The sequence below is a fragment of the Artemia franciscana genome, chromosome 7 (genome assembly GCF_032884065.1).
Source record: "Artemia franciscana chromosome 7, ASM3288406v1, whole genome shotgun sequence".
NCBI lineage: Eukaryota > Metazoa > Arthropoda > Branchiopoda > Anostraca > Artemiidae > Artemia > Artemia franciscana.
The window spans coordinates 2431847-2503935 of NC_088869.1; the positions used below are offsets into that span (position 1 = coordinate 2431847).

General features: G+C 34.7%; 1 protein-coding gene and 1 long non-coding RNA gene across 5 annotated transcripts; one reads left to right on the forward strand and one right to left on the reverse strand.

Moving 5' to 3' along the window:
* Window positions 1–1372: 1372 nt before the first annotated feature.
* LOC136028728 (F-box/WD repeat-containing protein 7-like) lies at window positions 1373–33582 on the forward strand. Of its 3 annotated transcripts, XM_065706601.1 has the most exons (7): window positions 1373–1607; window positions 3937–4081; window positions 5350–5496; window positions 13082–13297; window positions 23033–23198; window positions 26382–26570; window positions 30850–33582. In XM_065706601.1, the coding sequence occupies exons 2-7, from the start codon at window positions 3950–3952 to the stop codon at window positions 31059–31061; spliced, it is 1062 nt and encodes a 353-aa protein (XP_065562673.1). In that variant the 5' UTR covers window positions 1373–1607; window positions 3937–3949; the 3' UTR covers window positions 31062–33582. The 3 variants fall into 3 exon arrangements, with proteins under 3 accessions (XP_065562673.1, XP_065562671.1, XP_065562672.1); XM_065706599.1 differs by lacking the exon at window positions 23033–23198 and having other exon boundaries at window positions 26384–26570; XM_065706600.1 differs by lacking the exon at window positions 23033–23198 and having other exon boundaries at window positions 3937–4075; window positions 26384–26570.
* Window positions 33583–52787: 19205 nt separating this feature from the next.
* On the reverse strand, window positions 52788–70054 carry LOC136028729 (uncharacterized). Of its 2 annotated transcripts, XR_010617863.1 has the most exons (4): window positions 69594–70039; window positions 67503–67650; window positions 54576–54686; window positions 52788–53013 (listed from the first exon to the last, which is right to left on the reverse strand). It is a non-coding gene; the product is annotated as an uncharacterized LOC136028729 (long non-coding RNA). The 2 variants fall into 2 exon arrangements; XR_010617862.1 differs by lacking the exons at window positions 52788–53013; window positions 54576–54686 and having other exon boundaries at window positions 67391–67650; window positions 69594–70054.
* Window positions 70055–72089: the final 2035 nt, after the last annotated feature.

Consider the following 72089-nt stretch of genomic DNA (forward strand, 5'->3'; position numbering starts at 1 on the left):
TACCAGTCTGAATCCCCCCCCTGCCCCTTACCCATGTGCATACTTCTATTTTAATTTTTTATTATTTTGACTCTCAGAAGCTTCCTGTGTAACTCAACCCATTTTTTAGCCCTCGTCTAACTCTACCCCGTTCAACTTAACAGATGTTTAACTTAATCCTCTTACAGCTCAACTCTCAGTCAACTCAACCCCTGGTTAACTCAACACTTTAAACTTCATTTAACATGACCTCATTTATCTCAACCCTCATGCAACCCTAATGCAATTCAATCCTAATTCACTTAGCTGGTTGCATGTGGGGGTAAATTTGCTGTGGTTGATTAGATCTAAAGAAAAAATGGCAATAAAATAAAGCAGTACCTTAGATTCTTTATTTTAAATTTCCCCAGATATCATGGGGGTTTTCTGACAATGCACCCATCCCCATCTCCCTCTGATGGTTCCATGGTCCTTGGATACATAAAAAAACTAAAAGTAAATGCTAAAGCATTTTAATAAAAGTAATGGAATTGTTACTCTGTAATCGCGGCTTGTTTCTATTAATCACGTCGCTATGTTTCCATCTATTGGCACCACATTTTTAAATCTTTTCAAGCAACATTTTTATCCAACAATTATATTAAAATCTCTTGGTGAAATGCTTTTCAATGGGTCAAAAATTCGAGAAACGTTGCTAACAAAGAATATATGACGCATCGCGGATTGCAAAACAATGGAGAAATAGACTATACAGGGTGGAGGGGTGCATTTTCAGAAAAAATGTTGTGGTATTTGTATAGATTATAAAATAATGAATCTAATGGTACTACCAGGGCCGTATTAAAAGCTTTGACACCTGTAGGCTCAAGTGTTTTGGTGAGAATTTTAGGCTTATTCCCAAAAATTCAGGGATAGTGGAATTACTAAACACAACGTAACTGATGAGCTAAAAATAATTAAAGAGAGGGGTGATACCGAACTCTGAGCCGCCATTCTTGTGAGACACCTGACAGTTCATAAGTGGCCACGGTATTCCTGTGTTGTTTTAAAATCCCTTTTTTGTGAATAGGCTGCGTGGCAGCGGAGTGCCCCTGGCACTTGGACGATAAATCATAGCAGTCCAGTTGGTCAAGAAAAAAATCATTCAGTGATAATTTATTGCAACCTTGGTGTCGTGTGCCCCTAGGCCGGGCCTAGTGGGCCCATTGGTAAACCCAGGCCTGGGTACTACTTTTGTTTATTTAGGTTCTTCCATTTAAATGTGGTCAGCCAAAGTAAATTTACTGAAAGGTGTCTAGTGGAATGTAGGTTTGGTTGAACGGGAGTTGAATTGAAAGAGGGCTGGCTTAAATGAGTTGAATTGAACGGGGCTGGGTTCTACGCGTACCTTCCCAAATATGTGTTTTGAAGATGTATTGTTTATGTCATACTGACTTGTCAAACATATTTTAGCCTCTGTGTGGTCCAGGACAGAATCATACAATATCATCTGTTGTCCAAGACAGACTACATTGTTATTGCATTCCTAATTGCCAGGATCCTTTTGCCTTCCTGCCTGCAAATGTTGTGGAAAAAATATTGTCTTTCCTTGACTACAAGTCTCTTGCAAGATCTCAGGGAGTTTGCAGGTAAGAAATAGATAATCAGGGTTGCCAGCCGTTAAGAAAAAAATTACTAGATTTTAGTGATGTTTTGGTTGATTATTTCCTTCAATAATCTAGTGATTTTTTAGCTAATTTGGTGAGTTTTTTGTTTAGAAAATAATAAAAAAATGACTAGAAATAGTTTTAAATCACTAGGGATGGTAACCCTGATCCTACCTGTTAATACTAATTTAGCTAGCAGAAAAATAATTATTAATTAGCAGTAATTTGTTGATAAAAATTCCTATTAAATGGGCACGAAGTTTGAAAAGCGGACCTTCAAATATAAACAAAGGTGTTAAGGAATATTTCAAACTTCAAGACTAGCTTAAGAAAATAACAATATAAAATGTGAAAAATTAAAGTCCTCCACAGATATTTAAGGTAGGTAGTCGGATCATCTAAGTTTCTTGACTACTAAGGTCTCTCTGGCGGCCCTGAGGTGTATTACTACAGCATGATTTGATCTATGGATTCTGTATTACTCAACATATATTTATTGCTTTTTTTTAATTTTTTAATTTTGTGCTCATAATCTATCAATAATTTTCACTAAATATTGACTCAAAATGTTGGAGAGCATTACTTACAATTCTTAATAACCTTTTAATGTAAGCTTTCAGCAACAAAATTAGTAGTAAAATGGCATAAATGAATTTATTTCATGATAGTATCTGCCTAATATATTTTTATCTACTGGTACACGTACTGCTTGCCAGGGTTGTCAAATCTTTTATGCAGAATAAATATTTAACATTGATCCAGAAAATACTATTGAAATTACGGGCATCTCCCAGGCATCAATACCTGATTTTCACTTTAGCGAAAGTTTAAAATCAAATTGTCCAAAACACAAATTGGATTCTCCGCAAAAACTATTTTAAAATAGAAAAATTCCAGAAGGTAGATATGATCTATTTATCTCTAGATGTTAACACTAGCCATGCTGTGGGCAAAAAAAAATCCAATTGAAGAACGTATTTTTAAAGGTTAATAGATGCATATTAAACAATGCTGCAATGTAAACCACCAGATATTTTTTGCCATTTTTATTACTGCTGTCCATTATTGCAGCTTATTGTTTGTTAAAAAAAAATTCAATTTTTTCAGTTAAAAAAAAATCTTCCTCTTTTACCTATTTTAGGTCGTGGTGTGTATCATGCCTTTTGTAACATATTCTATGTCATGTTTAAGTCTCAAACGTTAGAAAGTGCTGAGTGTTAGGAAAAGAATACCTTGAATTTCAAACCCAAATTTTTGCTAATTTTAAGAAAAGTTGTTGGTTGTAACCACAAATAAACGATAGAAATGCAATTGAGCAGCATTCACAAGTATGTAAAATTCGATCTTAAGGTTGGGTTAAAAAGGGACTTATTGCAGTTTATTATTTTTTGCCATTTTTATTACTGCTGTCCATTATTGCAGTTTACTATTTTTTGCCATTTTTATTACTGCTGTCCATTATTGTAGTTTATTATTTTATGCCTTGGGAGGGGACCTAGCTCCCAACCAATCCTTCTGGTCATTTAAAAAGGGCACTAGAACTTTTAATTTTCTCTCGAATAAGCCATTTCCTGATGTTCTGGCACCGTTGGTTCAATAGAATAACCGCTAGAAAAAAAAAACACATAAACAGGCATCCGTGACTTTCTTCTGGCAAAAAAAAAAAAAAAAAAAAAAAAAAAAAAAAAAAAAAAAAAACTCCGCATGCAGAAGTATGTAAAATTTAATTTAAAGTAAAGAACAAGACATTGAGTAATTTGTCCTACATGATAAGTGTAAGTAATTATCAGATTTTTAAAGACCCAGTACACTTCTTTGGATGATAGCTTCTGAATCTGAGATTGTTCAGAGTTGTACGATTTGAACACGAAAAAATTTCAAAAAAATATTAAAAAAACTGAATAAAATGTTTAAAAAAAATTAAGATAAGATTTGTTATGAAAATATTGAAACAATTTTAACTTTTGTCTGGCTTAGGAAAAGAACTCGAAGTTTATAACTTCCTTGAAGTCTCTTCAAAAACACCTCTGATATGCTTATGGATTTTATGGCTCAATGTGGCTTAAAATAGCTGAGTCTGAAGCAGCTATTTACCAATGATTCGATAAAATAGTTTCTTCTAGACAAGTATAGGATGCATATTGTCCACTGGTTATAACTTTTCAATCTGTTAAAAAATTCAGTTTTTTGTTATGATTATAAGTTGTTAATTTAAATTATATGCTAAATTTGTAATTAAATTGGAACTACTATATTAATATTACGAAGTTTCTAATTACAGTCATATACAATCAGCGGAATATTTTTACAGGTTATGGCGAAGTATGGCATCTAACGACAAGATCTGGCAGCGTTTAGCTTTAAGCAGTACTTGGCCTTTCTCGAAAACAGGTCATGAACGCCAAATGCGTTCTCATCGAAAGGAAGATGGGTCTGTCGACTGGAAGAGAGTAAATGTATTTCGCCTTGCTTTTTTTATATTTATTTCATAAGGCAATTAAAAAATTAGTTCGTAGAGCCGAGCCTTTTTTATTTTATTTTTTTTATAAGAGAAAATACAAGGATTAAATACAGTGCCATCTATTTCCAAGTGCGTAAATAATTAGCACTGTTTCTGTTTTTCAGGAAATTAAATTAAAAAAAAAATTATTTACTGCCTGTAACGAGCAACATTAAAACATAATACGAACAGAAATATACCCGTATATGAAAGGGGCTGCTACTTCTTCAACGCCTCGCTCTTTACGCTAAGGGTCGACTCTTTCTCACAACTCTATTTTTTAAAACAATAAAACTTACAGGCTCGTAAATTTGATGGGTACGGCTAAACCTGATGAAACTTATATATTTAAAATCAGCATAAAAATGCAATTCTTTTGATGTTACTATTGGTATCAAAATTCCGTTTTTTAGGGTTTCGGTTACTATTGAGCCGGGTTGCTCCTGGATGAAGAAAGAAAAGAAAAAAAAAAACGGGTCAGAAACAGAACTGTCAAAAACAGGTGACCTGTTTCTCCTTTCTGATCGGTTTTTTGGAAAAACAGAAATAGGTTAGACAAAAAGAGAAACAGACGTAAAAGCAGAAACAGTGCTGATGCTTAGTCATGAATTATAGTTTTTTGATTTCAAAGCCCTGGTTTATGATCGCCTTTGAATTTATCTAGCTTGAGGGAAAAGTTTGGGCATTATTTCTTGTTTTAGACACATCCTTTTAGGGTATTTTCTTAAAATTAAATTAAGTTAAACAAGCAATTACGTAACTAAATTAAATGAAGTTTTTGGTAAAAGTTTTCATTCATTATTAAGCAGAATCAGTTCTAGGAATTTAAAACAGATAACAAATTGCTAGGTGCAAGCCGAAACCTATAGTAAAATATGAATATGAATATGAAAATTTTATATAAAAACATAAAATATGAAACCGATAAGTAAATTTATGCGCAGTAATTTAAAATGTCAAATGAAGTGGCGCTTATTAATCAGTTTCAAAATGAAACAAACGTACACAGACAATATTTCTTGGGAGAGGGGGGGGATCAAGGCTTCTAAAAGATAGGCCAGCTCTAAAAAAAAAGTGCATAAAACGTGGAAACAAATTGAAACAGACTGTGAAATTTTGGAGGAAGACGCTTGGCCGGAATATCTTTCTACGTACTTCCCTATCCAAGTTAGGATCGACTACAAGTTGTCAATACAAGCGTCATATAGAATTATTCCCTTATAGGTATTTGTTGAGAGGTATAAATTACAAAGAAATTGGAGGCGAGGATATTGTCACGTTCGTACTTTTGAAGGACACACTCAGGCCATTACATGCATTCAATTTGATGGATCTCGTATTGTTAGTGGATCTCATGACAAAACTATTCGGGTACGTCTTTTCTCCTTAACTGTCGTTCTTTTCCTTTTATATGTAAAGCCTTATTTGAAGTCATCTAGCTTATTAGATCATTTAGCCTGAGTCAACGAGACCAAAAATGTGTATATTAGTTCAATATCTTTAAGAATTACATTAACCTGGTATCCTAAATAAAGAAAAAAAATTAAGCAAAGAATTCGCCAAAAAAATTATTGGGGTGGATGAAGTTTCAGATTTTCTTTTCAGGGAAGTATTATATTTTTCCAAATATTAGAAAACTGTTGCACTTGTTGTGTTGAGGAGTGTTATTTTTTTTCAAAATATTAAATAAAAGTCAGTACTTATAGGTTGATGGAGGGGTATTCTTAGGAACATAACAATAATTTAGGGTGTACTCTGGGAGTAAGCAAAAAGATATATTTAAAATTCTACCAATTGGAATAGATTTGATGACAGACTGGCTCTTTGGTAGATTTTGGGTTGGTTTTGACTGATTTTCCTTAATGCCAGAGAGTCAAGTAAGGGTATGCAATCAATGGAGTGTATATTTGTAACAGTATCAACAAAAGAAGTTGTTCTTTCCTTTTTCAAAAAAAAGTTTTTGAAGGTTTTTCTTCAAAAAAAATTATTTTATTTATTGTATTACAATTTTTTTCTTCCCTCTTATCTTGATAAATGCTTTTCAGTACTTAAGCTCTTGATTTAATAAATATCAATATTTTGATGGCATGTATTTTGGGGGTGATACCTGACGCGGGGATGCCATGGATATTCTGTGGTAGCCACAACACTGTGCTGGGTAGAGAATTTAGAGTGGCGAAACCCTATATAGGCCAGTGTATTCTCCTGATGAGCCCTTATGTTGGGTGTTGCCTCTGAATTATTTGTCTATATTATTTTTTCTATTGTTCGGTAAATGACGACTTATACTTATTGACGACATGACTGCCTGTCCATGGATTATTCTTTATGGTTGATTGTGTGTGGCTATACTGTTTGACCTATGTGATTGTATGGATGAGTAGGGTTAAGGCCTCATTCAAGTGCTGGTCTATATTAATCACTAATTTAGGAAAACAGTCTTCCTTTTCTCCTTCTGTCTCTTTTTTTTTTTTTTTTTTTTTTTTTGTGTTTGTGCTGTAGCATTGGTGATTTCTCTTTTCATGATATAATTAAGAGAACTTTGTAAACCACATTGGCCTGCCACCACAAAAACAAAAGAGAAGCAGAGTCATTTGTCTTGATTCTAATTGAGAATATCGTTAGTTGTTTGATTTTGGAATGGCTGACCTTTTTTTATTTGGGTTTATTGTTTCATATTTTTTCTGTTATTTTATTCCGCGTTGATAGCTTTTTAATTCTTCCAATTTTGATTTTGATTCATTTTAACATCCACTATTTTATTCTCTTCTTTCTTGTTTAAATCGTTTCTATTGTGACTCAGAATATGTGAACAAGATTTTTTTTTTTGGGGGGGGGGACTTTTCATAATATTGCTGATGAAAAGAAGCACCTGTCTTCTTGAAATATTTGTTTTTGTTCCTTACAGTATTTTCCTTGACCTTATAAAACCTCATTTTCGCTTTTCTTCTGTCTTTTTTTATAATACATAATAATGTTATTATATGTTATAATATAATATAATTTACGTTTTGTAAAATTTATAATAAACTAATATTTGTAATGTTTTATATAATAATATAATTAATATGAGTAATTTAATATTAGCAATAACATTTATAGTATAATTTGTGGCTCTGACGCCCAAAGGTTGTATGACATTCTCATAATCCCGAAATAATTGTCAAAAACCGGGAGGTATACTTTTCATAAAGAGACGATGAGCAGGGTAGTTTCACTTACGAGGATTAAAATGGGATTGGACATAGTGTTAGTATTACGCCTAAAAGACGTATCTGACATTTTCAAACTCCTGAAATAATTGCCCAAAATTGTTTATTATGTTGTTCGAAAACGGAAGATGATTACATTTCAATCCTCTTCGTCTACATTGTACTGCCGATTTTTCTTTTGAGAACAGCTTATTAAATAGTTCTCGGCAATTAATTCAGACGTGGGAAAATATCAGGTACGACCTCTAGGCATAACATGGTCGATAGATAAATATTTACTACGGGAAAGCCACATAATATAAGATACTAATATTTTTTTTTCACATGAATGTACAATTTAAAACCTATTGCCCTGCTGATTGCCTTGTTGAGAACAACTTAGATAATAGTTTTTAACAGTTATTTGAGAAGTTTGGAAATGTCGCATGTGATTTTTGGACGTGACATAGACGAAATGATAATTCGATAAGGCTAATAAGATAAGCATAAAATGAGATAATGTACAATATTAATATGCAAAACTTCGTACAATAACAGTGTATATGCAACATTAAGCTATGTTTAAATTGCTCAATGTATACTAAATAATAACTGTGAGTTTACCATTTCGATGAAAAACAAAAGACCCTAGTTTTTATTGGTAATAATTAGTCATCAAAGGGCAAAGCATCTTAATTTGACGGAACAGATCAAAGTCGTGCCAGCTCTTGTATATCTTCACCTCAAGGGTTGCCTCTCCTCGAGGCCTTGTGACAGGCCGATTTGGCCACAGAAATCGTCAATTTATATGATTCTCTCCACGCGTTTCCTTTTCATATTCGTTCTTGTAGGTGGAAAACAACACCGTCTATAAATATTCAATCAATAAAGTAAACAATAAGTTGATGTAATTATGTATTTTCCCTAGTTTAGTATAAAAAGTAGGAAATCTTAATGGGAGAAGGTTCAATATATTTTTTCATAACCTTATTTAGCATATTGTTATAAAATACAAGTCAAAACTGATTAGCAGGGCGTTGATTGATGTTACTTTACTCTATACTTTTCGTACCATATCACTTGTTTGCTTGTGCTTCTGTGTATTAGGGGTCGGTACCGTTTCTGTTTCTGTTTTATTTTCCACCGTTTTCTGTTTTATATTTTTAGAAAATGGAAAAACAGGTAGCTGTTCTTTCTTTACCGTTTTTGTTTCTGTTCCTTTTTATTTCTTATCGTTTTTACCGTTTCTGTTTTTCTTAAACCCGTTTTCTTCATTTTCCGTGCTTTGATTATGAATAGAATCATATCATATTCTTGCGATTTTTATTGGATTTGGACTTTTCCCACGTATTGAGTCCAATCCAAGCTTCCAGGGTGAGTTTCGTTAGTTCAAAAAATGTCTGAATGAGAAGGAGCTTGTAATCAGAGAAATTTAACATAGTAGCAATTTAAGGTAGGCTAATGTAGCTATATAGATGTACTAAATTTTAAAAAAAAAACTTTTTTCAACTGAAAGTAAGGAGCAACACTAAAACTTAAAATGGACAGATATTATTACTTATATGAGGGGAATCGCCCCCTCGTCAATACATCGCTCTTCATGCTAAAGTTTTTTTTTAGTACTTTCAAATTTAGTCTAATTAAACAGCTTTTGTCATTCAGGGGTCATTCTTAAACAATTTACCTGGGAGTAAATCCCCTCATATACGTAATAATTTCTGTTCGTTTTAATGTTACTCCTTTCTTCTAGCTGAAAAAAAACTTTTTCTGATTTGTTTCTTTTTTTTTAATAATGCAGCGAAATCCACTCATTGGAAGTCCTTCATGGAATTTCTTCTATTCTCATGAAAAATTCCTCCATAGAAAGATCATCCTACAGTAACCCTCTCCCCCTGACACCCCCCCCCTCTCCACCAGAAAAAATCCCCTCTGAAAAGGTCTGTATGCTTCCCAATAGCCAATACTATGCGTAAACAATAGGCCAAGTTCATAACTTGCAGCCTTTCCCCGGGGAAAGTGGGAGATTAAGTCGTCCTCAAAGACACAGCTGTTAGATTTTTCCACTATGGTAAACAAAATAGCTATCTCAAAATTTTGATCTGATGACTTTGAGAAAAAACTAGCGTGGGAGGGGGCCAGTTTTTTCGGTCACTTAAAAAGAGCACTAGAAGTTTTAATTTCGTTTGAACGGGCCCTCTCGTAAAATTCTAGAACCAATGAGTCAATACAATCACCCCTGTGGAAAAAAAAACAAAAGAAATAAACACGCATCTGTGATTTTTTTTTCTGGCAAAAAACGCAAAATTCCACGTTTTTGCAGGTAGGAGCTTAAAATATCCACAATAGGTTTCTTTGATACGCAGAATCTGATGGTGCGATTTTCATTAAGATTCTGTGGCTTTTAGGCGGTGTTTTCCCCTTTTTAGTATATATATATATATATATATATATATATATATATATATATATATATATATATATATATATATATATATATATATATATATATATATATATATATATATATATATATATATATCTTTATGCTTTATATATGTATTATATACTTTACCCTATCCCCACCCTCTAATGTGCAAATATATAGCCCAAATTATGTGTTTTCAAAGCATTTTGTCATGTGTCTATTGTTTCACCTCGGTTTCCTGTAAAATTAAATTCATGCTAATAAAACACAGGGGATGTATACCATTTGTGCTGTATAGGCACTTATCTCTTTAACCCACCTCACTCAAGAAGTGAAATTAGGTTAATATTAATGAAATATGCCTAAGTATTATGAAAATATTATACTTTATAAGCAAATTTTAGCTATATATTGGTACGCTAGGGGGTGAGGCGGAGGGAGCTGATGATGATAATTTCATCAAAATCCTGGGGGGGGGGGGGGTGAAGTTACAGCCAATTTTACCAAATAAAATGAAAATAACAGTAAAAACTAAAAAAGAACTTAAAGTAACTATTTAGCATCATATATATATATATATATATATATATATATATATATATATATATATATATATATATATATATATATATATATATATATATCTATATATATATATATATATATATATATATATATATATATATATATATATATATACATATATATATATATATATATATATATATATATATATATATATATATATATATATATATATATATATATATACATATATATATATATATATATATATATTATATATATATATATATATATATATATATATATATATATATATATATATATATATATATATATATATATATATACTATAAAGATAAATATAAACTATAAAACTGATCTATTTCTTTTGATGCTTGAATTGTGCAGATTTTGACAAGATTTTGCAAGAAACTAAATTTCAGCAGGGGGGGGGGGGCAAACTGGCGTCTGTTTGATCTTTTTTGGGGAATGATTGGTCCGTTTTATATTTGTTTTTTTTTTTTTTTCTTATTAACCAATATTTGTTAATGTTCATTTTACTTTCATAAACCGAAAAAAACGGAAGTATCTGTTAAAACGACCATTAAAAAGAAAAAGACTGACTGTTTCTGTTTTTTGGGAAAAAAGAAACGGAATATCGTTTTTTTTCCGTTTCTGTTTGAATCTGTTTGTCGTCCGTTTTTAATTGCGGTTTTTTACCGTTTCTGTTTGAGCTAAAATCGGAAACGGTGCCGAGCCCTACTGTGTATCATTTTACAACCAAATACCACCACTTCCTGCACCAACAATCTCTCCCTCTTGGCCTCCCCTTACCACTTTCTTCCTTTTTGTCGCAAAAAAAGCGCAAAAAGACACAGCAAATAAACTGAAATAATATTTAGAAGACTGGATGCTTCTACACATTTCTAATAATCTCTAAAAGTGCAAAAAGTCACTATTAATAAACTGGAAAAATATGCAAAAAAGCTGTATGTTTATCCACATTTCTTTGTTATTAAAAATAGTGTGTGTTTCATACATTATCTCAGTTTGTTTATGTTTGTCATCCTTATTATATTTTGTTTAATTTTGATTAACAATAATTTATATGTTTTGCAAATAATAATTTGTGCTTGGTTTCCATAGGAAACAAATTAATTAGTATGATTATACTTAGTGACGTTATAGATAAAACTATAAGAGAAGAACAGTGTTGTTTTAGGGAGGGGAAAGGACGTGTCGACCAAATTTTTAATCCTAAATTAATAATTGAGAAGTGGCTGAGTCATCAGGCCTCTTCAGTCTTGAAGTTAATAGGTTGTCAACAAGTGCTTGATTTAGTTAGATTTAGGGAATGTCCTATCCTTGTATTGTATATCATATAAATACATTAAAGTGATGAGTTCAACATTGATGTGGTTAAGGTAGGAAATGAGGTTAGTAACTGGTTTTATAGTGAATAAGGAGTTAAGCAGGGTTTCATTCTATCCCCATTTACAAGGTATTTGTAGTAAGAAATATGGTGAAGGCTAAGGAAGATCATGGAAAGAAACTCATGTTAAACGAAACTCTCTTAAACTTTGATTATACTGATAATTTGAGCATCTCTGACGAAAATGTTAGTAAAATGTACCAGCAAAATATTGCTGAAGTTAAGATAGGAAATGGAGCTAGTAGCTTGTTTCGTATTGAATCAGGAGTTAAACAGGGTTGCGTTCCATCCCCATTTATATGGATTATTTTGATAGACTGTCCTGAGGAAGACAACAAAGGCTTTGAGAGAGCATGGAATGAAATGGGAGGCTAAGACTCTCATAGACTTAGACTATGCACATAATTTGAATCTCCTAGATGAAAAAGTTAGCAAATTAAATGATGTTTTGGAGGTTTGGAGAGTTCAAGGTACAATAATAGGTTTGAAGTTTAACGTTTAGAGGACAAAGTCGCTTAGACTTGGAACAAATGAAGGTGAAGGGGTGATGTTGGAAAACAAGGAGATTAATCAAGTAGATAGCTTCGTTTACCTGAGTAGTATTATTAGTAATAATGGGGAATGCATTGAAAATTAGAATAGTCAAGGCCCAGGAAGTTTTTTTGCAGTTGAAAACAGTTGGAAAGAATAGGCAGATAGTCTTCGAACAACGATTAGAATATGGGAAGCTACTGTAATGATAGTAGTCAGTATAGGTATGAAACGAAGGCGCGTCGGAAGATGGAAGAGGATTTGTTAGATATTTTCTAGAAAAATTTTCTACAAGTAGTTTTGGGTACCCCTTTTAATCACCGTATTTCACGTAATTCAAACAGCAAACTTTATGGAAAATGCGGTCGATCCCAGTTTCTAGCATTTTAACGAGAGAAAGGCTGGGATGACTAAAGCATGTTTTGCGTATGAAGGATGACAGATTGCCAAAGATTGTGTTTTTGACCTTCCATCCTGGCCCAAGCGATAAGGTTGTCTCCGAAAGGGGTAGGAAGAGATCATAAGATAGGGTCGGAAGGAAATTGAAACTTCTTGGGAGGGTGTTAAGAGGGAAAGTTTGAATAGATTGGGATGTAGGAGGAATGTCCCCAGCTGTTTAGGCCCTAGGTGGCTTCGTACAGTGGTGAGTTTTTAGTAACACTTGCGTTAGCTTATGATAGATGATATATGAATTTAAATATTATGATAATTTAAATATTATAATGTATGTCACATACAATATAGTAATTTAATTTATTATATTATATTTGCACACTTCTCTCTATTGTATTTTCATCAGAAATGAATATCTATTCCCTTTTGTGACATTTTCAAATTGATGATCCGTTACAGGTATGGGATATGCGTACGAATAGTCCCTGGTCGGTTATTACGCTTTGTGGTCATTCTGGTACAGTCAGGTGTCTTCACTTACTTGATAATAGACTGATTAGTGGATCAACTGACCGAACAATCAAGGTTTGGGATCTCTCAATTAATTTACAATGGTCTGGAATCGCTTGTAAGGTGACGATGGTCGGTCACGAAGATACTGTTCGCTGTGTTCAGGTGTGTCTCTCGTAAATTTGTCCAAACCTCTCTCTCTCTCTCTCTCTCTCTATCTCTCTCTCTCTCTCTCTCTCTCTCTCTCTCTCTCTCTCTCTCTCTCTCTCTCTCTCTCTCTCTCTCTCTCTCTCTTCCTCAAACGTTACGAATAACTTTTCCCGAAAGGAAAATTTTACTTTAACGGTTTAATGACAATAGCTTTTGAAATACTGTTCATGATCAATCGGGTCAACCCCGTTTTGTTAAAAGAAAATTACCAAGTTAACCAACCTGCTAATAACCCCCCAAAGAAAAATACAAAAATAAGTTATAGGGGTTAGTTAGATATTTTTAACGATTTTACAATTTAACTAATTACTAACCACTGACGAAACAATAAATCGAGTAAAACCTGAAAGGATATAACCAATCTAACAAAAAAAAAAAACTTAGCTGTTACCTAACTCAGCTACTCAGATAGCTACTCAGTGACTTCTAAAAGCTCGTAGGTACTAAGCTGACTCCACGAGTCGAACCCGTGAATAACCTGGAATCGGCCAGAAATCCTGTAGGAAAGCTGGCCCTGGTTCCACTTCTATGCTTATGATGTAATTACCGACACGACGAGATTCATAATTCGGGAGAAATCGATTAATAAATCTAGTTAATTAAAATAAAAATTAATAAGTTAATCACTAAGAACCTCAAGATTGAAAAAACTGCAACATTAGTGTACAAAATTTCCTGACTGGTAATTAGTCAGGAAAAAGGCAACGACAAGTTCTAATTATCTGTCTTACTTTCAGAACCTGTAACTTATTAAACCAAGCTGGAGTATCTTGAATTCCTTCAACATTTCTTCCTTTTAATTTTCTTCTTTTGATTTCCTCGGTTTGATGTCCTCGACATCGGTCTGATAAATTGTTACTCTCCTTGCATTCCCGGCCATAGAGTCTTGCGGCGGGTATTTTATATTTTATGTGCTTTTATTGTTATAAATTCATGATTGAGTCGTTGAATAAATCCATAGTTCTATCTATTAATTAAATATAAAAAACAAGTTTTTTTAAATGAAAGTAAGGAGCAACATTATAACTTAAAACGAACAGAAATTACTCCGTATATGAAAGGGGGTTTTACTCCTCAACGCCCTGCTCTTTACGCTAAAGTTTGACTCTTTCTCTTAACTCTAGTTTTAAAACAGTGAGAAACTTTAGCTTAAAGATTGGGGCGTTGAGGAGGAAAAGCCCCTTTCATATACGGAGTAATTTCTGTTCGTTTTAGGTTTTAATGTTGCTCCTTACTTTCATTTAAAAAAACTTGTTTTTTTACTTAATCTCTGGACGTTTTTGAATTAATGCATGTTTTGATCTTGGCTCTCCGCACATAAATAATTAAAATGAAATTTGTATATTAATTAATTGCAATTAATCGGAAGATTTTGAGAAAAAAGGAGTGAGGGAGGAGGCCTAGTTGCCCTCCAAGTTTTTGATTATTTAAAAAAGCAAATAGAACATTTAATTTTTTACTAACGTTTTCGTTGGTAAAAAATATACGTAACTTACGAATTAACTTACGTAACGAACTTCTATATTCGTATGTTTTTATTGCGTATATGAGGGGGTTCAACCCTCGTCGATACCTCGCTCTTTACACTAAAGCTTAGATTTTGTCCCAATTCCTTAAGAATGACCTCTGAATCACAAAGGCCGTAGAATAAATAGTTGAAATTACTAAAAATACTTTAGCGTAAAGATTGAGCTATAACGAGGAGGTAAACCCCTCATATGCGTAATAATATTTGTTCGTTTTAAGTTTTAATGCTGCTCCTTACTTTCAGTAGAAAAAATTTATTTTTTCATTGTATTTTGAAATAATGCTAGAAAATCCTGCGCTCCCTTCATTGAAATTCTTTTCCCCCATGAGAAGTTTCTTCATGGAAATATCCTCCCACTTAACCCCCCCCAACTCTCCCCCCTAAACCAAAAAAATCCCCCTGAAAACGTCTGTACACTTCCTAGTAACCATTACTATATGTAAACACAGGTCAAAGTTTGTAACTTGCAGCCTCTCCCACGGGGACTGTGGGGGATTAAGTCGTCCCTAAAGACATAGTTATTAGGTTTTTTCGCCTATGGTGAATAAAATGGCTTTCTCAGAATTTTGATCCGCTGACTTTTGGGAAAAACGTGGGAGGGGGCCTAGGTGCCCTCCAATTTTTTTGTCACTTAAAAAGGGCACTAGAACTTTTAATTTCCGTTAGAATGAGCCCTCTCGCGACATTCTAGGACTAATCACTCGATACGATCACCTTTGGGAAAAAAAAACAAATAAACACGCATCCGTGATTTGCCTTCTGGCAAAAAATGCGAAATTCCACATTTTTGTAGATAATAGCTTGAAACTTCTACAATTAGGTTCTCTGAAACGCTGAATCTGATGGTGTGGTTTTCGTTAAGTTGAATGACTTTTAGGGGGTGTTTCCCCCTATTTTCTAAAATGATGCAAATTTTCTCAGGCTCGTAACTTTTGATGAGTATAACTGATCTTGATGAAACTTGTATATTTAAAATCAGCATTAAAATGTGATTCTTTTGATGTAATTATTGGTATCAAAATTCCATTTTTTAGAGTTTCGGTTACCATTGAGCGGGGTTGCTCCTTACTACAGTTCGTTACCACGAACTGTTTGATAAGAATGGCTGAAAGTCCTTCTTCACATCCTCCTGACGTGTTACTTTGTTCTGTGGAATTATTACACAGATATTGTTACTATGATATTGAAAGAAGTATTGAAGAAAAAGTCTTAAAATTGTTATTTTATCTCGCCTTGGATTTTTGCACAAGCCCTGGTTAAGTTCATACACAAAAGGAGAAAAAATGTGTATCCCTACTACAAAAGATGGGTACTTACTTCATAGGGGGTGTTTAATGGGTTAGCAGATCGCACAATTAAGTCTGGGATTCCTTAATTAATTTACAACGGTCTGGAATCGCTTGTAAGGTGACGATAATCGGTCACAAAGATACTGGCCGTCTTTTTCAGTTTTGTCCCTCTTATTTCAGCCCAGAACATCTCGTCTGTCTTCCTCAAAAATGAAAGTTTCGTGGAGGTACTTGATCAGAAACTGTTTTTGAATATTGTTCAAGGAATGTTGTTAAATGTATTGAATAGATACCGTTATTATTTTTTTTAACTTTTAATTAGCTGAGGAATTTTTAGTTATAATTACAGCTTCTAAAATAAGCAGAAAGAAGCAAAAACAAAACAAGTGTCTTTACCTGCTTAATAATTGGCTGGTTAGTGAATCAACTGACAAAATGATCAGAGATTTCATATAAGGTGACTGTGGTTGATCATGCAAGTATCATTGGTTTTTTTCAGGCTAATCTCTTTTACTTATACCCAAATTAACACATATATCTCCTAAAAATGCTATCAGTGTTTTTCCCAAAAGTGACGCAATCGTTTAAATAGTTAATCAGAAAAAGCTTTTCAGAAAAGGATTGTTTTTGTTTTTTCTTGAGCTAGAACTTGTAATGTGATATGTGAAGTGGAGTTTTTTAGACTACGCATGCCATAAAGGACTATCTGAAATTGTTCCACTAAGCTTTCGCTTCATCGAACCCTGTTTCTGCTTTCGAGTGGAAAGCTCCATTCTAGCAGACAATAAAGCAGTTTCAGTTTAAAGTTTCAGAATGTTTTTAAGATATGCAAGGGCTCGCTCGTTTCATTGCTTGTTTTTTTGAATAACATATAGAAAATTTTAGAGGTCCAGATAATGAGTATTTTTCCCACGGGTTCCAAACAGCTGCCTTTTATTTTTAAAAGCGTCTCCTCTTCGTGATTTGGTTGAGTTTTCTTTGCTTGGAACGGAGACTGATTAGTGCTACCATAGATACCTCCTAAACTTTAGTAATTCTTTCATTGCAAAAGAAATTGGAGTGATATTTTTAATATTTTACTATTTCTTAGTAGTGATATTAAGAAATGGGCCCACGGTAAGAAAATCGACTTTGGAACTTGGACAGCTGAGGATGGCATATTACATCAGTTTTTTGTACAAGAATTTGTTCATGAATTGGATTTGTGTAATTTCCTAGATGTAAAGTTGTCCCATATTTCCTCTAACATCCCCTTTCCCCTTAAATTGACAACTTCTCTGTAGAAAGGTGGTCACGTTGCACCTTCTTTGTACTGGAGTTACGTGATAATTTTGATTAGACTGAACAGAGGACTAAATAACCGCCGTGCCTCTCATACCACCAACTATTAGCATAAAGGTAGGTATTTACTCCCCTCCCCGAAAATACTTCTCCTACCCCCCCCCCGTCAACTTTGAGTAGAAAGGAATGCATCTGGCACCTTGAACCAGAATCATACAAAGATTTAAAAATCTTTACGTTTGGAGGCAACATCTGGGACAGTGGATTCTTCAAGATGGTGTCTCTTTATCCCTACCAACTTTTTGGTGCAATAATGCTAATCTATATTAGTGGAGATACAAAGTTGGCCATCACCCAATTGGCCCATCGCCAACTTCTCGAAAAAGAATAAGTGTTTTGCACCTTTTTGAATTGTAATAATACCAAGAATTTTCTACAAGTTTAGCTAAAGTATATAAGTATTTTTCTAATTTGTTCTGCATATCTTGTTATAAGACGTATTACTTTGTTCTGGACAATCGCAGTTCAAACTTGTTGCTAATACAACTACATTGAATAATTGGTATTTAACACAAACTGTCAAAATCATTAACAACTTGCCTTGGGAAACAAGTCTAAATTGTAGTTAAAAATTAGTAGTTCTTTCATTGCGAAAGAAATTGGAGTGATTGCGAAAGAATATTTTTTTGTATTTTAGTATTACACACAAACGAGAGAAAAGATAACGACCCTGGCATCCGTACCTACTTCATAGTAAAAAAAGAAAAAAAAAAGAAAAGATTTTTACGACTGAAACCAAGGACCCGCATTAAATTATGCACAGAAATTATTCCAAATATGACGGGGACTCAACCTTCTCTCTTTACTCTAAAGTCTAAGAGCTTTTTAAAAATAATTCTTACTTGAACTCAACAGCCCTTGTGTTTAAGTAATCATTATTTGAAGAGCGAGGGTTGACGAAAAGGTAGTCTAACTCATTTACGGAATAGTTTTTGTTTGTTTTTAGTTTTAATGTTGTTCCTTATTTTCAGTTAAAAAACATGTTTTTTTTTATCTAATTTCTTACCGTGTCTCAAGTTATGCCAGGAAATTTCCCCCACGCCCATGTAAAATTTCACTTGGAATATTTCCTCCGAAGACTTCCCTCCCCATACCCCCCCCTCGTAAAAAATTCCCATGAAACAATTTCGCATATTTTTTAATAAGAAATACCTTGTGAATTTTCGGCAAACTGCGTAACTTACAGTCCTTTTCTCAGGGGATCTGTGGGGTCTTGTTTTCACCAAAAGGCATAGTTATTAGCATTTCTACTATGGTCAATCAAATGGCTACTTCAAAATATTTATCTGATGTCTTGGGAGAAAAGGGGGTGTCGAAGGCTTATACGAGCTCTGCTCTCTGTTGGGCCATAATATTGTTTTTGTATATATTTAATTTGAATTAATAAATATTGATTGATTGATTGATTGATGGAAGGGAACTTTTTTTTCTCCAATCTTTTAGGTCACGGAAAAAGGGCATTAGAACTTTTAATTTCCGTTCGAATTATGCTTTCTTGTTCTACTATGAGCATAGATTTGATACAATCAAATCTACTATGAACATCTATGATCTTTCTTCTGATAAAAAAAAAAGGTCGGCAAATTGCATAACTTACAGTCCTTTTCCTAGGGGATCTGTGGGGTCTTGTTTTCACCAAAGGCATAGTTATTAGCATTTCCACTATGCTCAATCAAATGGCTATTAAAATATTGATCTGATGTCTTTGGAGAAAAAGGGGTGTGTAAGGGAACTTTTTTCCCTCCAATATTTTAGGTCGCGGAAAAAGGGCATTAGAACTTTTGAATCCCGTTCGAATTCTGCTTTCTTGTTCTACTAGGAGCATTGACTTGATACAATCATTCTTGGGAAAACAAGCAAATAAATACGCATCTATGATATTTCTTCTGATAAAAAAAAAAAAAAAATACAAAACGCATTTTCGTTGGTAGGTGTTTGAAATCTCTAAAGTAGAGTTGTCACATATCCTGGATGTGATGGTGCGATTCTTATTTTGATCGCTTGACTTTTTAGGAGTGTTTCCCTCATTTGTCATAATAAGGATAAAAATTTCAGCCAACTCCTTGATGTATCAATTGTTATCAAAATTTCGTTTTTTAGAGTGTAGGATACTATTGGACTTGGTCGTTCCTTACATACAGTTCGTTAATTTAGACTGTTCTATTGTGTGGTTACACAATCAAAGTGTTACACAATCTTCCAGCTAGTTCACAATGGCCAGCTAATTCACAATCGCAAGCTAATTCACAATGGCCAGCTAATTCACAATGTCCAGCTAACTCACAATGTCCAGCTAACTCACAATGGCTCGCCTTTAAGGTGACATAAGTAGTCACAAAGACACTGTTTCCTGTGTTTAAATTTATCTCTTACTTCTGTACAAAACATGTCGTCTGGCTTTCCCCAAAAATAAAAGTTTGGCTGAAATACTTTATCAGAAACAGCTTTTAAGGTACGGTTCATTATACTGTTTATTCTTATTATTGAGTCATATTTGCACGCGGAAGTATCAATTATAGTCAAAACCTCTGGAATAAAGAAAGAAACGAAAACAATTCAGATTTCGGCCCCTGCTTAATCAATTGATAAAACAGTCAAAATTTTTAGATATTTCAACTAAATTACGATGATCAAAGATCACATCTAAAATAACAGTCAGGCAAGAACTGTTAGTTTTCTTCTGACTCGTCTCTTTGACTTTTGTCCAAAATACTACGTCCTTGTCTACAAAAACACCGTATATGTCTTTCCTCAAAATTAAAAATCTCTCATGAATAGTTACTCAGCAACAGTTTTTTTTTAAACCAAAGAAAAATAAGTTCAGCAATAGCTTGTTTTCCCTTGTTCTTTAGCCAGAACCTACAGTGTGTGACCTGAATTCTGTCAGCACTAATATCCTAGTAATACATCAATGATTTCAACTATTTTATAAGAATGCTTCAACAATGGAAGGCCTTATTTAAGTCCATTTGATCTATGTAATAAAATGGGATTGTTTTAAAAAAAAATAGGTGAGTTACCGCCCCCTCAACCCTCTGTTTTTCTTGTTAACATTAAAAAAAGAGTTCTCTCTAGGACAGATGTCTGAATGTCAAAAAATAATTTTCGGGTTATCACTTAATTTTCTATTGCGACAGATTTTGTTTTAATGGAATCCAAGTAAGCATGCAAGTAAGTACACACAGGTGAATATAATCAAAAATTTATATGAACGCAATCAGCCATACTACACTGAATAATTTCAGCAATAAGAAGGAGCTGTCACCCCATTAGCGTACATATTACCTTAATCCGAATATGTTCCTTAAATTAAAGCAGGGTAGGTGGTAAATTCTCCCCTCTCTGTTGATTTGAAGGACCCCTCAGGGAGGATCTGAAAGCTTGGACCCGAGATTCTATCATTTGAGGCTTCTGGCACCTCACTCTTTCTCGTAGTGGACGTCAAATTGAACAATGTGCAAAATTTGAAAATGTGCAAAAATGAAGGAAGCCTTAGATGTATCAACTTATTCAGATAAAGTTTACAAGTGACGATAATGATAACCGTTCATTTTCTATGAACAGCATATGGTAACTTTAGGAACAAGTACTTTTTTCGATAATTGCAAGTCAATTTGTTCCAAATTTGTTGTTTTGTGAACTAAAATGGCAGGAATTAGCTTTTTTGTTTGACTGGGATCTCTTTTGTTACCTTTAAAGGGAACTAAAACTCGAAAATTCGATTCAAACACATTCTCTTCCAAAATTGTACTACCGCTTGTTTGCTACGTCTATTCATAGTATAAAAAATGCATCAATTACCATCTACGCATATTAATTCATATCTTATATACCCTGTGTATTTCTACATAATTTTAAATTATGAAATCTATTTTTAGGGTTCTAAGAATCTCCCACCACCATCTTTTCAAAGCTCTCCATATATATTCCTCTTTATTTACTGTCCACTACTCTGAGGAAGTTAGAAGTTGTTATCTGTACTTTTCTTACATATCAACTAGCCTACACCTTCTGCAGTGTCACAAGGTCATTTGTTGAGATAGGGGGAGAGGGGAGGATGGTTTGTTAAGGGCTAACAAGAACTTTTTTTCTGCCGGGATATAACTTGTAATAAATCTCCTTTTCCTATTTGCAAAAAATATTAAATGACTTATTGTTTCCCAGAGGCAAATTCCCCAAGCTTGAGCTTATGGGTACAAGACGACAAAAAAAAGACTGTTCAAAGAATACGGCTAAAATGAGTGAAAATGACGAATCTATAATCAGTTTCAGACATTTCAGCCCCCTCCCCGTCCTAATAAATATGTTTTTTGGTACATTTTTTTAAGGATGATGATAATTCTAGAACCATTGGTTTGCTAATATTAAGCTTGAATATAAAAAAATGGGGTTTATAGAAGGGAGTAGTAACCTACCATCATATTCAAGGGAGTCACCATCAAACAGATCGTAAGTAAAGACTGACCAAAACTCTAAAAAAGAACGAAGTTTTAATTACAATACATATTCAACAACGAAATCTATTATTCTTACCGGATTCTTAGTATGTAAAATCAACTAATTTTAAGATTGTTCATTCAATTACCGCATGAAAGTACACACAAATTTATAAATAAGAATGAACATCCCCAAAAACGGTCAGACTAAAGACAACAAAACCGCCGACAATGCTGTTTTGCGATGACCACTGGGTAAATATTTTGCTCCTTTCCCTAAACAAATAGTTTCAAGTCTTCTTACCCCCTCCCACATAAAAAAATCTCTGGAAGCTATATCTCGATAATCCAGTCGTGAAACAAAGCTGTGAAAGTAATATTCCTCGGTGAGAAACAGATACCCCACATAACGGTAGATCCAAGGTAGACTGCTTTGGGGTAATGCTTGAGTGGATTGTTTTGGCCTTAGGATTCGGGTCATTATCAGGTGTGTAAATAGGGATAGGGCAGGCTTCAGTCCCGCGTTCTCGTAAGATTGTCTCGACGATTTCTTGCGTTTCTGATATTAAACATTTGTGTTTATTGTTTTCTTTTTTTCAAGTTCGTCGGCTACATCCGTAGCTGGCTGTCATGTCAGTTAGTATTTACAATTATTATATAGACTTGTATAGCATTAAATTATTAATTGTTTTTAATGATGAGAGTGAATGGGGGTAAATCTCGAGGGGGAAGATCATAGAGGATCCCTCTCCTCTTGATATTGTTATAAAAGGTAACATCCAAGACCGTCATCCAGGGAGGGGTGTTAGGGGGCTTGACCCCACTCGAAATTTTTGCCTGAATTGTAAAAACGTAACAAACACGCAAAAAACAAAATTTCTGGTGTGTTTTTAAAAAATTGTAACAGCCCCTCCCCCCTGAACCAAAATTCTGGATACGCACTTGGTCCTATCCTGAGATTATTGAAAAGTTGTGGTCCAAATATCTACTTTTTGCAATTTTGAATCCCCCTCTCTATGAAAGATGACAGGACCCCCGCGCGACGGTTGGGCTTATGTGCACCTATAAACTACTTGATTTATTTTATTCCTAACAGATGGATGAGAAGAAGGTTGTTAGCGGCTCTTACGACAGAAGTGTTCGCGTTTGGAATATAAAAACAGGAAACTGCGAAAAAATACTTAATGGCCACGAAGATCATGTTTTATGCGTCCAATTTTTTGGTGATATGCTGCTTAGTGGATCTGCAGATAATACAATCAAACTGCCTTTACTTATAAATTTTCTTTATCCTCATTTGCTTTTCTTTTAACTTTATCTTTTAAGATTTTTTTTCGGAAGGGGGGGCTCGTCTAAATGATAAAATATAACGTAAAACTGTATCTGTATCTGGCAATGCAGTACCTAATTCTTTTTCAAGTTTAAAATTGCCAAAGTGTCCCTGAGAAAATATTACAAAACAAAGAAACGAACCTGAAATCTGAAAAAGAAAAACGGTTCTATGGCCAATAAATGGAAACGAAGAGAACAAAAATCAAACAAATATTTTGCCTGTCTAAAACAAGGCGTGTTCAGCGTATAAAAAAAGCCTAACTAGAATCTAAAACCAAAATAATATAAATAAAAATATGTAAAAAACTAAAAAATGCTAACTTGGGCTGATCCCTGAAATTGTTTTGAGAAAGCTGTCAAACTGCATGGAAACTGATTTTATGAATTTTTGTTTGTAATTATGTTTTCTAGACTATTTTTTCTGGACAGTGACAATGAGATTTAATGGAAGCATACTTTGCCTGGGCTGAAAATAAAGGAATTGTCTCTCAAGTCTAAAATGGGCCAAAGGATACTTGAAATTTACAGGGGAAAAAGCTATCAAGTGTCTTTTTTCTCATAATTATCTTTGTAGATCTTATATTTGTTTCTAATTTCCTGTTTTTAAATACCTTTTTTCTGGATTGGGTAAGTAAGATTTAATTGAAGTAGGTCTGTATCTAAGGAGGCATTAGGGAATTTTTCCCCATTCAAGTTCTTTTATGCAGTTTGATACAAGTTTTTCTATTTTTCTTTTTCTTTTTTATAGCATTAGTGGGATTAAATAAAAGTAGGATTTTACCAAGTTAGAAAAATTATCTCACGTATATATTGAGACAAAAAAATCCAGGATGGTTTTTGGCAAAACATGTTAAATATATTTGTAAACCCTTGCCTAAAAACACAGTTTACTGGTTTTGAACCCCTTTAAAATTTTATGAACTCCTCCCCTTATATAGCCTTTAAATCTGTCATTCTGTGATACAAGCTACATAAAGTAAGAATATAAAATGGTCTATAATTGGTTGGCTAAAAATGGTTAATAAATTACAGTCAAGTTGACTTTTTTTCGGGCCTTAACTAAACCAGCGAGATAGGTCTATTTAGCCTATTTGAAACCGCTTTTAAGCTATGCTCACCTATGAATTGAAGAGTACTAGAATAGTAAAATTAAGGCAAGTGCTTATGAAAGAAAGAGGTTTTTTTTAATGCAGTCTACACATTAACTTACAACAGAAAACAGATGGTGCTATAACAGAAAACAAATAGTGGGAAACAGCACTTTTTTTTATATCGACAGGAGGAAAAGAGGTGTATGCCAATTATTTTCTAAGGTATAAGTTGGAACAAAGGGTCCCAGTAGGATTTTTGGGCAAGCATGTTAAAATACAATATATTATGTGCTTCGGTCGGAAAACACAGTTACCTGGTATTTTATTCCTTTGAAATATACTAGTATTCTTCCCCTAAGGCTTTACAGCTTTAAAGCAGTGGCACTACAGATTGCTTCGCAGTGCCATTGTGTAACATAAGTGGCTTAACGTAAGAATGGAAACTGATCTATAATCAGTCAGCTAAAAATAATCCATCAGTCAGAATCAAGTTTACATAATTCTGTCCCTTACTAAAACCAGTGTGACATCGGTACTTATCCTGTTCTTTGCATTATGAATGTAAGAGCATTGAAATAGCATAAATACTACAAGCACTTAAGAAAGAGGTATTTATTTAAGGAAATTCACTGTCTTAGTAGCACTAATAGTATTAAATGTGATTAGCAGCACTAAGATAAAACAGTAGATGATGCAGACCAGTATGTGTTTTGGTGAGATGTGATTTTTATTCCAACACCAACAAAGCTTACCTAAGGTATTTGAAGCAGGCCAAAAGTGGTTATTAAGTTCTGCTTCTCTATCACCCGGCAGATATCCTCAGGTACTCGTTCATGTTAGATGTCTGGGGGCTGTTTACCTCTTGTCATATTTTCCGCATTACCTGGTATCTATTCAGGTAAAATGAAACCTTGAATAGTCCGCTTAATACTGCAGCTGCGGTGCTGCTCAGCTGGCTAGTAGTAGTAGTAGTATTCAGGTAATAAATCTTTTTATGAAACTAATTGCAGTAAAATCAGAAAAAGCTTAATGTTTAGGGATGCAGTTTAAAAAATAGGACCCATGCTTTAAAAACAAACAAAATGAAAATTTATCAACATAATTGACTCAAAGATGGGTTAAGATTTAATACTAAAAAAAATCTTCCATAACCATTTTTGGTACATAGTGGGTCGAATCCATGTTTCACGTGCATGGGTCTTAAGAACAAGTAGCAAGCTTCTCGCCCAACTTTACCACAGCGAGGATCAATCCCTTTGCCTTTTTATTGCCAGGCATGGGATCAATCTACTGTGCAGCTCTAGGGTGGTTGAGATATAATAACTTTTCTTGAATCTTGCCTTTTGCTATCTTGCTTTAACTTTCTAATGCTTAATTTGAGTGTGATCTTGTAGTCTTTGAAATTTCACTAGTTCCAAGTCAAGATAGACGCACCCAGTCGCACTGGTATATATCCTAGGTGTTGGGTTCTGACAGATATTCTCATCTCCTAATTTGAGAAACCTTGAAACCGAAGTTAATTGCTTATGAAATAAAACATATTATAGAAAAAAATCTTGTGGGTGTCTTAAGGTGAGGAGGTAGGGTCGAAGCCACTAAAGGAGGTCAGGATTGCAGTCATTAAAAATTCTTATTATGTACATTAATTTTTGTCATTCATACATTCATCATGATAAAACGACCAAACTAAGAGATTAGAATTTTCAGCCTAATTAGTGTTGATTAGCCAGAAATTAGACATTTTTCGCAAATGACTACTAATTTTTTTCTGGGAGTAATTAGATTAAGTCCAGGCGGAGATTCCCTATCCACTCATTTGTTTTATAGACTTGACAAAAAAAAAAAAAAATCTGGATTTTCTATTGTATTTTTTCGTGAACATGATCAGTTTTGTCTCTGGATGGCTCAAATACTGCCAAGATAGATATTTTTTGGCCGATCAGTATTTAAATGTATATCCCTCAAATACGTGAAAAAATAGAGATGGACGTTGATTATAAAAAATTTTCTGATGTCTCTTTTAGGTATGGGATTTGCCTTTTGGTTCTTGCTCAAAAACCTTACGAGGCCACAGAGACGCAGTTACGTGTATATCTTTTGACCAATCACGATTGTTTTCTGGGTCCTTAGATCGAACAATTAAAGTGTGGAATTTAAGCTTAGGAAATTGTATCAATACAATTGACTGGATGTCATCCGAAGGACATACAGGTAAGTCAATCTTTTGTTTTTGTTGTTACTAATTGCCAGTTTTCATGTGACAATGGGTGGCTAAATAACGCGCCGATTTCATAGCTAAACTGCCAAATAGCTAATGGCTAAGGGGCCAATCGGTAACATTATATCAATACAATCGGTTGGATGTTCCCTGAAGGACATACAGGTAAGAAATTGTTTATTGGTGTTGTAACAATTGCCAGTTTTGATTTGTCAATGGATGGCTAAATAGTTCGCCAATTGGTGGCTATAATATATGTTTATGCGCCAGTAAGCATTTAAATTTAATATTGAAAGTTACGTTGAAACCAATTGTTGTTCAATTAAAGGACTCAAGAAGAATATTTCTAAATTACCAAATGTATAATGGCTAATGTGCCAGGTGGTAGTCAAAACCTTTGCCAGTTGAAACATTTTGACCATTTTGTATAAAGCTCTTCATACTTTTAATCATATATTTTAATCATGTGACTACAAGACCGTCTAATTGCTGATAAGGTCAATTTAATACATTCGGTTTTCCTATCGAAGCCAAACTTTCAATTGGAAACTTAAAAGGTGCGTAAAACCTAATGACGAAAATGAACAATCGAAATCTTTCTAATAATTGGATTTGTCAGAAAAACTGCATAAATCTATGCCCAGAGGCTATAGTCTGTAAAAGACTAAACACGACATTAACAACAATACTTCAATTAAAATAAGGACAAAAAGGGGAAAAACAAAAGGATTTAGGCTTCTTCGGCCTCGGACAACCGATTACACACGGACGCACACACACACACACACACACACACACATATATATATATATATATATATATATATATATATATATATATATATATATATATATATATATATATATGTATATATATATATATATATATATATATATATATATATATATATATATATATATATATATATATATATATATATATATATATATGTATATATATATATATATATATATATATATATATATATATATATATATATATATATATATATATATATATATATATATATATATATATATATATATATATATATATATATATATATATATATATATATATATATATATATATATATATATATATATAGCAACTTCATCAATCAAAACCAAATTTGAAAAATGTAAAATTCAAAAATTTCAAAACAATTTAATATTTGACAAAATTTCCCGAAAATACCTATTAGATTTGATGTGTTTTTGCATCGAACCTAGAAAAGGGAGAAAATCTTAGGATTCGTTGATTCAATTTTCTTTCTATGTCAAAGATGATATTAAAAAAAATGTAGTTAAAATCAAATCTTTAGTTTTTAGATCAAAGGCTAGAGAAAATCGTAAGATATGAATCTGAAACCAGTGCTATATACAGCGCTGTAAAAATGTGATAAAATCCAAACCTTTGATCCAGTAAAAACAGACTACATAATAAAAAAGAAAAAGGAACGAAGATAATTCATAAATATCTTAGCCATCTTCAAAGGGCCCGTAAAGCTTCTTCAATAAATGTGAATTGATTGTTGTAAATTTGCAAAGTGCAACGTGTCAGCCAACTTATTGTGTGATGGAAGGAGTCTTTCGCCCAAATGTAAAGCTAGCTTAATGTGGTCAAATTTAGACAAACAAAACTCAGCACGCTGTGGACGAAGCCCGCGCTCCCCCTCCCAAAAAAAGGTTTATAAAAATATTTAAGATGGCTATCATATTTTCCCATAATTGTGTTGCAAGAGTAACACTTTGGTTTTGTCGTGTTTTTTTTTTCTAACACCCCGATTTCAGCTTATTCATAGAAAGTGGTGAGGGTCCAACCTCTGCAATTTTTACTCAAAGTGTGGACCTTAGGCCGGATTGGTGAATATGATTTTGCATTTTGGAAAGCTTCGTGGAACTCTTGCTTGGGGCCAAAATGGATGGTTTTTGCTTGTCCTTGAGACAGAGCTTATAGTGTGTGAATTGAATTGGAGTTTTATAGCCTATGTCAGAGAGAACTATCTGAAGTTCTGCAGTCAACCTTTCGTTTCGTCAAACCATGTTTCTGCTTTCGAGTGGAAAGCTCCGTTCTAGCAGGCAAGCAGGCAGGCATCAGTTTCAAATTGAATATGGACTAAAATCTATAAGTGTTAAGTATATGCGGCAGTTACCCGGCCCCACAGTCAATATATCTTCTTTGAGTGATAAATAGAAAAATTTACAGAAACAAAAAGTGAAAACCAGAAGTGCTACCATCTATTGTTTCTACCTATTTCTATTCGTGATTTCAGATTGGTTTATCATTCGGTTTTTCGCACTTGGGATTGCGGCAGAGAAATGGTATTAGATGTGCCTGTTAAACTTAAAAGTTCTCTCATTGCTAAAGAAATTAGAGTTTATCTTTTGCTCCTTTCTAATTGATGACGTTAGTAACTCGGCCCACGAAAAAAAAGGCAACGTTTGAACTACGACAGATAGTTTTTTTTCGACGGCAATCGATAGCTCTTGATGAGCTGATCAAAGTATACGTCATCCATTTTTTGGTAGAAAAGTTCCTTCATGAGATATACCAGTTTGAAAGTTAAAAGGGGTTGACAGCTTCAGTAGTAAGGAACACACTGAAACGAAAAATAGGCTGATACCAATTGTGGTACATATAGGGAAGTTTTAAGCAGCAGTCGGCTGTTCTCATAATGATCTTCGGAAATGAGGGGTTCGCAACTTTTGCTAGTTGGTGTATCTATTATTTGTATCCGATGTATTTGATGGTAAGACCATTTTGGTTCCAGTGGTAAGACATTTAGGGGACTTGTAAGTAATAATCGACTGTTAGGCTACAATCGTTTTCAGTGATGAGGGGCTTTCAACTTTTGCTAGTGGCAATGAGGGGTTTGCAACTTTTGCGAATTGGTATATCTAGTATTTATTTGAAGATCCTTACAGATGAGCAACTTTAGCGTTTAATTGAAGTGACAAAATTAATTGTTGCTCTCGCAATACTTTACTCGGCGAAGCTGAGCAAAGGTTTCCGCAACACCTCTCGTTGCCCATGCAACGTAGATCCAATTTTGATACCATTCGTCAGTAATCCTTCACGGACAAAGTTTGGGGGCTCTTACGCTAATCTAAAAAATCCATTAATTTCTTTTTGGTGAGTTTTAATGATGGAGTATAAATATATTTTATATTGCTCTTTATTGTTTTTGGTGTTTGTCCATTTGGGTGGTCTTCCGTCTACTCCCGACCTAGTATTACTTACCTTGTCCGTGAGTTTCTCCTTTTTTAGTTTGTGGTTTTGTTTTACATTCATTCATTTACTTCTTTGTGTTTTGAAGTTCAGCTCTTATGTCCATCATACACAGAAGTTATGAGCTCAGCTCTCTGTTTGTTTGGATGTGTTGTTTTGTTGTAATGTTTGAATTTCTGGAATTCATATACATAATTATTATCATTTGTTTTACTGTCTCTTTGGCTACTCAATTTTCTTGTAGGGAGAGTTTTCCTGGGGCAAATTGTCCGGGGGAATTTATTCCCTATATTTCCTGTAACAAATCTCATATGTGGAGAATGGGTAAATTGCATAACTTACAGCCTTGTCCAACGGATTATGGGGTTCATATTATCCCTAAAGGCATAGTTGTTTGACCTTTAAAATATGTTGAACTAAATCTCTATCTCAATATTTTGATCAGATGTCTTTGGGGAAAAGGGGGCATGGGATGGGGACTAATTGCCCTCCAATTTGTTTGCTCACTTAATAAGGGCACTAGAATATCTTATTTTCGTTCGAATGAGCCCTCTCTTGATCTTCTAGGAACATCGGTCATGTACGATTGCCCCTAGGAAAAAGTAAGAAACACGCATTCGTTATTTTTCTTCTAGCAAAAAAGTACAAAATTCCACATTTTATAGATAAGAATTTGAAACCTCAATAGTGGGGTACTGTGATATGCTAAATCTGGTGGTTTTTCATTAAGATTCCTTGACTTTTTGGTGGTATTTCTACTCTTTTTCAAAAATCCTGACAAATTTTCTAAGGCTCGTAGCTCTTAATAGATAACATTAAGGATAATGAATTTTGCTATAAAATTGTGATTTTAGAGTCTCGGTTACTATTAGGCTGAGTCCCTCCTTACTTTCAGTTCGTTACTATAAACTGTTTGATAGTGTATATATTTGCTCTGAAGTTTTCTTTGTTTTTCTGCAATCTTATTTTCTAATCACGTCATACGTGAAATTGACGTGAAAATACAATGTTATATTATATTCTCAAATTGTTTTGTTTTAGGCGTCATTCGCTGTCTTCAAGCTGATGCATCAAAATTAGTAAGTGCTGCTGACGATAGAACCCTTAAAGTTTGGAGTTTAGATACTGGGCAAAGAATTGCAACCCTGAGAAATCATACAGATGGCGTTACTTGTCTTCAATTCAATGACTTTGTGATTGTTTCTGGGTCTTATGATAGAACTGTCAAGTTATGGGATTTCAGTGTCTGTTAAAGTACTCATGGATTGGCTGCTGTATGAATTTTAAAGAGGCCAATTCGATTAAGTCCATAAAAATAAACAATGGGGGCAGTGAGAAAGGAAATGTGTCGCTGGTTCTGATTTTGCTTATAGCTTAGTCAAAACAACAACTTTTTGGCATTGTTTTTTACCATTTAGGATCATTTACTGCGATTATCACCCTGTTCAAATGATTTTCAAAAAAGGTTCTAAACTGTTGGATGGATTTACCCTAATTGGGTTCTAAAAAAAAATATTTGCCATCTTACACAATGTGTCAGAATGTACTTGTTGTATTTAGTTTTTTAGAAATTGATCCTTGATTTTACGAATTTCTTTTTAAAAGTACAAATAGTAGGGTCAATCATTTGCTTCGTCACGAATATATAAGAAAATTGTAAATTTATTAATCAATTTCGCTTCTGGGCTTGTTTCTTTTTCTCAACTGTCTTTCAAGAAAATATGTATGGAATCTTTTTTATATTTAACATATACTTTATAATATAGACAAATACCATTGAATTTCAAAATATTAAGATTTCATATTAAGTACAATATTAATATTAAAAAATCGAAAAACAAAATAATTTAATTCTGTTGAATTTAAGATAGTAATTAGGTTTGGTATTTAGTAGTATTGCGACTACAAACAATGTATCAAATTTGTTTGTGATAATTTATTGTGTCATTATTTGTGTTTAGGTGAAATTTTTGTAAAGATAGGGACATATGATGGTAGGCGCGTTCCGTGAGTAGTTTCTAGCGTAGACTGAATCTATAAGGCTCTTTAAAACATCGATTTAATGATATTTAAAGTAAAAATCCTTGTTTTGAATAAATTAATGCTTAATTATCTTATTAATGCTAAAAAATTATCTCTTTTCGTTTTGATTATACTACTTCTTCAAAGTTAGCTTGCTAACTTGCTAACCACAATAGTGGTTAATTTTGCTAATTAAATTAATTAGACAATTAATTGTCCTAATTAAATTAGGCTAACTTGCCTAACCACAATTTCTTCTACTACTTGCATTCTTTTGCTTCTTCCAAGTTAGACTAATAACTTTGCAGTTAGTTGGCTTACTAACAAGAAAATGAACAAAATTCATTTTTTTAAGAAATTAATTTAAAAATACTGGGACAATTGGAAAATCTTCGTATTTAGGGTGTGCAGTCCCCTCTCCCTCTATAATTGATTAATAGGTGAGGATAATTCTTTTGACCAAATTGGCTAATTATGATGTCAGGATGAATGAATGAGTAATCTTATTTGACAAAAGCAAATAAAATAATTGTTTTAAAGAGTAGTTAGTTAATTAGTTATTTATTTAGTATTTAGTACTTTAAGTGCTACTTTTGAGAATTATTAAGGGGGTGATTAAGTGAACTGATGGAAGTCGAAAATCCCATGTTAAATTGAAAATTTATATTTAAAAAGTACTCAAGTATTCATTGGCGGAAGATGCCGCTTTTAATATCAGGCCACAGCTTCTTGAAGATGCTACAAAATGTTTGAAAGGATTTTGTTCTATTTCCTCTAATTGCTTAGAAATCTTAGAAAATGTCTAGGTATTTTTCACAAGTGTACTCTATGAAGGATATTGCTTTTGGAACAAAATTGGTACTATCATGTGCAGAAGACAATAACCTATAAGATGATTGGAACCATTTTTTGATGTATTTTCCTGTTTTCTAACAGTCCCCTAGAATATTTTCAGCTACCTGAAATTTTTACACGTCGGTTGCCATAAAGAATCGTTTCAGATCGCCGATAATAACCCCTAGAGACGAAAATGACAAGCTGGAATAATCAGCTGCTTGTTAATAGTGTGAAATTTTCATAAATTATTTCAATGCAATGAAGAAACATAGAAATGAGAAATAGTCAGGAGCCTTCAGGAAATTTATGCACACAAAGCCGAAATCATGGGGAAAATTAAATCAAAGCGAGGTATGGAACTGCGAAACTGCGAGAAATTTGGGGATAGGCTAGTGGATAAAGAACCGAAAAGAGTCTAAGGCGGACTATTGCATGGAAGTTGGAAAGAATGGACTGGTCAACCCCAAACGAGGCCACGACTACTTTTACCAAGTACAATCAGTCAGCTTGAATGTGCTCAGCTATATACTTGCTTTTTCATGATTTTTACCCAGAAAGACTTCTACATTGAAAAGATAGACCGCAATCCAGGCCTTTGGACCGAAAAGATTTTTCCCAAGCTGAAAGGATTCTTCATTGATGCTTTGATCCCAAAGTTCCACAGGGGGTTCCAATATAAGAGCCGTACTTATAAGATTAATCGTCTAATACCGGTAACAGGAAAATTCATTTTCCTTACATTCTATCCTTCTTTGTAGTTACATACTTAATTGTATTGTCATTTGAAATAAAATACCTTTGTTTATATTGCTTGTCCTCCAACTTTATCAAACAGTTCGTAGTAACGAACTGTAGTAAAGAGCGACCCGGCTCAATAGTAACCGAAACTCTAAAAAATGGAATTTTGGTACCAATAGCTACATCAAAAGAATCGCATTTTAATGCTGATTTTAAATATATTAAATAAAAAAACAAGTTTTTTCAACTGAAAGTAAGGAGCGACATTAAAACTTAAAACGAACAGAAATTACTTCGTATATAAAAGGGGCTGCTTCTTCATCAACGCCCCGCTCTTTACGCTAAAGTTTGACTCTTTCTCCCAACTCTTCTTTTTAAAACAGTAAAAAACTTTAGCGTAAAGAGCGGGGCGTTGATGAGGAAGCAGCCCCTTTTATATACGAAGTAATTTGTGTCCGTTTTAAGTTTTAATGTCGCTCCTTACTTTCAGTTGAAAAAACTTGTTTTTTTATTTAATTTCTGAATGTTTTTGAATAAATGCATGTTTTGATTTTGGCTCTCCGCAGAGTAATAATTGAAACAAAATTTGAATTTATTTTTTTTTTTTGCTGAATGGCTTACTCATGATTTAGATCGAATGATTTTGGGAAAAAAGAGCGGGGGAGGAAGCCTAGTTGCCCTCCAATTTTTTGGTTAATAAAAAAAGGCAACTAGAAATTTAATTTATTACGAATGGTTTTATAAGTAAAAGATATACGTAACTTATAAACTAGCTTACGTGAAGAATTTTTTATTCTCATATTTTTATTACACATATGAGAGGGTTCACCCCGTCGTCAGTACCTCTCTCTTTACACTAAATCTTAAATTTTGGCCCAATTAATTAAGAATGACCCCTGAATCACAAAAGCCGTAGAATAAATAGTTGACATTACTAAAAATACTTTAGCGTAAAGAGCGAGGTATTAGGAGGAGGTGAGCCCCTCATATGGGTAATAATTTCTGTTCGTTTTAAGTTTTGATGCTGCTCTTTACTTCCAGCTGAAAAAAAACTTTTTCATATATATTTTTTCAATGTTTTTTTTTTAATAATGTTAGTAAATCCTGCGCTCCCTTCATGGAAATTTTCTTCCCCCATGACCAAGTCCTCGATGGAAAGTTCCCCCAGTATATCCCCCTCTTTTCGACCCCTCTCCCCGACCAAAAAATTCTCCTGAAAACACCTGTACACTTCCCAATAGCCATTACTATATGTAAAAAAATCCCCCAAACCAAAAAAATCCCCCTGAAAACGTCTGTACACTTCTTAGTAACCATTACTATATGTACACACAGGTCAAAGATTGTAACTTGCAGCCCCTCCAACGGGGACTGCGGGGGAGTAGGTCGTCCCCAAATACATAGTTATTGGGTTTTTCGACTATGGTGAATAAAATGGCTATCTCAGAATTTTGATCCGGTAACTTTGGGTAAGAATGACCGTGGGAGGGGGCCTAGGTGCCCTCTAATTTCCCATCACCCCTGGAAAAAAAAAACAAATAAACACGCATCTGTGATTTGTCTTCTGGCACAAAATGCGAAATTCCACATTTTTATAGATTGGGGCTTGAAACTTCTACGACAAGGTTCTCTGATACGCTGAATCTGATGGTGTGATTTTCGTTTAGATCGTATGACTTTTAGGGGGTGTTTCCTCCTATTTTCTAAAATGAGGCAAATATTTTCAGGCTCGTAATTTTTGATGGGTAAGACTATTCTTGATGAAACTTATATATTTAAATCAGCATTAAAATGCCATTCTTTTGATATAACTATCGGTATGAAAATTCCATTTTTTTAGAGTTTTGGTTACTATTGAGCCTAGTCGCTCCTTACTACAGTTCGTTACTACGAACTGTTTAAAAATGTGGAATTTTTTATTTTTTGTCAGAAGGCAGATCACGGATGCGTGTTTATTTTATTTTTTTTTTTTCAGGGGTGATCGTATCGACCCAGTGGTCCTAGAATGTTACGATAGGGTTCATTCTAACGGAAATGAAAAGTTCTAGTGCCCTTTTTAAGTGACCAAGAAAATCGGAGGGTGCCTAGGCCCCCGTCGCACGCTAATTATTTTCCAAAAGTCACCGGATTTAAATTCTGAGATGACCTACTCCCCCACAGTCCCCATGGGAGGGGCTACAAGTTACTAACACTGACCAGTGCTTACATATAGTAATGGTTATTGGGAAGTGTACAGACGTTTTCTGGGGCGTTTTCATTTGGTTTGGGGCAGGGGTTGAGAAGAGTGGGATATGTTGGGGGAACTTTTCACGGAGGAATTTGTCATGGGGGAAGAAAATTTCCATGAAGGGAGCGCAGGATTTTCTAGCATTATTAAAAAAAAACAATAAAAAAATAAATATGGCAAAGTTTTTCAACTGAAAGGAACAGAATATTCCTGTTATTATTTTCTTGTAAATATTAATTCCTGTAAATATTCCATAATAATTTCTGTTAAAAGGAACAGAAATTATTACACATATGAGGGGCTCACCTCCTAATACCTCGCTCTTTACGTTAAAGTATTTTTAGAAATTCCAACTATTTATTCTACGGCTTTTGTTATTCAGGGGTCATTCTTAAGAAATTTTGACAAATTTTAAGCTTTAGCGTGAAGAGTGAGGTACTGACGAGGGGGTGAAACCCCTCATATATGCAATAAAAATATGAGAATACAGAAGTTTCTTTACGTAAGCTAATTTGTAAGTTGCGTATATCTTTAACTAATAAAATTTATTTTTACTTAAATTTTAAGTAAAAAATAAAAAAAAATTTAAATTAAAAAAAAATTTAAATCTTAAAATTTTTATTTTACTTTAAATAATAAAATCTTATTTTTTATTTCTCGGCTGAAACATCTCACCAAAGGAAGCTGTCAATCAAAACCTTTGACAAGACTTGATAATTGGTACTATTTGAAGTTTTGACAACCAACGGTCTCTAGAGAATTAAAAGACAGAAGGCTAACCTTACTTCAATTCTGAAGCTCGATGTTTTCAAGTTCACTTAATCACGGCCTTAACTTAATTATTGTTATTATTTAGTTGGTAATTTAAAAAGTAATTATTGATTTTATTAGACAAAAGTAGTTAGAATAAGTAATTTTATTTGACATAAAAGGTCAAATAACCGATAACGCTAAGGAAAGGAGAAGGAATCTCTTTTTCAAAAAAAAAGTTTGTTTTTAAAATCGCCTAAAAAGGCTTTTTAGGTATTTATTTGATGCTCTAATTGGTAGTCCTAAAAAAATGGTAATTTTGTCAGAACAGGTTAAACTTCTCTCATTCTCTCCTTCGCATCTTTTGGTCTCTACTTATCAATCGTGTCATTGATTTTTGGAAAACTGGGAAAGTAACCGCCATTGATGAAAAACTGTTTTAAACTGTTTTTCTAAATAATTTAGTGTAGAGTTGGTGGCAGTTATTCAGGAGAATTTAGTTTATGTAACGAAATAAGAGTTCACTATTAAAACTAATCGACATAATAGTTGCCGTTCTCGAATTAGCAACAAATGGTGATTTTGCCTCACTAGCAAGTTTTACTTAACAAGTTTTTGATTTTAGGTTACTATAGGCTTTTGTTCGTTCATTACTAGGCTGCAGCTACTGCTGCAACCAGGATGGAACAAGATTTGTAGGAAAGCAAAAAAAAAAAAAAAAAAAAAAAAAAAATCTGAACATTCTGAGTGATGTTTAGGCCCTTGTTGTTTGTAAGACAGAAAAATTCAGATAGTTTTCTTTTTTATTTTATTTTAATCAAATAGAAAACAACAATGGGGTATAAAAGATGATGAAATAAAGAAGATTTTCCTTAAAATAATTTAAGGAAAATATGACAAAATGTTGATATAATTATTACCAGGAAGAAAAAAAAAACTAAATTTATACTCAGAAATAACATCCCAAGATATCAGTTTTTTTTTTTTTTTTTTTTTTTTTTTTTTTTTTTTTTTTTTTTTTTTTTTTTTTTTTTTTTTAAGAGAAAAGAAGCTTTCGGCAAAATAGAAACACTTTTGAAAATGGTCTCATTTTTTTTCATTTTATTTCGTTTTGATTATGGTCTTGTAAAACAGAAAAAAAAAACGGTAGAAAATGTGATTGAACCATTATCATTTAAATTTGCAAGGAAGTTTGTAAAACTTTCAGAGGAATTTGAATTATACGATATAAAATTTTCCAGAATTTTTTTTCTTTTTCTCAAAAATGAACAACAGCACTGGAGCATAAACGATGATGAAATCAAATAAAAATAGAAAAAATGACTTTAGGAACAGAATAACAAAGAATCGTTTTAACTAACATTAGAGAGGAAAAATAAGTTGATTTCGAGAAATGAAATCCGGAAAACATCAAAAGTTACATTTTTTGCAAAAAAAAAACTTTCTGAAAAAAACACTCTAAATGTGGTCTCTTTTTTTCTTTTATTTCATTTGTGGCCTTTTAAAATACCAAAAAAAAATCGTTCATTTATGCTAATAAAAAAAAAAAAAATCGTATGATTTAAGTTGCAAGACGTACATTTTTCAGGGGATTGAAAAAAAACGGTCTTGGAATGTAAGAACTTCTTTTTTCTACAAAGAAGGTGTATAAAGAAAATTAGGCTTTTTTGCAAAAAAAAAGAAATACTTTTGTAACTGATCTTTGTTTTGAATAGCGTTCTCGTAACATCAAATTTTTTTTAGCCTATTCCTTAGTGAAAAAAAAAAATAAAAAAAACCAAGTTTTTTTAAATGAAAGTAAGGAGCAATATTAAAACTTAAAACGAACAGAAATTGCTCCGTGTATGAAAGGGGCTTTTCCTCCTCGACCCCTCGCTCTTTATGCTAAAGTTACACTCTTTCTCTTTTTAAAACAGTAAAGAAACTTTACAGTAAAGAAACAGTAAGAAACTTTAGCGTAAAGAGTGAGGCGTTGAGGAGGAAAAGCCCTTTTCATATACGGAGCAATTTCTGTTCGTTTTAAGTTTTAATGCTGCTCCTTACTTTCATTTAAAAAAAATCGTTTTTTTTTATTTAATTTCTGGACGTTTTTGAATTAATGCATGTTGTGATCTTGGCTATCCAAAAATAAATAATTGAAACGAAATTTGTATATTAATTGATTGCAATAAAGCGGAAGATTTGAGAAAAAAGGAGCGAGGGAGGAGGCCTAGTTGCCCTCCAATTTTTTGATTACTTAAAGAAGCAACTAGAACTTTTAACTTTTTACTAACGTTTTCATTAGTAAAAAATTTACGTAACTTACGAAATAACTTACGTAACGAACTTCTATATTTGTATTTTTTTATGGCGTATATGATGGGGTTCGTTGATACCTCGCCCTTTACACTAAAGCTTAAATTGTGTCCCAATTCCTTATGAATGACCTCTGAATCAAAAAGGCCGTAGAATAAATAGTTGAAATTACTAAAAATACTTTAGCGTAAAGATTGAAGTATAACGAGGAGGTAAATCTATCATATGCGTAATAATTTTTGTTCGTTATAAGTTTTAATGCTGCTCCTTACTTTCAGTAGAAAAATCTTTTCATATTTATTTTTTTATTGTTTTTTCAAATAATGCTTGAAAATCCTGTGCCCCCCTTCATTGAAATTCTCTTCCCCCATGAGAAGTTTCTCCATGGGAATATCCTCCCACGTAACCCCCCGCCCTCAACTCTCCCCCCTAAACCAAAAAAAAAAATCCCCCTGAAAACGTCTGTACACTTCCCAGTAACCTTTACTATATGTAAACACAGGTCAAAGTTTGTAACTTGCAGCCTCTCCCACGGGGACTGTGGGGGAGTAAGTCGTCCCTAAAGACATAGTTATTAGGTTCGTCGATTAAGGTGAATAAAATGGCTATCTCAGAATTTTGATCCGGTGACTTTTGGGAAAAATTAGCGTGGGAGGGGGCCTAGGTGCCCTTCAATTTTTTTGGTCACACAAAAAAGGCACTAGAACGTTTCATTTCCGTTAGAATGAGCCCTCTCGCGACATTCTAGGACCACTCAGTCGATACGATCGCCCCTGGGAAAAAACAAAACAAAACAAAAAAGCAAATAAACACGCATCTGTGATCTGTCTTCTGGCAAAAAATGCGAAATTCCACATTTTTGTGGATAGGAGCTTGAAACATCTACAACAAGGTTCTCTGATACGTTGAATCTGATGGTGTGATTTTCGTTAAGATTGTATGACTTTTAGGGGGTGTTTCCCCCTATTTTCTAAAATGAGGTAAATTTTCTAAGGCTCGTAGCTTTTGATTGGTATAACTGAGCTTGATAAAACTTACATATTTAAAATCAGCATTAAATGCGATTCTTTTGATGTAACTATTGGTGTCAAAATTCCAGTTTTTAGAGTTTCGGTTACTATTGAGCCGGGTCGCTCCTTGCTACAGTTCGTTACCACGAACTGTTTGATATGCTTAGAAAAGATGCAATATTAGGAATTAAAACTTTCTAATTCATATTTTAGTAGATGGAGCATATTGTTTCGCAAGATTTGTCACTCATGAATGTCTGTTTTTTTTTTTGTTTTTTTTTTTTTTTTTTTTTTTTTTTTTTTTAATACTGATGTATTGCTCGTGATATATTTTGGTTGCATAATGTAATTATATTATTTTGCTGTTTTAAGTGATAAGAAGGAAAAGGTATATAGAAAATTAAAATTAAAAAATTTGAAAAATTTCTAAACACCAACAATGCCATTATAACCAAATGAGGTTTTGGAGGAGTAAATAAAGCTCTGAGGTTAAGGAGATTTTGGAGTTTCTTGGATACATACGAAAATTTTTTTCTATGGACTGGTAGAGAATAGAGAAGCTAATGTTAGAGGGAGGGGGAGATTCCCATTTAGTCTGCCGATTCAGTGTTGATTCAGTCGTTGAACAGTGAAGATCTATCTATTCTCTTAAAAAGGATTTATCTCAGTTTCAAACCAGTTATTGGTAAAGGACTTTTATTCTGATTTAATTAGACACTGAATTGTTTCAGTAGTTACGAAATAGTAAGAACATTTTTACGTCTTATAAATTATTAAAAATATTCATTCAGTATCTATAACCTAGTGGAATATCTGACGTCACTGAATAACTTGGATTAACTGAAGTTTTTGTCCGCTGCATAAATTGAACTTTCGGTATTATTAAAATAAGACATTTTCATATAAAATCAAAGAGCTGTATGCCAGTTTGGTAATAATACGGATTATAGTGGCACAAAATTGTATCTATATTGGCAAGACCTGTGAAAAGTATAGCTTTGAATTTGTTCAGTTCATTCCAAGGAATATTTACACAATGCCAGAATTCAGGGGATAGCCATATATATAACATAATGGATAACAGCGAGTATGTGCATTGCCCAGTAACGAACTTTTTGCAAAATAACTGGGAAGAAGGTATTGAAGACGCTACTATTATTCAGCACGCAATAGACTTTTTTGAATGCGGTGTTATTGCTGATGCGAAAAGCGAATTTTGGGTGAAGGTTGCGCCTAATGATAATTGCCCCCGGCTCATCCGTGCGAAAGCTACTGCGAACAATGTGAAAGATATTCTTGATTTTATTAAGAAACTGGACTCTGAGGAGGTATCAACTCCGATTTATGTGATCAAGTCTCCAACCGAGGTCCCGGTTTTGCCCGCAGTCGCGTATTCTAGGCTGTCAACAAAGGTGAATCGTGTGGAACAACTACTCAAGGTTGCTGCCACCAAGCTGGATGCTTATGAACTGAATTACCCGCAACTGCCGAAACCTGCAATTCCCGACTCGCATGCTACTATTGTTGTGTACCCTTTCGGACCCAATAAAACGAAAAGATCTGATAGATCAGATTGATGGACACGAATCAATCACTAGCATTCGTCCCGTTCGTGACAAACTGTTTATCAATATAGATAAGTCAGTTGCTGAAGATTTCCGCTTATCGGTGACAGGTGCGTTTACTGGCTCTTCTGCGAAAGTTCTAACCAAGAAGTTTTACGGACTCCTGAAGGGAATCCCGCCTGATTTTGAACTGTCCCACCTGATATCGTGACCTGGTGTTTCTGGTGCCTCTCGGCTAGGGAAATCGCTTGTAGTAAAACTTGAATTCTCCGATGCAACATCAAGAGTCGAAGCATTTAGATATGGTCTCAAAGTAGGATACGAAATCCTAAGTGTTTATGAGTTCAAAGCGATTCCACGGTGCTGTAACAATTGCCGATCCCCTGACCATCTCCAGTCGTCTTGTCCCAGTGTTACACCAAAATGTGCACGATGTGCCGGTCCTCATGTTTCAGATAGAGACTTGCCTTGCAATTTGTCACCTAATTGCGCAAACAGTGGAGGTGATCATGTTTCGTATAGCCTCACTTGCCCTAAATTGAAAGCAATTGTCAGTCGCAAGTTACCGAAAACAAACTAATGTCTGAAGCAGTATCACTCGTGTCCTTCAATATTAATGGGACGAAAAACAAGGACCTGAACATTGATGAACTGTACAGTAAGTTTGACATTGTATGCTTTCAGGAACATCTTTTGACCGCAACGAGTGTTAATTTCCTGCGCCGCAGTTCCGCCCACTTTGTTTTCACAACAAATGCTAAATCTACTTTTGGAAGGCCTTCAGGGGGCTTAGCATGTATTATAAAACAAAAGCTCAGCTTTCTGTCTCCGTCATGCTATTTCTCTGATGAACATTTATTGGTTATAAGACTTGGTAAAACTGTATTGATAAACACTTACCTGCCTCACGATGGGAAGAATATGACATCGCTTAATAAATTCTCCAAAGCATGCTCTAGTTTGAAAACTCTCCTTCAAAGTATGAGCAAAAATGGGTACAAATTTATTATTATTGGAGATATGAACACTGATGTAAAACGTGATTCTGCTCGTACTGTGAACCTACTTGATTGTCTCCCTGATTACAGAATAATTGCGAAGGATCTACCTTTCTCGTATGTGCATAATTCCGGCAGCTTATCGGATATTGATCACGTGATTTGTTCCCCGTTCATTACATCTTCAACAGTGCATGTCCACGAAGATGAGCAAGATATTGATCACCTTCCTTTATCGCTATGCTTTTCGATTAGAAAAGATAGTACTGACCAGGCTTGTGCTCCTGCCTCTAAATGGGTTGTGCGGAGTAATTGGAAAAATGTTAATATGCCATTATATATTTCAACCCTGGCCATTCTCCTGGGTTCTTTACGTGTACCTTTTCATCTACTCCAGCTGAGTGTTAGTCCTACTAAAAGTAATTACGATCTGAATCATTATTACAACCAAATCGTGTGGTGTTTACAACGCGCTGAGGAGGTTGCTGTCCCTCAGGAGCGGGTGAGGAAAAATACAAGGAAACCAATTTGGTCGTGTGACCCTGAGCTGAAAAGTGTGAAAAATAAAGCCAAATTGTGGCTGCGTATATGGGTTGCTAACGGTCGACCATTAGCTGGGAATGTGTTTGAAATAAAACAAAAAACTAAGCGTGAGTTTAAGAAATGTCTGCGATCGAGCCGTTACAAAGGGTTAGACTGTCCTACCAATAAGAAAGAATGGGATAAAGTGATTAATTCAGCTAAATTAAATAATTCGGCAAATACTATTTGCCCCATTACGCCTTCCGCATGGTCTGACCACTATTCAGTTATATTTTCCAAAGTGAATTATGCAGTGCACGCGCTTTATTCGAAACTGCTTGATTCGGTTCTCCTGCCTTCCCTGACTCAGGCACAAGTTATTCCCGTTTCAGTTGACGCTGTAATTGCATCTGTTAAGAAATTGAAATCAAACTCTTGATATTGACGGTATCAGTGCTTGTCATCTAAAAATAAATTGCCCGTCTTTGTTTTTCCATTTACAGTTGTTTTTCCAAATGTGCCTTTGTTGTTCCCTCGTTCCTGACAGCTTTTCGTGTGGAACTGTCACTTCTGTACTTAAACGAGGTAAGACTCCTTTGGATTGTTCTTCTTACAGGCCTATCACGGTTGCTTGTAATTTTAGTAAAATCCTTGTATACATCCTACTTCCTTTCATAAGTATGAATGCTAATTTCGGGGAGAATCAGCTTGGTTTTCGGTCTGGCATCGGGTGCCAGCACGCTCACCGTGCTCTTGCTTTCCTTCTTAAAGATGCTTCGGCTAAAGGGTATGATCTTCATATTTGTGCTCTTGATCTTTCTAAGGCTTTCGATAGTGTTGTACATAGTAAGGCTCTTTACTCTCTTTATAGTCACGGTATTAACCTTTCAGTTATTTTTCTTCTAAAGTTTTGGTATAGTAATTCTTATCTTCAAATTAAAACTAATGGTGCCCTTTCATTTTCTAATGTTCTTGTTCGTCGGGGCGTACGGCAGGGTGGAGTGTTATCTCCTAGTATTTTCAAATTTTGTATCTCTGGTATTCTTGAGAATATTTCTTCTATGTGTTTTGTTGGTTTGAGTGATATTTCTTACCTTGTTTATGCTGATGACATTCTTCTAATTAGCCGGTCTAAATTCAGTCTATCGCAGATGGTTCATATAGTTTCTTCTTCTTTTACTAAAATCGGTCTTTCGCTTAATGTTGATAAATGTGAGTATCTTTCTTTCAATGTTCCCTCTTCTCCTAGGCCTCTAATTTTTCAAAATTTTTCTATCCCTAATGTAGATTCGATCCGGTGGTTGGGTATTACACTTACAAAAAATCTTAAAACTCTTCGGGAGCGTGCTGTCTGGGATGCTTGAGTGAAAATCCAGATTGGTTACTCTAAAATTGTAGCCAATCGAGGGAAATACAATCGTATTGCCCTTGGTAAGCTTTATTCTACTTTTTCCGATCATTCTGTTCTTTACCTTTCTGGGCTTTACCCTATATTTAAGAAAAAAGATATTAGCGATATTCGATCCTCTTATTTCCGTTTCTGTAAATTTCTTCTCTATCTTCCACTGTGGTATAGGAATCGAAAGATAATCAAAAAGATCCATCTTCCGAATATTACTGAGAAGCTGACTGATCTACACAAAAAGCTCTCAGAAACGGCGAATCGGCGTTTGTCGCCTCACCACGGTCTGATCCGTTTGTTTGATTAATGTCCATTGTTGACTCTCGTTTTTTTTTTGTATCACTTTTTTTTCCGTTTTTCTTCAAGTCTTTACTCCACTATTTATCTTTTTGATGTATGTGGGTTACAAATAAATATTATTATTATTATATAGTATGCTTAGTTTTGGATTTGGGGGTGGTTCCAGGAATTGGTTCTACTGGCATCTCCCCCAACCCCTCCGATGGTCGGAAACTGTACCAATAAAAGGGTCGTAGGGATGAAACATATCGAATCAGCTTCCCTATTCTCTCTCAGTTCATAGAAATAAATTTTCATATGTAACCAAGAAGTGCGGTGTAGAAATTCTATGTTTAGTGTTTCTGATAGTTTAAAATAAGGGGAAAATAAAGAAATGACAATGAGATCTGTAAAATAGAAGGGTAGCCTAGAGCGAGGAAGTTCTTTTTATTCTAATATTTTCGCTTTATTTTAATCTGAGGTTTTGTTCTGATTATGTCTTCGGAGTTGATTGTATTTCCTTTTTAAGAGTTTTTGTTGCAGATTTAGTAGATTATTTTTCAACTTTATATAGATATAGAAGTGACCTAATGCGGTATTCTCTTTGTGAAACCATGCAATGAATTTTTTCTCATTTTAAGGTTTGTAATTTGCACGCCATTTTGTTCAAAGAATCTTTTGTATTAAACACAGGTTGGAATATTGTGTTTGTTGTAGATGACAAAAAAGTGGTTGCTGTAAGTGACATATTTAACCTAAATTATAATTTTCATTTAACTTGTATATTAAATTGGGCTTTTTAACCTCCCTTTCTACTATTTTCTTCATTAAATATTAAAATGCTCAAAATTTTATTCAAAATAACTCAAATCTACGAGTTATCTGCACTTAACCGTGCATTCAATTCATCGTAACAGTTATCTGGTAGACTATTCTTGTACGCTAGGTTGGGGCTCTTTGATCCGTCTCCCTTCCCCTAAAATATTAAATATCCCTAAAATATAAAATATCCCCTAAAATATAAAAATATTTTACGGCTAAACATTTGTGCGGATGAAGGATGACAGTTTGCTGAAGATTTTCCCTTTTGGCCAACCGTTTGGGGCTACACGGAAAGCAGGTCGTCCTCGTCTGGGGTGGGAGGATGTCATAGATAAAGATTTAAAGGAAATGTGAACTTCCTTGGAGGGTGTAAAGAGGGAGGCCGTGAATAGATTAGGTGGGAGGAGGAAGGTAATTAGCTATGTTGGCCTCAGGTGGCTTAGTGCTGCAGTGAGTTATTAGTAGTAGTGGTAGTAGTTTTCAGTATCCCACTGTTATATGTATTTTAACTTTTGCCTCCCCCACCCCCCAGTGTCCTTCCTAAAAGTTTAATTACGTTATATTTTGTTAAATGCCTCAGTTTGTGTAAACTTTAAAATATCCGAAAATCTAGAATAGACATTGGAATATAATATATATATATATATATATATATATATATATATATATATATATATATATATATATATATATATATATATATATATATATATATATATATATATATATATATATATATATAAGCTCTCATGGTATTTAGCAGAACTTCCTCTAATCCTCCCTTATCTCTTCCTCTAATGATCAGTCTATCATAGTAGCGTATATAAGCCAATAAGATTTAAATTATCTAGATTATCATTAAAACTAGTTCAGGATTTAGGCCCTATCTAAAATGCTTTTCTTCCTAAGTAGAATCACAAATAAAAGTCATTCTAAGAGGATTAGGGAGAGGAAACTGGAGCTACGTCAAAAATCACTCCAGAGACCAAGAGGGAACGAAATCTAAGACGTCAAAAAGACTTATGGGGATTTAGAATGGAACAAAGCTTTCTCTTTATAATACTAGACAATGCCCCTAAATTTTTTATTAAATTTTGGCGTCTAAAATTTTCTCCACACGTAAGCTTTATTACAAGGTTAGCATAAACAAAGATTAGGGGTAACTTATAAGAGCGGGAACTGGCGCTAATGTCGACCAAAAACTATCAATGCTATCTAACGGTTAGTTACACCTGACATTTTTTTAATGTCAAAACAAGGATAATCAATTCAATTAGTGTAATCAACAGAAATACGGTAAAAATAAGTATCTGACCTCAGGCCCAGAGAAACAAACGATTACAAAGCTTCAAAGGGTTCATACTTTTCCCCCTCAAAACGAATATCAATACCCCCTCCTTGGAAAATTTTTACTATTTACATCCATGATTACGTTGATACGAATAACAAAGGCTAGCAAATCCATTTATGAAAGACCTATAGGATCAAATCCTCCTTCTCAAATTAGGAATTTAACAAAATCCAAAAAGTGGCTGCCCAGGCAACCATGAGTGCCCTGCTATATAAGAGGAGACTCACACTTCGACGTCATCAGATCTCTATGAAGTTCCTACTGAATATGAAGAATTTCCCCTTATTATTAATTTCACAGTATTCTTATGGAGATGTACCACTATGGGGGAGGGGGTAGCCTCTGCATTCAACTTAGAGATTTGAAAAATGTAGGCTTAATAGGAATATTTTCTGGATACTGGGTGACAATTTGGGTTTGATTAAACTTTCCCATCATTAAGGTTTATTTTGAAGACTATATCCTATGATTACGTCATTTTATTTCTATGAGAAAATAGTTATTTTAATGGTTAAAAAAAACTGCTGCATTCAAGCTTCTAACTGAAAAGTACTGAATTTAGCCTTGATCCGAAGAAAGATTGAATAGTATCATTGTAAGATATCTTGGGCAATCCAACCCCATCCCCTGCAAGGGTGTACCAAGGATTTATTTGTGTGTGTGTGTGGGGGGGGGGGGTAAAAAAACAACAAACAATGCATCAACAAATTTTACCTCGTACACCCCCTGGATATGGTCTTGATCCCCTTATTAGAATTAAAATTTTTTGACATAAAAAAAAAACCACCTTTTCAAGGTGGAATTTCTAGTAAAAAAAATAATAATAAAAAGGTCATACTTCTAGGTTATACAATAAACACTCGAGAATTTTTACGCACTCATAAGACAAAAAGTAGTCAAGCAACTTCTTAAACAAGATAATTCGTTTGGCTCGCTAGGCAAACAGGGGTTTCTCACTCTGTGAACAATATTTCTGGATATATTTTTTGGGTTGAGGGGCATAACTAACACACCTAGGTTTGGTTAGATTACATTTTTAATATACTGCGCTCTGGGCAGCACCCCTTCCATAAGTCCTAATCCTACATGAAACGTCAATGATGTCAATATTGTCCACAGTCAATTAAGTTAAGAATGATGCTATCAATCTTAAAAAAATCGAGAAAAAAAAAAAAATCAAACACGTGTACTCAGTCTGGGAGTTTTTGTCTGTTTAACGGGACACACTCAAGAACTAAGCTGTCTAAGATCTGACAAAGACCGGTTTGCCTCTCTGGAATCGGTTATGATTTGCTGGTTTTTGTTGAAAAAACTACGATGTAGGTATATTTTAATTAAATACTTAATGTTTAGAGGTGTTTAGGGGTTAGGTATTTAATATAATGTGCTCTGCGCGGCCTGCTTTCCATAATTCTTTGTCGTAATTTCCAAAATTTTGTTTCTAATGTATCATATTATCATCATGTTTGGTAAATTTCATTACGTTTGACCTGAGTTCACTTCTTGGGCATGTTCTGTCTAACAGACAAGTACCGGTCTTGGTCTCACTATTCATTCTCTGTCCTATTTTCCTTTTCAATTCTTTGCATTTTTACGGAGGATGGGCTGAGGAACCTTTTTTGGATTCCCCCTCACCATACACACACACACACACACACACACACACACACACACACACACACACACACACACACACACACACACACACACACATATATATATATATATATATATATCTATATATATAAAAATAAGTTGTCTGTGGATCTGTGGATCGTGGATCAGGTGACGTCATGTTTCGGCTGACGCCATGAAATTAGTTGCCATCATTTTTGCTTTGAAGGTGACGTCATTAACGGTATTTAAGACATTTGTTCACGGAAAAATGTTTAATTGTAAAATGACTGAAGAACCTATTGGGTTTGGGATTTTGACTTGGATAAGGTCATCAATGCCTACCAGATTTAAGTTAAAAAAACGAAGGTGCATCGATATGTACTTCATAGTGACGCTGAAAAATAAAGAAGAAAAAGAAAACTGAAAAAAGAAAAAAGGTAAAAAACTAAAAAAAAAACTAAAAAGAAAAAACACTCAAAGAGAAATTACAGACCGGGACACAAATGACGACCGAGACAGAGGGAATATAAGTGACGACCGGGAACCTCAAAGAGAAATTACACACTGGGACACCCAGACACAAATCACGACCGGGACACAGGGAATATAAATGACGACCGGGACACAGGGACACAACTACAACGGAGACGCCGGGGGCACAGGCAGGATATATAAATGACGACCGGGACACAGGGATTGTTCGAATAGAAATTACAGACCGGGACACCGGGACACAAATGACGACCGGGAAGCAGGGAATATAAATGACGACCGGGACACTCAAAGAGAAATTACAAACTGGGACAACGGGACACAAATGACGACCGGGACACAGGGAATATAAATGACGACCAGGACACAGGGACACATCATTAGAATAATGAGGTATAGATCTGAATACGGATTGTTTTTCCCATGGACAATTATATGTTGCATGTTCAAGAGTCAGTAAACCTGACAATCTATTTATATGCACAGACAATGGGACAGCGAAGAATGTTGTATATTCGCATGTTTTACGTAGTTAAAAACATATATTTATATCTATCTCTATTCACAGATGGGACACAGGGACACAACTACAATGGCGCGTAACTAATATGGCGCGTAACGACTTACGCGCGCGGGGGGGCTTGGGGGGGCGCGAAGCGCCCCACCAACTAGGTGTTGGGGTGGCGCGAAGCGCCACCCCAACAGCTAGTATATATATATATATATATATATATATATATATATATATATATATATATATATATATATATATATATATATATATATATATACCACGATTCTTACATCAGTTTTCTATATTTTATTGTAATAAAGTGTTGAGAGAGCAACACTTTTGTTTTATTTCTTTGCTATGGGTTAAACGCTGAAGTTGTCAGCCTATCGAAGCATTTAAAACATTATGTTCAAAGAAGAACTCGATAAGTAATCACATGATCAAAGGCTATGCCTCAGCTTTGAAAAAACAACAATAACAAAAGAATATCGAAAGAAGAGACTAAATTGACGATGCAGCCAGTTGAAATTTATCCTTTTCAATCGTAGACATCGTGACGGATCGAGACTTGGAGCAATATCTTATATAATCTAGTTGGTATTATAAAGCTATCCGGAACTTTTCAGGATCAAAATACCATAGATGATACTCTATTAATTATTACGAAACTGCCTCGTTGTTTTACGTTATCGTTTGTACCCGTTACGTAAACACTCTATTCTAGGTTACAGTGAGTATGGGTAGGCTACACCAACTAGCAAAAGTTACAAACCCCTCTTCACTAAAGATGATTGTAGCCTAAGAGATGATTATTACTTACAAGTCCCCTACATGTCTTACCACTGGAACCAACTCGGTCTTATCATCAAATACACTGGAAACAAATAATAGGTTCACCAAATAGCAAAATTTGCAAACCCCTCACTGCCGAAGATGATTATGAGCTAACAGCTGGACCTTTCCTTACAAGTCCCCTACATGTCTCACAATTGGCATCGGCTTATTTTTGGTTTCAGTGTGTACCTTACTACTGAAGTTGTCAACCCCTTGAATCATTCAAACTAGTATATCTCATGAAGGAATTTTTGTATAAAAAAAAGGATGACAAAAAAAAAACGGGACAAAACCAAAGTGTTGCTCTCGCAACACAATGAATGTTTGTGTATATATCTTATTTACAGCACTACACTGTTCAGTTTATCACCAAGAAACTTCTAAAACCTGTTGAATACATTCTTGGAAAGGTTTTAGGCGTAAACATTTATACATTTTTTTTTTTTTCACATAAAGTCATGTTAATAGATTTCAGGCCAGAAGTAAATATATATTCCTGGTCATAGGCACTTGACTGTTTCTGCTTTTCAAATGTTATATTATTTGTATTTTACGGATATTAATTATCCAACATCGCCCCACAGGTAATTTGACAAAACTAACCTTTTAAAATTAGAAATACAATTTTATTTGCATATGGGGACAATTTTCAGGGAAGGATTGTCAGGGAAAAGTTTATGCGGAGGGCAGAAACATTCCACCAGGAGGTTCCTGCAGGGGGGTGATTTTCTTAAGGTAATCTTCATGTGAGAGGAGATCATTCAGTTGGGGAGGGAAGCATTTACGGGGGATTTCCAAGGATGAAGTATTATCCAGGAAGGAGTTTTCTGCAAGGGGAAGTTTTTGGGGTGAGGATTGTCTTTGGATTTAAAGATTAGAAATCTTCAGGGAGGAGGGGATTCTCTGGGGGAAAAGTTACGGTGATTATAATTCGTAGCATGTTTATTAGCGTTGGTCCCCAGTGGGGTTTTTGGAGGAGTGGGGTCAATAGGATATTATGAGAGGGGCCTGGTGGGGTTATACCACTTTCCACCCCCAAAGGCTGGCTGTGCTTAATACTTTCTTATGAAAACAAGAGATTCTCAGCAATTACACAAATCACTCAAAACTTAAGGAGTTTATTTTATCAAGCGCCTAAAATTTCACCAATGGCATTGGGATATAAATGTCAACAAAATCGTCGTTGAGGCATGTGGACTTATAAAAAAAAAAATTAAAAGCAATTTTTCTTTCAATTGAAATCAAGGAGTAACATTAAAACTTAAAACGAACGGAAATTGTTACGTTTACGAGGGGTCACCCCACCTCAATCCCTCGGTATTTATGCTCAATAAGGTTTTTGAGTTTTTAATAAGCTTATTGTTCTAGTTAAACAGAACTTGGGTTTCAGGAGTCATTCTTAAGTAATTGGAGCGAAAAGCGTAAAGAACAAGGTATTGAGGAGGGGTAGCCCCCTCTAAAACATTCTCTATAAAACTTTCCACCATAATAATTAACTCCCTATATAAGTTCTCTAAGATAAATGGGAGCCATGATGCATCCTACCCTCCCCCCACAAATAAAGCGATTCTGTCAATTCTCCAAACTTCGACAATTACTCATAAAATGTTCTACGTCTCTCCCATATTCCAAACAAAGGGCGCAAGCAGACCTGTCTCCCGGGCCATTTGCATCATAAGAATCCAAGTGTGCCCTACGCTATGAAAATAAAATTTTCAAACACCTACAACCAACACCTTAGCACGCTCCACGGTAGGCACAGTATCAACTAAAACTCCTTTCAATAAATTACTTTAATCTTGTTATAAAATCATAGGCTACTTTAATCTCCTGGTGGTAAGGAACGAAATCCAACATACCAAGGAAATCATTAGGTTTGCAATGGGGACCCTGGTTATTATTCCAGGCCCATGAGAAACCAGCTTTTTCCAGCGTGGCTTTAATCTGTTTAATCTGCCACCTCACCTTTTTAGAAGATTTCGCCTTTTTAAGTTATTGTGAGCCGTCTTCATTAGACGGTTATCGGGCGAATGTAATGTCTGTAACAAAAATTTGATCATCTTGATAATGCTCTTAAGACACAAATTTGGTAAACCTAGGTCACCTTTAGGAGCTAAACTGCTTTCGAGCCGGCTAATTTTTTAAAATACATACACTGCAGTGACTTCAATTGTCTCATTGTAGTGGCTCCCCACAATAAATCATAAACGCTACTAAAAAACCTAATAAGATAGGTTGAAACAGAAAATTTGAGGAAAGCCAGAACTTTAGGGGAGATGATCATGAACGAAGTTCAAACTCAGTTAATACATTGGTGCATCTTAAATTCAGTAACTCAAAGAGGCTAGAAATGTCCTCAACAAATTGTTTTTAGCCTTAAATATTCTAAAAAATGTGAATCCTCGTTACAAGGAGCATCATTAAATTAAGCTTTTCAATACTTTCATTACAGCTGTGGCCAGGCCTCCCTCTATAACCAGGTATGGCTTGAATGTGCAGTTTTATCGTTGGGCGATTCTACAGTTTCTAATTTGATCTGTAGTTGGTTTTTATCCCACAAAACCAAGATGTAAGCTGGCACGCGTAGACATTCCGAGGGAGAAGGTTGGGCGGTGCTTTCGGTAGCAATGGCACACCCTATGTGATGGTAAGGCTTTATTTGTAGTTTTTCTATTGAATGGCTCTAGTTTAGAAGAGAAGACTCCCACAATGCAACAGATTTAATTTTATTCATGATTAAAAACAAAAATGGTACTGATACTGGGTGTGATACTGATACTAATAATAAATAAGACTGATAAATGGTACTGCTACTGGCATCTGTAGGGGTATTGCGATTGAATTTGAATCCAAAGTAGTCTATACTGTTGTCCTGTGATTGTATTTAAGCACCATCTATAACTCAAATCACAGAATAACAGTTAATAGACCTGAAAAAGAACAGAAAAAAAATGATAATCTTGAAGTGAAGAGTTCAAAAAAAGAATAACTAACGTCTATAAAGAATAGACAAATAAAAAGAATAAACGATGAAGAATAAAAGAATAATGAATACTTAAATTAATCTAACTACCAAGGAGGTAGATGAAGCAGAAGCATTCAAAGGCAACAAATATTGGGCCAAAACTGACCGTAGTGAACCTACTTCTACCCTTATGGTTTTGGACTGCTTTGCTTAATTACTTGCGTTTCAACCTTTTTTAACTTAGCTTAGTTTTACTTAAAAAAATAAAAAATTTGAACACTAATAATAATTGAGCAATAATTTCTGATCGTTTTAATGTTGCACCTTACTTGCAGTTACAAAAACCTGTTTTTTTTTTGCATTGAATGAATAGCTGAGTCAAACTCAAAATGAATAAAAATTAACATGAATAGGGCTGATAATCCCCGTGCCTTCTCAAGACCAGAACACAATTTGCGCTTAACTGAAAAGAAAATACGCTTCAAATTAATATTTATACTTAATAATGTAAACCAGTCTTGAGATGTGATTGTCGCCTTTTTGAAAATCTTCATGTTCATATATAATTTTGATTTATTTGAACATCCGCCAATATTAATTGAATATTAAGAACTTGTGCAATAAAACTACTCTTCATAGAAAATGTTGGCTAAACAGTCATATCTTATTCAAATTTTACTTACAGTCAAATTTTTGAATTCTCAAGCAGATGACAAAAAAAGCGGGAAACTTACAACCAATTTACAAGCATTGATAAATTTACTTTTACAGCAATAAATAGTTTTTGTAATTATTCAGGAATAATATAGGTGGGGATTGGCCTGGGGGAGGTGGAATTCCCAGGCAGTGGAAGTTTCCAGGAGAGAAATTTTCAGGAGGGGGGGGGGAGAATACGCTGAAAGAATGAATATAAACTCTTTAAACAGCCTCTTTGACTTTTGGAGATCTCTGAAACCTTCTAGGTGTGACCGCAAAGCCAGCTTGGGCTTTATTATTGAAATAGGGTTACAGCTTGGTAATCCAAAGCTCTTTTGACCACCCATTTTATTTAGCATTTTTTGTGTTTATTTTGAAAATTGCAGATACATTATACTAACTTTAAAACTGCCTATTAAATAGCAATTAATCTTGCACAACCTCTGAATCTCATTGATATTCAGACACGCTCGCAAACACAGACACACACACACACACACACAGACAGACAGACACACACACACACACAAACAGCTCTTGTTCATATTTGTAAAGAATGTCTCTTAATATTGAAATTAAACTTTTAGATGCAGAGTTGTCAAAGGCAAAAGCATTATGACAATTTGTCACTGCAATGAATCTTTATGAGATAAAGAGATATGTCTATAAGCAAGAAGAAAATTAAACAAAGGGGATTTTTATTTTATATACAGGAGAATTGAAATTACTTGCTACAAACATTTCTCAACCCAATTATATAAAATTAAAAATTCAAAAATCCATCTCTACAGACAAGGGATACAAACACAAAACCAAAAAGAAAAGTCTTACATAATGAAGAGAGGGTGCCTTCGATGCAACACACATGAAATGGATTCTTGAAAAAATATGAACTGGAGTTAACGATAGCAACATCTAAGTTAGACACCATCCAAGAAAGAACTATAATAAAAATGCATAACAGTCAAGTTATAAATAATAAATATAATATTTATATTTAGCAACTGTTAATATAAAAATAACCAAAATTAATAACCATAATAAAATGTATAGTGAAAATTATTTTCATACAGGCTACATTTTACTTTTTTCATTGCCCATTCCTTATTGCTGCTTTAGCAATAAAGATTGGCAAAAAACTTTGGCTAGCTTTCTGGATCTAATTGACATAACCTATGATCCTATTTCTGACACATGAATCAAGCTATAGTTTCTGAATCGTTTGGACTTTTATATGATGCATAGGGTTTCTAAGGCAAAACATTCTAAGGATTCCTATATGTATGCTCAAAATATGTATTATGAGTAAAAGTGACATTTCTAGAGCTATAAAGAGCTTTTTATGATGAGCCTTGCATGACGCGCAGTACCCTTTTCCAACTAGTCCATGACCAACCATAAATTGGTGAAGAATTGACTTCCTCAGACGTAAAACAGTCAATAAGTAAGTTGTTTTTCAAAACATTTTCGATCATGATGAGACGTTAAGCATCAGTACTGAGGTCACCACTGAAAAGCAAGTAGCCTTTGAAGCTTCGGCCGAGACTTCAAGTAAACATTTGTTGAGGTAATGGTATGACATTTTCACGGGAGATATGCATTAACCAAGATAGTCAAGCACAGGTAAATGAAATTGCAAACATTTCTTGCTCAAATAGGCAAGAAAATCGGAAGGAGAGCTGTGGGTTCGCCCAGCACGGGCATAAAATTATATATGACCATTTCTTTGCACCAAAGTGTTAATAGTTATGTCAGTAAGCTAGTGCTGAAGACTAAAAACTAGGGAAGAGATTTTCTGATATTCCACAATTTTGACTCTACATAATCTATAAATACGTGACGGTTGTCAACACATCCAGTTCTAAGGAAAGAGGATTTTTTTTTTGGGGGGGGGGAAGAGGTGACAAAAGCATTAAAGGCGATAATTTTTTTTTGGGACTGTCTGTGCAGGATTTCGACTCTTGTTGATAGAAGAGCATCGCCAAGTGCTGAAAACCATGTTGTGACCAAGATGGGCCCAGGATTGCACAAAGCCTCCAACTTACTGGAGGTCCCAGGGACTTCTTGCTGTCCGGTTCTAAGCCGGCTTAAGCGCTTCGGTGTAGACTTGAGAAGATATGTTGGTCCCCATCCTGCACTGGTATCCGGGATCACTGCTTTTCTTGAGGCCAAAATAATTTCAAAGATTTAAAGAACATGAAAATTGGAACTTGGAATGTTACGACGTTAAAAAATGACTATCGCATCGACATTTTGACTGACGAATTCAGACGGTTTGAACTGGATTTATTAGGAGTTTCAGAAACTCATATCCCAGGGGTAGGAAGCATGAAATTAGGTGACATAGAATTTGTTTACTCAGGAAGGAAGGATGGGGTACATAGACAGGGAGTAGGGCTCATGATGAATAAGGAAGCTGCTAAGTCTTGTTTAGGCTGGGAAGGTATTAATAATAGAATACTAATTGCTCATTTTATGACTAAAAAGTTTAGGGTATCAGTTATAGTAGTATATGCCCCCATTGAACCAACTGATGGAGATACTAGTGACTCAGATGAATTTTACTTACAGTTACAGGAGCAAATAGACAGGGTACCAGGTAGAAATATGGTGTTTTTGCTAGGAGATTTTAATGCCCAGGTTGGTAGAAATAGGGATGGATGGTATCCTAGCCTAGGTAATTTTGGTGTAGGAAAAGAAAACAGTAATGGCTATAGGCTTTTGCAATTTTGTAGGTATAACAACCTAGTTATAACCAATACGGTGTTTGGTCACAAAATGGCCCATAAGTTGACATGGTATTCACGTGATGGTAAGACAGCAAACCTTATTGATTATGTTATTGTAAACAGAAGACTAGCAGGATCAATACAAGATACTAGGGTGTATAGGAGTGCCGTTATTGATGTTAAAAGTAAAGATCACCATCTAGTAGTGTCTAAGGTTAATTTAAAGCTGAAATTTCGGAAGAGTAACTCCCTCCCGGGAAGTTATGATGTTGGTAGACTTCAGGATGAAGATTTGAGAAAAAAATTCCAGGAACAGTTGAGTACTAAACTTGAGGGTTTAAAATTTGACAATGTGGAAGATGGATGGAATAATTTCAGAAAAACAATTTGTGAAGTTGCTGATGGTGTCCTAGGGAAGAGTGCTAAGACAGCAACTAGGAATATTAGTGAAAAAGCTTTAGGTTTAATAGAGAGTAGAAGGGGTTTGTATAAGAATTATCTGAGCGATAGGTCGTATGAAAACAAAAGGAATGTAAAGAAAGTGGAGAAAGCATTAAAATATGAACTAAGGAGATGTGAAATGGAGGCGATGGATAAAATTGCTGAGGATCTGGAAGATGCCGCTAGACGGCATAATAGTAAAATATTATACTGGCATGTTAATAAATTGAAAGGGAGTAGCCGATCCGGACTAGTCCCAGTTAAAGATAGAAATGGGGTCACAATTAGTGATAAGGAAAAAGTTAAAGAAAGATGGGTGGAACATTTTGAGAATGTGCTAAACCGAGATACAGTTGCAGGAAAAGATATAGATGAAAATGAAAAAGTTTGTGATACCTTGGATGTGAAGGAAGATTTGTTTAGTGAGGAAGAATTAGCGACAGTACTAGAAGGATTAAAAAATAATAAGGCCCCAGGTGCTGATAGTATGATTAATGAGTTCCTTAAATATGGTGGCTCTGAGGTTAGGAATAAGCTACTGAAGATTATGAACATGATTTTTGAAAAAGGGGAAGTACCCAATGATTTTAGGAAAACCTTAATTAAACCACTGTATAAGAAAGGTGACAAGAGTGAATGTCGGAATTATCGAGGCATTAGTCTGGTCTCTGTAGGTAGCAAATTACTGAGTAATATGATACTTTTTAGACTGAGACATGCTGTAGACAAAGTTTTAAGGGAAGAACAATGCGGTTTTAGAAAAGGTAGAGGATGTGTCGACCATGTTTTCACTCTTAGGTTAATAATTGAGAAGTCCCTTCGTTGTCAAACACCTTTGGTCCTTAGTTTTATCGATTATGAGCAAGCTTTCGATTCTGTTGATAGAACAGCGTTAACAAAGGTCTTATCGTTATATGGTATACCAGAAAAATACATTAAAGTGATTTGCGCTATGTACGAGAATAATACTGCTGCGGTTAAGGTAGGAAATGAGGTTAGCAACTGGTTTTGTATTAAATCAGGAGTTAAGCAGGGTTGTGTTCTATCCCCCTTTATATGGATCATTTTGATGGACTTCGTCTTAAGGAGCACAGGAAAGGCACTTGGAGACCATGGAATCAAATGGGGAGGAAGAACGCTCCTGGACTTAGATTATGCTGATGATTTAAGCATATTAGATGAAAGTGTGAGCAAAATGAATGAATTTTTAGAGGTTTTACGAGTTCAGGGTGCTAAAATAGGCTTGAAAATTAATGTTAAGAAGACTAAGTCACTAAGGTTAGGAATAAGTGAAGATGAACAGGTGACCTTAGGTAACGAAAAAATTGATCAGGTTGGGAGCTTCAGTTACCTTGGTAGTATTATTAGTAAAGATGGTGGGAGCAGTGAAGATGTTAAAAGTAGAATAGCTAAAGCTCAGGGTGTTTTTTCACAGTTAAAAAAAGTTTGGAAAAATAGAAAGATAAGCCTACAAACCAAGATTAGAATATTGGAAGCTACAGTGATGACAGTGGTCAAATATGGCTCTGAAGCATGGACACTCCGAAAAGCAGATGAAAATTTACTAGATGTTTTCCAGAGAAATTGCCTACGGATTGTTCTGGGTACCCGGCTGACTGACCGTATTTCAAACAGTAGGTTGTACGAAAAGTGTGGTTCAATCCCGCTTTCTGGGGCTATAATGAAAGAAAGGTTGAGATGGCTAGGCCACGTTCTACGGATGAAGGATGACAGATTACCAAAGATTGTCCTTTTTGGCCAACCGTCTGGGGCTACACGGAAAGCAGGTCGTCCTTGTCTGGGTTGGGAGGATGTCATAAATAAGGATTTAAAGGAAATGGGAACTTCCTGGGAGGGTGTAAAGAGGGAGGCTTTAAATAGATTAGGTTGGAGGAGGAGCGTGCGTAGCTGTGTTGGCCTCAGGCGGCTTGGTGCTGCAGTGAGTTATTAGTAGTAGTAGTAGTAGTATATATATATATATATATATATATATATATATATATATGTATGTATGTATATGTATATTCTTCTTATTCTTGTATAATATGAAAAAAACTTCGTTTTCTTAAAGAGTTAAAGAGGCTGCGTCCCAAAGTCGAACCTTAAAACGTACAGGAATTAGAAGAGGCAGTTGGGGGGCTGCCGCCCCCCAAACCCCCAGCTTTTAAAGACTCTTTTGTACAGGTTTTTTGTTTTTTTGCTAACCCCCAGCTCTTGGCTTCGGAAAGGCCCTCTTTTAATTAACAAAAAATTGAAATGAATGAATAATGGAATAACTTCGAAAAATGTTAAACACAAGAGGACAGGAGAACCATTGCGCCGAAACTAGTAATTAGTAACAATGAAGTCCCCCCCCCCCAAAAAAAAAACCTGTACAAAAGAGTCTTTAAAAGCTGGGGGTTTGGGGGGCGGCAGCCCCCCAACTGCCTCTTCTAATTCCTGTACGTTTTAAGGTTCGACTTTGGGACGCAGCCTCTTTAACTCTTTAAGAAAACGAAGTTTTTTTCATATTATTTCTGTACGTTTTTCTACAATCCATGGTGGATGTAATTTAATAATTCCTGTACTCCTCGTACAGGAATTAGGAGAGGAACTTGGGTGGCTGCCGCCCCCCCCCGCTTTTAGATCATTGTATAAAATAGAAAAAAAAATAGATAGAATGACCGAAATGTTTCTTTTGCTCATAAGAAGCTAATATTCTGTTATCTCTCAAATGATAAGCTGTCCAGGTGTTATCAAAATTTTTTTGATGTTGTGAAAAAAAAAACCGCCCGTAAGGGACTTAAACCCTTGGCCCGAGGATTAAAAGTCTCACGCTCTACCAACTGAGCTAATAACTTGCATGTGTGTAAATATAACTTCTCAATAGCTTTTAAAAATTTCAAATTAACATGGGCTCTTATGGAGAGAAATCCGTTAATTAAATACCTAATGGGTGGTTTCTGGAAAACAGGGAAGGAGTTATCGGATCGAGCTGAAATTTCGCGGATAAGCTCCTTGGCCGTAGGGGACCTTAACTTGTGAATTTCAGCCCGATCGGACAACGTTAAAAGGGGTGGGGGGGTTGGAGGGTCGAAACTTTCGGGGGGTTAAGATTTTCCTACGAAACTTTCATGGGCACTTACTCGGAGAATTCCGCATCGAATGAGTCTTCGTACACCCAGATCCGATGTCGGATGTGACCTGTAGGCGTGGCGAAAAAAAAGTAAATGAATTTTAAGTGGCTATGCGTGGTTTCTGGAAAACAGGGAAGGAGTTATCGGATCAAGCTGAAATTTCGCGGATAAGCTCCTGGGCCCTAGGGGACCTTAACTTGTGAATTTCAGCCCGATCGGACAACGTTAAAGGGGGGCTTGGGTTGACAGGTCGAAACTTTCGGCCAGATTTTCCCCATGAAGAAAAAGTTGGAGGGGGATGAAATTTTGCAGGTTTCTTAGTTGGAGCTCGGGCTACGAAATGCATCCCTCCCCATCCGTCTGCGACCACTGGAACCGAAGATCGCTTAACATTGTCGTGTGTCGCCTCTTTATAGAGGCACGAGTGTGCCTCCTTGATAGTGGCCATATTCTTATATGTAGTGCTCTTGAGTTTGACTTAATTATTCACTTTGATTTCAGATGAGAAGCTGATACAATTTGATCATATTTGTATTTGTTCAATCTTTCTCGAAAGTTCTGCAGTTTTTTCTTTTTATTTATTTTTAAATTGAGAGGCAGTAAGTCAGAAATTCCGTGTAAAGAAGATAAGTTTTTGTTTTGTTTTTTTAGCTTCTTTTTTTTATTTTGCTATACTCACCTTTTTGCATATTCCTTTTCAGTTAAAGATATTGATAATCAGTTAGAACTTTCGCTAGACTATGCATTGCATGTATAAAATATGGAAATCAGCTCCTTTGTAAAACAAATTTAAATAGTGGTTATTATTACACTAGTATACACTCAGAGTAATATTACGAAAATAGAAAGAACTAAATTTTTATAGCTGGGACAAAATGAGGGGTTACAGCAACCTTTGTTTGTCTTTGCTCACAAAAGTAATGCAGGAGCAACACTTTATTTGTTATTTTTGCTTCTAATTTGCCACCAATTAAACCCTGTAGTCGTCAACTTCTCAAAACTGAAGTTGGTATCTCCCTAGACAAATTATTTCTTAAAAAAAATGATGACACCCTTGTCTAAACTAGTATTAAAATATGCTGCTTTTGCTTAAAACTATTATTATTCTAAATTTTCTGGCACCCAGTCAATGGTATTGTTTTTTAAATGCACTTTTTACACAAGTTATTGCTGTTTTTAATTTTGCCCCAAAACAGTATTTGCTACTGTACTTTTCCTCAGAGCACAACGTGTATTACAGTATTTGTTTACAATATATTTGATTACAAAAACAGTTTGATTATACATCTATCAGCAAACTGTAGTCACATAGCCTCTTTTCTAATAATTTCAGAACTACATCCCTGCCTTTCAATATCTTTAATGTATAATCATTGCAATATCACCTGTATGATGACGAATCTTCATATCTTTAAATGTAGCCAAAGCAAATAAAAAGTATGTCAATCAGAATATGCATGTAATCCCTTGCTGACCCTTAAGGATTAGTATGCTATTGAATCTTGCTTAAAAGTCACTTTTTGTGATAAATAGTGGATCCACACAGAATGACATTTCAAAGTGTGTTAGGCCATGGCCTGTAAAAGGCTGAGTTGACAGTATAAATTTCTGAATATTAAAGTCTTCCTGGCTATTAGTATGTATTTACCAAGATTCAAGTCTGGATACTTTAGTCTGTAGAGCAGGGGGACTTTTGAAACACCAATGATATCCCAGACCATCAATTCTCTTGACCCACAGTACTTGCCCTGTAAGTTTCAATCAGATCTGGGCTTTTCCATGTAAAGATCAGAGAAGGGGAGTAAGCTTGTGAAAACTGTCATTTTCATGATCCGCTGCCTCTATGTACTGTTCCCATGAACTACAAACCGATTGATAAAAATACACCTGCCTGCTTTTCTGCTGAAAATTTATTGGTGGGTGTTTGCAAGAAAATCGACTGTGAATAGGGAGGTTTGGAAAGCCAGTAGCCTACTTTGTTTCTCTAACTATACAGACTTGAAATTCTCGCTTGATTCTGAATCATGCAGGAGCCACATACTTACCTTTCTTCTGAAGTACTGGTTGGAGGAGAAGGGCTGAAGAGGAGTCACAGGCCCGTATCAGACTTCCAATAACACAGATCGAAAATACTAGCGGGATTATCCTACTAACAATTTGCAACATTCCCACCTTTTTGCTGATAATTTAACGAACAGAGGAGGGGATGATATGTATTTCATGGGCCAACATTGTGCTTCAAGCTTGTTTTTGCACAAAATCACGACTTGGTTTGTTTTTACACCGAGTCAGAACTTGCTCATTTTTGTGCAGACCAATCAAATGGTAAGTTCCAATTTTTGTGCCATGTGAGAACTAACAAGTTTAGGGGGCACATATTTCCCCAAATTCTTCTGCCTAAGTACTAAACGCAGAAAAACAAATGGCAAATCCAGCTAAAGTGACTTGTAACTGTAGATGGCAATACCTTTAGACCCATGGACAAATATTCTTTTTCTTAATATCAAAGTTTTTGTTCGGCTAGTTGGCAAAACGAGGCAAGTGAAATTGCACTTTTTGATTTTGGAGAACTTTTGACAAAAACAACTGCTTGCTTGCTTGCCTGCTTGAAGGGACATTTAGAGGCAAAAGTAGAAACATGCCTCGAAGAAATAAAAGCTAGCTGGATACATCTCTCTGCCATAAACTCTAAAGCTTTACTTCAGCTCACACAATATGAGCTCCAGATGAACCAAAATCAGAAACCATTCTTTCTTACCAAAGGCAAAAAATTTTTTTTCCAAAATATTGCATCATACTCATCAATTTGGCATGCCGTCTGCACTCATCAAAAACAGTTTTGCTCAATAGCTACTAAGATTTTCACATTTTAGCAAGATTTTATTGTCTTGACTTCTTCAAAAAAATTCTTCTTTGAAAATTTTTTTGTATTGAATTCGAAATGTTTGAATTTAATTAAAATTAATTAAAAATTTAAATGATTTAATTAAATTTCATTAGTTAATTTTTTTTAATGTTCATGCTTTGGTAAGGTAGTTTTTATATATGAAAGGTAACCGTCCACCTCAAAATATAATTCAGGACACTTATCACAATAGAATAGCAAATATTCAGACTGCAAAAATAAAAAGTTTGGGTACCACCGCTCTACTGAGTAAATTTGCAGGACATCATCTAAAACTCTTCTAAAAATCCTTTATGACATGGATACCATCTTGAATACTAACCAACAATTCATGCTGGGACCTTGGATAGAGTCTGCTAAAGTTGCTGCTCCTTTGGAGGTATGCATTTCTTTATTCATTTCATATAATCTTTTATAAACAAATTTGAATTTAGATCTTGACTCAATCTGGGCATCTTCATTACATTTTGTAATCTTTTTTTGTAATTTCTGTTTAATGACATACCAGCTAGAATAGTTAATAAACTTAGAGAATGACTCTATAGAAGTTATAAGTACCGTCCAAGGCTGTATTCAAGAGGGGGTAGAGGAGTAGAAGGATCGTAGATTGTGATTTTAAATCTACAAAGAGTGGTTTTTGCTGACTGTCACTGGCGCTTTGACTAAAGTGGCGCTTTGACCACTTTTCCTTCCAGTAACTTTGCGTCAATGAAAAAGGCCTTTGGTTAGTTTAAAGTGATGTTATGCGATCACTCTCATCCCATTAAAGCCCATTTCATTTTTTTTTAAATAATGCTAGAAAATCCTGCGCTCCCTTCGTGAAAATTTTCTTCGCCTATGACAAATTCTTCCAAGGGAAGTTCCCCCAACATATCCTTCTCTTCTCGGAGATACTTGGAGCATCAAGATTGTCCCTTGGGCTTATTTAGAATAATTCAGAAACGGCTAAAGGTATAAAATTCAACTACTAAGAGTATCAATTCACAAGTTTCAAGGAACCCTAAGGGTAATGCTGAACTAAATCAAAAGACAATATGCACATACAGGTTATAAAAATGGTCCCTCTGCAATATCTCAGGAACCGCTAAGGGTATTAAGGTGAAACTATCTTTCGGAATCCCTGCCTTTTACTTTTGTTCTACAGTATTTTCTCGATCCCTCTGTGGCTAGCCAGGTCCAGGGGTTTCGATCAGAACAAAGGAAGTGACGTCGATTTCCAAAAGTACCTGTTTTCAGTACTTTCGTTAAAAAAAAACCTCCCCAAAACTTTTAAGGTTCCTGTATTGGATATTAGCCAAAAGAATTTGCTCACCCTATTTTTTTTGCAAATTGGTGCCGGGCTATTTTTTGCAAATTGGTGCCTAGACCCGGGCTAACAACTGCACTACCGAGAAAGGTAATCGGATTGTTTGCATCAGAAACTAGGTTATATCATTACTGATGGCAAAATGGCAAATGGTAATTTAATAAATTTATCTCTAAGAATATCATTTGTAATATTTAGACGTACTTGTGTATTATTCAGAACATACTCAATTAGTCAAGTTAGATTCTTTCGTGAAACCAACTACGATGCAGGTATATTTAATGAAATCTATATATATATAAATATATATTATATATCCGCCTGAATCAGACCAAGCTCCGCTCTGAACAATACATTCATTTGCGAGATGCAGTTGTAAATGACAGTAATACCACAAACGTTGAAAAATTAACGATTTTACCTTCGTCATATGCTGGCAGTCCCCGTCATATGCATGAATATGCTCAAGATGCTATTGCGTATGTTCGTCTCTATGGTCGTCCAGATTTATTTATTACATTTACATGTAATCAATCTTGGGACGAGATACAGCAGCTTTTACTTCAAGGACAATCGGTGGTTCATAGTCATGACATTACGGCCCGTGTCTTCCGGCAAAAGTTGAAATCACTGATAAACTACATAATAAAACTTGAAGTGTTTGGGTCAGTGCGATGCTGGATGTACTCAATGGAATGGCAAAAACGAGGTTTGCCACACGCACATATACTAATCTGGCTACATAATAAAATTACGTCTAACGAAATTGATGATGTGATTTCCGCTGAAATACCTGATGAAAATGTCGATAAGGGGTTATATGATATTATTGTAAAAAATATGATGCATGGACCTTGCGGTGCATTGAACGAAAATTCACCATGCATGGCCAAAGGAAGGTGCACAAAGCAGTATCCTCGACTTTTAGTACCCAACACAATTACTGGCAATGATGGTTACCCACAATATAGAAGAAGATCTACTGAAGATGGCGGTAAAACAGCAATAATAAAGAAGCGTAACGGCACCACCATCGAAGTAGATAACCAGTGGGTTATTCCATATTCCCCATCATTATCAAAAACATTTAATGCACACATAAACGTTGAATACTGCAACTCCGTAAAGGCAATCTACCTGCTGAATTCTGTAATTTAGTGACGTCCAAAAATGAATTGATTGAAAAAGTATTTCCGAATATTCTAAACAATTATAAAAATAATAAATGGCTAAGTGAAAGAGCGATTCTTGCACCCAAGAATATAGACGTCCACGAAATCAACAATATTGTTTTAACCAAGATTCGAGACCAGGCAGTCCTTTACAAGTCAGTCGACACAGTTTTGGAACCAAATGAGGCGGTTAATAATCCATCTGAATTTTTAAATTCCGTGGATCTTTCAGGGTTTCCACCACACGTGCTACAACTAAAAATAGGCGTACCAATAATACTGTTAAGAAATATCAACCCACCAAAGCTTTGCAATGGCACGCGACTCGCCGTAAAAAAAAACCAATGGAAATCGTAATAGAGGTCACAATCTTGACAGGGCCTTTTGAGGGTGAGGCTGTTCTTATTCCTCGCATTCCCATGATTCCAACGGATCTGCCTTTTCAATTTAAAAGATTGTAATTCCTAATTCGATTAGCATTGGCAATCACCATCTACAAAGCTCAAGGTCAATGATTAGAAAAATGTGGTATAGATCTTAATACTGATTGTTTTTCCCATGGACAATTGTACATTACATGTTCGAGGTTCGGTAAACCCGACAATCTATTTATATGCAGCGACAATTGGACAGCGAAGAATGTTGTATATTCGCAAGTTTTACGCAGTTAATTTGTATTGTATCTATCTACCTATCTATCTATATAAAAACGAGTCGTGTGTATGCATGTTTGTTTGTTTTTAAAGAGAGCGTTTGCATATGACGGCATTATAAGTACATAAGGCTTTGTATATGCACAGACAATGGAAAAGCCAAGAAAGTTGAATATTCGCAAGTTTTACGTAGTTCAAAACACATATATAAATCTATGTATATTCATAGGTGGTACACAGGGACACAACTACAATGGCGTGTAACAACTTACGTGCGCGGGGGGCTGGGGTGTGTGTGAAGCGCCCCCACAGACTAGGTGTTGAGGGAGACAGTTTGCTCGCACCTGTTGGCTATTGGCTAGATTGGGTTATTGCTGTCCAGGAGTTTTCTGACATGGAAGGACCATGAACATTTTTACCCCAGGATAAGTAATTCATCATACGCTGCTCTGATAAGTCTTGGGGAGGGACATGGCAGTATTTTCAGCCAGAACTTAATTAATTGGATCTGTCTATGTTTTTTCATGGAGAAAAGTCCCAAATATCCCTTGATGAAAAGTGTGTGGGTTGTGGCTTGTAGACCTAGCATTCGTTTATAATATTGTAACTGTTGAGCTTCTAATGAATTTGCCTCTTCTAGGCCCCACACTTCTCCTCCATAATGCAGGATTGGCCTTATTTTTGAGTTTGACACGTTTTTGTGTATCTTAAAGTCACCTATTCCCTTCAAATTACTGTTCTTGAACAGCGTTGCAATTGCTGCTTTTCCTCGATTCGCCATCTTCGAAATATGATGGCTCCATTTTCTGTCCGATGTTAGATGGAATCCTAAATATATTGCCTGAGACACAACCTTCACATCTTCACCATTCAAATTAAAACTTTCTTCATCTTTATTTCCTGCTGATTGTCTACGGCAAAAAATCATCACCTCTGTCTTTTTTGTGTTAATTTCCAGTTTCTTTTCCTCCAAATATTCAGCTGTCAAATCTAACAGAGTTTGTAGCTCCGAACTGGATCAGGCGAAGAAGCCAATATCATTGGCAAATAATAGTAATGATAATACTTTATTTCCAAGACTTACAACTAGCATCTACCTTTTTTCAAGGTATTCGGCAAGATCATTTATAAAAATAGCAGAAACTTTCGGTGATAGGGTACCACCTTGTTTTACACCATTTACAATAAAAAATAACTCGAGATATACCGCTTCCTGCTATCTTTATCACATTGCTGGTCAAACAATACATCGAAAGAAGAACCCTTAAAAAGGGTGGTGGAATTCCTGTTCCTAAAAGCGTTCTAAACAGAATTATACAGTCAATATTGTCAAATGCTCTACTTAAATCAAGAAAAGCCACGTACAACTTTCCGTTTCATTACAATATTTACTAATCAATGCATTTAGAACAAACATTCGATCAGATGATGAGTACCCTTTACAGAAACCAGCTTGCTCTTCCATCAGAATTTGCCTCTCATCCAGCCATACTTCCGGCCTTCTGTTTAAGATTATGTCCAAAATTTTTCCAAGACAGTTTCCTAAGCTGATTGGTAGGTAATTCTCGCACAAACTTGCATCACCTTGAAAGAAAAAACGTAAAAAAAATAAAAAAAATTAAAAAGGTAAACAACTAAAAAGAAAATAACTAAAAAAAGCTAAAAAACTAAAAACTGGGAATTGCACAAATATTTTAATATATTTTGACAATAGATTAAAGTAATTGGAAAATCTTAAAACAGACACCCAAAATTAGCAAATGAGCTTTAGCATGCTTGGCACGTAAAGATTTTTCCAAGTGTCAATGTTAGAATGAAAGTTGACAAATTGAAGAAAACAAATCAATAAAAAAGAAGAAACTAAAAAAAAAAGAAAAACTAAAAAAAGAAAAAAACTAAGAAAAGAAAAAACTAAAAAAGAAACTATATTTATATATATATATATAAATAAGTTGTATATATGCATGTTTGTTTGTTTAGAGGTTTGCATTTGACGTCATTATAAGTATATAAGGCTTTATATATGAAGTCATTATAAGATGACACTACAGACCGGGACACAAATGACGACCGGGACACTGAATGAGAAATTACAGACCGGGACACAAATGACGACCGGGACACCGGGACAGAGGGAATATAAATGACGACTGGGACACTCAAACATAAATTACAGACTGGGATACCGGGACACAAATTACGACCAGACACAGGGAATATAAATGACGACCAGGACACAGGAACACAACTACAACGGGGATGCCGGGGGCAAAGGGGGATATATAAATGACGACGGGGACACAGGGAATGTTCGATTAGCAATCACCATCAACAAAGCTCAAGGGCAATCGTTAGAAAAATGCGGTATAGATCTGAATACAGATTGATTTCCCATGGACAATTAATATGTTGCATGTTCAAGAGTTGGTAAACCTGACAATCTATTTATATGGACAGACAATGGGACAGCAAAGAATGTTGTATATTCGCAAGTTTTACGTAGTTAAAAGTATATATACATTTAGACTCTATATGTCGAATACTTTAAAATTTAAAATACGGTTGCTTTTTAAATGTAGGGATTATGTCACAATATAATGTTTCACAGCCTACAATAATACTTTGACTTATCCCGTTTCTTTACTCAGACATCGCTATTGCGCTGCATATAACCTTTATTTCGGCTTTTACCTGTTGATATCAATGCTATCCATTAATATAAATTGACGAATCCATAAACAAATCAGTTTGAAAAAATTATAAATAATATGTCAATGAATCATGTATATTATAATACATGCTCTACTAGACCAAGTCTAAAATGAAAAACCATGTCATTTTGACTTTGTTGTATAAGAAGTGCTAAAAGTCTTATACGTGATAATCTGTTATGATGTATTCCTCCTGCGGAATACATTTGAGAGCAGTTATCTTTTTTGATGAAACTCTTTTCCAGAATTCCCGGGAATCATTTGTCTTATTGAAATGCGCAAGTTCATTTTGTTCCCGCCATCGAAACTCTAGTTTTTTCATTTTTATCATTAGTTCATATTCTTTTCTTTTGCTTTTATAATGTCGGAGCAACTCCAGTTTCTCAGTTTCCTTTTTGGATATTTTAACATATTCTAGTATGGGATTTATTTCATCTTTTTCCGTTCACATTCATTGTCGAAAAATGTACTTTTTTGTTTCCCCTTTTTTTGCATCTTTTCAAGTAAAGGACTCCGTATTGGCTAAGCAAATTTTGAAGAAACTTCATTTACATTTCCCGTATTTTCCTCAATCTCACATACTAGGGCATTCAACTGTTGTACCATCGGCTCCGAGCAAAAATAATCCTTTATTCGGGTCACATCTTTCTCCACCAACTCCCATAGTATTCTTGATTTTACCAAGTCAGTGCTACTTGTTCCTGTTCCAAATGTCTGATGCTATAGTTTTCCTCCTTTCCGCTAATTTTTACTAATATTTGTCGACTGAAAATAGAAAATTAATGGAAAATGGTAAGAACCAGCAAAATGTACTACCTCAAGGCTTAGGGATTCAGGTGCGAATCTACTGTCCACTAGAACATAATCAATAACACTAAAATTCATTCTGGAAATGCAAGTAAACTCACAGCGTCCCGCATCATTTCCAGACCTTCCATTTCAAATCACTAGACCAAATTCTCCGCAAATATCCAACGACTTCCTTCCCCATTGGTTAACTTTTCTTTTCAAATCTTGGCTCCTTATTGGAATTTTGTAGCTTTCTGGAATCCACAGTGACGTCAAATCATTTTCTTAAAGAGAAACAAGGGCAATTTCTGGTTCTTCTGACGTATAAGCATTTAAATCACCCATCTAAATAAAATACTCTTCACTATGTTTTCCCCGTAAATATTTCAACTCATTTGAAATCAAAGTCCACGTATCTTCTTTCATATAACTACTATTCTGTGGAGCAACATATATGCAACCTAGGACTATCTTAGATCCATCATGACACTTACCAAATAACGTTCTCAGATTTACTTTCTATTCTATGGCAAACTTCGAAACTCAGCTTTTTCACAAATTACTCTCCTCAAACTCTCTCATCAACTCAGGAAGATCTTTGGACAAGGCTAAATCTAATTTTGAGATTAGATCTTTATCTAACCGCGGGAATCCGGCAAAGTCAAGATTCCTAAGCTTTTCCTGCATCAACATTTTATCAGGAAAGTCATCTGCGTCAATTTTGTATTTTCGGGCAACTTTTTTATAGAACCAGTCTATATGTTTGATCTGTCGTTTTTTCTCAGAGTCACTGCCATCAAACTTTTTCCCAAGCTCATGTATGAGAAACGCGTGGGTCTTGGCAACCCTTGCACGTTTCCCAATCTCAGTTATTTTTCTTTTATTGGCATTCATTGACAGCGAAAACAGGAGTTTTCTTATTCTAGTTTCCTCTAGTTCAAATCTTGGCTCAGATTTTGGCTTAGATTCCTCATAGCAGAAAATTGTAGGTTGATGTTTGAAAATTTTTCCAAATTTCCACGTAACTTGAATACAAACATTTTCCAGTTGGGATTTTTTGAGATCCCTTCCTTCTATATCAATGATTATTTTAATTTTTTTAGAATAATCATTAAAAATTCGAAAAATTTCGAAGCTCGGAGTGTCCAGTTTCTGAAATGGCAGAAAAATTAAAATTATGTCTGATTCTGTAATTACTGGATCCCCTAATGTGAGATTATCCAATGTATTCTCATCATATATGACCACATTGAAATCTTGACTGGTCCTATAATCTTCTCCAAGAAGGGAAACGATAAATTCTTCTTTTATTTTCTTGTGACAATCAATCATCACTATCTTCACCTTTTTGTCAAAGGTTGGAGACCTTTGGTGGAAAAAATACTTCCTTTCCACTGGAAGTATTTTCTTATCGTAGATTGCTTTTAAGTCGTCCATTTTGATTCAGCTGCTATCTCGGCTTCTGTAGAAGAGTTTTCGGAGTTTGAAAAAGCAAATGGAAAACAACTAATTTTACAGTTTTCAGGCATTTTTCAGGATTTAATTAAAAGATTAAATCTATTTCTCAGACACCATAAATATTTTTGCAGTTTGCGATTAAATAATAATATTGCAATAATAAGGAGAAAAGTAAAAATCAAACCAAAATACGTTTGGTTTATGACGTTTTAATAATGACGTTTTAACGTCATTATTTTACAAAAGTTTGGTTAGGACTAACTAAAGAATTACCTCTACCTCAGAAACAAGAAAATCGTTTGAAAACGTTGTAGTAAGAATACAATCAAATTTTATGAAGTTTAAAGCTGGATGTTTTCTGAAAGCTTTTGTTTTTATATTACATAAAAAAAGTTCTTTTTTCGCATAAAAGTAAAGAACAACTTAAAGCCAACGGAGAAAAAAAAAGTGTTTGGGAGGGGCTGTCATCCCTTCACCTTCTTTGGCTATTCGTCAAATAATTTACACCTCCTAATCCTGGATAACTGAGATTAAGTGACGTCATACATAAAAAAAAAAATCAAAATGGAAAACATACGTGATATTAGATGCGGAGAACAAATGGTTTCGTTGAAGAGGGGGGAGGAATTTCCTCCCCATAAATTCGGAAAAAATACAGTTTATTAACTAAATTTAAAAGTGTTGCTCGTTCTAAGTGTCAAGTTTGTTCTTTATTTTGAGCAGATAATTTTTTTTAATTAATCCAAGCTCATTTTTAACATAAAGAAAACGAAAAAATAGCACTTCATTAAATTTCACAATATTTTCCACATTAATATATTTCCAAATATAGCCTACTGCGATTGAAATTTTGCCATTAGCCTAGTTAATTGCAAAATTGAAAAATGTTCTATGCTTAAAAAAGAAAACGAAATGAAATAGAAACTATTGAAAAATAAAATAAGACTTAATACTTTTTATAATGATATTCGCAGTATAGATGGGCCAAATCGGTTGTAGTTTGGTCATGGAATTTGCTAAAGGGGGATCCGCTCCAATAATCATTTAATTAATTCAGTCTTTATT

Excerpts from the sequence above, each read along its gene's own strand:
- LOC136028728 (XM_065706601.1), top strand. The coding sequence starts at position 3,950 with ATGGCATCTAACGACAAGATCTGGCAGCGTTTAGCTTTAAGCAGTACT. Across the intron at positions 13,298-23,032 it reads ATACTGTTCGCTGTGTTCAG|ATGGATGAGAAGAAGGTTGT; the intron begins GTGTGTCTCTCG and ends TATTCCTAACAG. Across the intron at positions 26,571-30,849 it reads GTCATCCGAAGGACATACAG|GCGTCATTCGCTGTCTTCAA; the intron begins GTAAGTCAATCT and ends GTTTTGTTTTAG.